This window comes from Humulus lupulus, chromosome 7, assembly GCF_963169125.1.
Source record: "Humulus lupulus chromosome 7, drHumLupu1.1, whole genome shotgun sequence".
NCBI lineage: Eukaryota > Viridiplantae > Streptophyta > Magnoliopsida > Rosales > Cannabaceae > Humulus > Humulus lupulus.
The window spans coordinates 139,988,695-140,060,783 of NC_084799.1; the positions used below are offsets into that span (position 1 = coordinate 139,988,695).

The following is a 72,089-nucleotide window of genomic DNA, read 5'->3' on the forward strand; positions in this document are numbered from 1 at the left end:
ACATCCGGGTGCCTTTCTAGCCTGTAAAACCCCACCTTGTCTGAGTGACCCCTCATAGGCTGAGACTTCAACCCATAAAAGTACAGCACCTCCTCCGGGGTAGGAGCTTCCAGTCTCCGGGACTTGCAAAAGATGAACCACCCCGCTAAGAGCTTGTAGCTGGGAGGAATTAACTGGAAGGGGGAAATCCCCGCCTTCACACAGAAATTGGCGAAGTAACTCCTTAGGGGCAAGTGCGCTCCGCACACTATGTGTGCCCAGCTCCAGGCACCAAAGCCCTCGTGGCTCTGGCTAGCTGACTCGCCCAGCACCGACAGACGGTGCCACATCAGACCTGGGATGTTCTTTAGGCCTGCCTCAGAGGAATACAGCTCCAGCATGCCATAATTCCTGAAAAGGTTCAGTTTTTGGTCCATCTCCCAGATGGAACTATTGGAGGTTGGTGGGCTAGCCGCGACCGCTTTCGCTTTTCCTTTCCCCTTTCCACCAGCGATAGGAGAGCCCTTCTCTTGGGCAGATTCAGCCTCCCCCGCAGTAAGGAGTTGTTCCTTCGAGATGTTCGTCACTGGACAAAAGAAAAGAAAGAAGAAAACACTCTAAGCAGTCAGCACCCTTGTCATACCCTAGTGGTATCAAAGGCGTCGGGGAGACCCTCCCCGAAAACTGCTTGGAGAGGCTCCCACCGAGCTTGCCGAGGGATTGGCACCATGCCACCCGAAGGACAGCAAGGAACCAGACTCAGACCCCGAGCCTAAGCCCACCAAAAGAAGTGTTTTTCCAGAGAAAGACACCCTAAAGGCGTTCATGCTTATGCCCTAAAACAGCAAAACAAGGGACGACTTTCCAAACGCAAATCGCCAAAACACGCAGAAAAGGCTACTTATCGACTCACAATCAATCACATGCCTACCAAAGCCCTATTCACACATGCACATAAGCAATAATGGCAGAAACCTCTACTCTAACAACTACCAACAACCTAAGGTTTGGGAGGAAAGAGCAAAGTAGAAATACTTACTGATATTCGGGTAGGTGGAGGTTGAAGGAGTAACTGGATCACTGCACAGCACGATCGCGAGAAGCAAAAGCTGCAAAGATGAACGGCGATTCAAACCAGGAACTTCGGGGAATAAACCCACTGCCAAATCAAAAAGAAAAGTTTCCAGATACTTACCAAAAGAAATGGCAAGTTCGGAGGAACGTAAGCTGGGAAGCCTGAGAGTTCGAAGGTTTGGAAATCTGAAAATCCTAAAGATGGAGAATCTGAAAGCGTAAAGAGGAAGAAAGGTCCTTTCCCTCGTTTTTATAGCAGGGAAGAAGCCGTTTCGAATTCCTCGAGTGGACGGTCCCGATCTTCCCATTCCATGTGCGTCAGATCCAACGGCTGGAGAGGAAGCGACGATCCTATTTATGACTCCTCGGATGGGAATAAAGTATTTATTTCCCATCATTACACCACCTCGGGCCCTGAGTACCATTAAAAACCGTCAAATAGTCAGATGACTGACGCACGCATCCTCAACCAGTCGCCTCACGCACACGTCTTGGTCGCAGAACCATTCCCAGAATGACACGTGATCCTTGCCGCACTTGAGTACTTGATCTCAAACAGAAGAAATTCCTTTTTCTCTTTCATACTTATACTCAGGCGGGAAAAAGGAACCCTTCCGGGAACACAGAAGGTGCCCCCTAACCTAGTCTAAGAAACCGATTGTACAAGCTCCCGGATCTCTCAAAGCTCCGCGACCTTGGGGGGTAAATGTTATCCAGATTTCCGGATAGCGTTTAGATTGATGACCTCGGGGAAGCAGAATTATCGATGTCTTTCACGGAGGGTGACCAGAGCTCGCGGATGGATAGAAAGGCTTCGCCTCTCCTGTCTAGTATCCGGATTACTCTTCCAAACAAGCACAACACGGAAACTCGTCAACTCTCCCGGACTCCCGAAGGATACCCCTCGGGGAGGCCCCTTCCAGGAGAGGCTCTTCGAGTGGTCTCCGCGGAAACAGTTCCGTGCCCCGCACAGAACAAAACCGAACGGTCGAGTCCGGGAGAAGGCATATTTGGAATGATATCCGTCTGACACAGGATCCCGCCTGACACGCCCGTCAGGTCAAAGCCGCACACATCCCAGCACGCCTAAGGGTACCTTTTCGCCTACTGTTCCGCTGACAACTTGGAAAAGACGGTTGACTTTGTGTGTTCCCCATACTTTCACGTAAATATACCCACATAGAGTCTGGTAGCCATGCTACTACAGTAATTGTATCCCCTATTTATGGCTGGTGTAATTAAGACTCATGTACGTAGAGAAAAACCCTAATCCGAAACCCTAGCTATAAAGGCTCCTTCCTTTTACAAGAAGGAGGAGGGAGAGATCAGATAGCAAAAAACTCTACCAAAATCTCTCTAGCTTCATCTTCTTCAAGAGAACCCGAGAGAAACATTGTGAGTGTGTGAAGTTCTTACGCACCAGCCATATTACTGTAATCTTTTCCAAGTATAATAACATCGACTCGTGGACTAGGGCTTGTTAACGCCTGAACCACGTAAAAACACTGTTTGTTTAGTTACATTTCAGTATTTCTACAGTTCTTATCTTTTTATTATTCTGTTAGTTATTCGTTTCCGAAAAACTCGGTAAACATTATGTATTATGTTTTATGTCATATGTTTTATGTTTTAGTAGTTTTTCCTTACTGGGTATTAGACTCATTCATTTTTATTTAGATTGTCCAGGAAAATGAACATGGAAGGCAGGACAGATCCGAGGGGGCTTTGGCATTGTGTATTGGGCAATGAACTAAAGAAATGAACCAATGGGATCGATCGAGGATAACGTTGATATTTTGAGTCTTTTAATTATGTCTTTATGATTTCCGCACTTAGTACTTTGAACATTTAAATGAAAGTTTTGTTTTCTTTATTATTTTTATGTATGAACAATGGGATCCCATACTTTTGGATTTTATATTCATTAATAATAAAGTTTGATTATTTTATGTATATATCCAAAAGATAGCAGTTAGGTCTTAGTAGTTTTTAAAGGTCCAAGGTCTTTAAATTAGTCGGGTCCTTATAGTTGGTATCAGAGCCATGGTTCATATGCATAAAAGTTCTCCTTGATACACATGCAAAATCTCCAAATCTAATTGCAAATGTAAGTGTTTTGTTATAAATACTATGCTTATGTTTAAACTAAGTTTTAGTTAATATGTTTTTAGTCAAAATGAATGGAGCCATGACTTATCAAGATATCCGTGCCACTAAGGCATTAAAAAGGATTAGAGAGCCAAAGGATACAATAGGTGTGCTAGAACGAATCACACAAAGATTGGTCAGATTTCACAAGGAGGTAGCTCACCTTTAAATCACTAGGCTAATTATGATGAGAGCCACATATTTGTCTGAGTAATTAGGCTTTTTGGAGATATGCCTTTTGTAGTTTCAAATTTGAAAGAGTTATGGGAAGCTCTAGATAATGAGGATAACTTACCGGTAGACATTATATATTATTTTCTTATACTTAGGTTTACCTATAGGTTTGAGATTCAATTCACCAATGAACAAAAGAATAATATCCTAATGAATATTCCCCGTAGTAGATTCGAAGCTTATGATATTGATGATTATGAGGAAATAACTGATGATATTCTAGATGAAGGGTCAGATGTAGAAGATCTTGATATTTAGAAAATTTACCCTAGTTATTATTAGTAATGTTTCTTTATTTCTTTTAAATTATTATTGTAATAAGTGAAAATTTTCCAAATGAATAAAGTTATTATTATTTTTGAATTGAATGTGTGAAATTTGACTATTTTTCATAATTCAATAAATAATGGCTGAGTTCGGTGATGGTGGATACAAATCAATGGACCGGGTTCCATATTGAGAGTTTAGGGGGCCATAGTAGTGGGAACGATTTTATTGATCCCAGCCCCCCCTCAATATGGTTAACTTTTGAACAACGACAAGTTTCACAAGCCTGAGAATTAAATCATATAGGGTGGTTAAAAACAGATGTAGAAAATAATAAAGATGGCTTAAATAGTCTAAGTATAGAAATACACCCTAATTTATAAAGATGACTTACATAATTTTTCATAATAAATTATAACTGATAGGTCTGAGTTATGTTTGCTTAGACTAAGTTTTTGCCTTAGAAACTATTAGAGTAAGTTCTAACGTGTTTATCTCGACTATTAGAACTCTGTCAAAGATGTCGCTCTGAAGGTCTACACACACTAACAAAAATTCCCCCAACACCACCAACGAGACACTCGAGGCCCCTCCAGTCCGAAGAAGGGGAAGACCTGCTGCCACTGCTGCTGCTAATAGAAATGCACCACCTCTGGTTGACAATGACGCTGAAGTTATCCAGTTATGACGACAAGTAGAAGAACTGCTGCAACAACAACGACAACCTCAGCCAGTAGCTCAAGCACCCCAGCCAGAGCAGAATGGAGGATATCCGTATAGGGGATGGCTGATGGAAAATTACGCACCTTATCCAGCTCAGTACATAGAGCCAGTCTATGAGAATTTCCAAAAGATGCACACTCAAAATTTTCAAGGGACAACCGACCCCTTTGAGGCTGAGGAGTGGCTCAGGAATGTAGAGCCGATTTTGACACATATGAACCTCAGCAACGTAGATCGCATATCCGATGTTCCTTCTCTACTGAAAAAGGATGCTAGAATTTGGTGGGATCTAGTGGAGCAGTCTCACGATATCACCACCATTACTTTTGCCAGATTTGTGGAGCTTTATCACAAGAAGTACTACAACTCGGCAATCATCGCTACAAGGGTTGAGGAACTTGTTGCCTGAAATAGGGAAATTTGTCGGTAGTCGAGTATGCTCAACAGTTTGATCGACTAGCAAATTTTGCACCAGAGTTAGTCCCGAACGACTACTTGCAGGTAACCAAGTTTTCTAGAAGACTCAGACCAAAGATCAAATTAGAGGTCAAGCTGGCAAACCTCGGAACAACTTCTTACGCCGATGTCCTAGAAATGGCTATAGAGGTGGAAAGGCTCCAGGGAAATGTTAGCAAGGAGGAAACGAGCAAGTCAGATCCCAAACAGCAGAATCAGACTCAAAATAGTCAGAACCACAACAACTAGCATAAAAATAATGGATAGAAAAGGAATTATCTCGATAATAAGCAGATTGACGCTGACAAAAGAGCATAGACCAACAACCCTAATAACAAGTCGGGTTTTGTGGAATACCCTCAGTGCTCCAAGTGCCAGAAAAGACATACTGAGGAATGTCGTGCAAACAACAAGGGTTTCTACAAGTGTGCCCAAGAAGGTTATCTGAAAAGAGAATGTCCTCAGCTCAAAGCAGATGAGAAGAAAGATAATAAAATGGTTCCAGCCAGAGTCTTTGCTTTGACTCAGGGAGAAGCCGAAACCAGTAACAAGGTGGTCACAATTCAGCTTCCTATCCTCGATAATATATGCTCAGTATTATTTGATTCAGGAGCAACACACCCGTATATCTCTTTAGGAATGATAGAGAAACTAGACAAACCTTGTGAAAGATTTAGAAATAGGTTTGCTACGGAATTGCCTTCAGATGAAATTGTTGTATCACCACGGATAGTACGAGGAGTACCAATCAAAGTCGAGGGAACAGAGCTAGAAAGAGACCTGATAGAGCTAGAGATCAAGGATTTTGACGTAATACTGGGCATGAATTGGCTAGCGAGACATGGTGCAACCATCGAATGCCGACGCAAGCAAGTGACATTTGAAACCCCTGAGGGTCAGAAACTGTGTTTTATGGGCAAGGTTTTAGGTCTACGGACACCGCTTATCTCATCTCTCAAGGCCCAGAGGATGATAGAGAAAGGATGTCACACACTCTTAGCAAGTGTCATAGATATTGCACGAGAAACACCATTAAAGGTTGGAAACATGCGCATTATAAAGGAATTTCTAGAGATATTTCTTGATGAATTACCAGGGTTACCCCCTAACCGGGAAATTGACTTCACAATCAAACTAGTACTGGGAAGCGAGCTTATCTCAAAGGCACCATACTGGATGGCACCTACCGAACTCAAGGAGTTGAAAACACAGTTACAAGAGCTCTTAGACTTAGGTTTTATAAGACCAATCCATTCGCCATGGGGGGCACTGGTTCTATTTGTGAAGAAGAAGGATGGAATCATGCAGATGTGTATTGATTATCGTGAGCTGAACAATGTGACAATTAAGAACAAGTGCCCGCTACCCCAGATCGATGACTTATTTGATCAACTCCGAGGAGCGACAATATTTTCAAAGATTGATCTACGGTTTGGTTATCACCAGCTCAAGGTAAAGGAAGAAGATATACCAAAGACAACTTTTAGGATTCGATACGGACATTACAAATTCCTAGTTATGTCTTTTGGTCTTACCGATGCTCCAGCTGCATTAATGGACTTAATGAACCGGGTCTTCAAGGATTACCTAGAAAAATTTGTCGTGGTATTCGTTGACGATATATTGGTATACTCCAAGGAAGAAGTCGAGTATGAGGAACACTTAAGACTAACCATGCTGCGACTGAAGGAGCACCATCTTTATGCTAAGTTCAAGAAATACTAATTTTGGCTATCATAAGTGGCGTTCCTCGGGCACATAGTATCCTAGGACGGAGTCACAGTAGACCCAACTAAGGTAGAGGCTGTGATGGATTGACCAAGACCTAAGAATACGTCAGAGGTTAGAAGTTTTCTTGGGCTGGTAGGCTATTAACGAAGGTTTGTGGAAGAATTTTCTAAGATAGCCACTCCACTTACCAACCTGACCCGGAAACAACAGAAGTTCAACTGGATGAATAAATGTCAGGAAAGTTTCCAGTTGCTCAAAGAAAAATTGTGTTCAGCACCAGTGCTTTGCTTACCGACACCCAACGACAAGTTTGTAGTATTATGTGATGCATCCAAGCAAGGGTTGGGCTGCATGATGATGCAAAATGATAAGGTGATACCCTACGCCTCAAGACAGCTGAAAGAATATGAGCAACGCTATCCAACACACGATATGGAATTGACCGTGGTGGTTTTCACACTGAAAATCTGGCGCCACTATCTATATGGAGAACGGTGTGAGATTTATACGAACCACAAAAGCTTAAAATATTTCTTCACACAAAAGGAGCTCAACATGAGGCAACACAGGTGGTTGGAACTGGTAAAGAACTATGACTGTGAAATTCTATACCACCGAGGAAAGGCAAATGTCGTTGCAGATGCATTAAGTCAGAAGAACTATGGAAGTCTGATAACATTATCCATAATTGAGAAGCCTCTACAGTAAGAGCTGATTAATGTCGGGATTGAAATAGTCACGGGTAAACTGGCTAACTTGTTCTTCCAATCAAGTTTACTAGAGGATATACAGATCGGGCAAGGGCATGATGACACACTATTACCGCATATAGCTACAGTCAAAGAAGGCAAGACTACAAAGTTCTCTATATCAAGACATGGGTTCTTGAAGTATAAGGGTCGGGTATGCGTGCCAAATGACCGTGGGATTAAGATGAAGATATTGGAGGAGGCACACACTACCCCATACTCAATTCATCAAGGGTCCACCAAGATGACTCACAATCTTAAAGCACTATATTGGTGGCTGGGAATGAAGAAAGACGTAGCAGAGGATGTGTAACGCCCTACTTCCTAGCCTTTACTATGTGAGTTAAAAATGTGCCATTAACTCGCTAATCGAGGTTTTAGGTTAAAAGTGTAACTAAATTGAAGTAAAAGTCATTTAGAGACATTAAGTATAAAATTGACATTAAGTATAAAATGTAGTCATTCATTGAAATCGTAAAGACTTATACATTTGGGATCCCAAAAAACTGTTTAGAAAATACTTTACAACACAAAATTATAATAAAGGTCGACCTAGGCGACAAAATAACCAATACAACACATCTTCCCAAAATAACCCTGGCCGTGGTAGCCAGGTAAGTCGAACATGTACCCGTCGCTCCACGCTCTCTGTACTCATGGTTGGTCGGCCTTTCCTTTGCACTTACCTGCACCATAGAGCACCCGTGAGCCGAAGCCCAGCAAGAAAACTAAACACAAAGCATATAACATATATATGACAATCCACAATATATAACAAATAGCCAACGGGCTAAACATATAGCGGCCAGTGCCGTCCTAGGCGCTTTACTAGGCCTTGGGTTCGCGGTCTTCACCGAGAGGGAAAATTTAGCACCCTAGGAGGGTCTTGCTCTAACGGCCTGCACTCAGTGTGCTCAACGCCGATCCCGACCCCTTGCCGTACTCAGATTTATGCTGTTCTCAGTCTTCTCCATTCCCGGCCTTCGCCGTTCCTGGCCTTCGCCATGCAATACAAGAAATGGGGCTATGCCATGCAATACAAGCTATAGGGCTACGCCCTACAATACAAACAATAGGGCCATGCCTTGCTCTACGGGTACAAAAATTTCCTTACCTGTGTCCCGAGCTATCTGAATGTTGCAATCCTAAGCACAGTCCTCTACCCCGAGCCTTGTTGAAAACCTAGTCACAACGCATTCATAATAACCATCCATCATGTTCTAAATTAATAAATAACTTCAGAATATTAATCTAGCCTCTAGGACCTTAGATTTTACCAAACCGGGTAGTAGGATCCTTCCCGAGCCTTAACATGTGAGTTCCCGAGCTAAGAACCTTCAAACAATCATTATTTGCATTTGGGCTGCGGCCCAGCCCCTTAAGGGCTGCGATGCACTCAAGTCAGAGGAAAAATACCTCTCTGCTGAGGGACACAGGCCGCGACATGCTACACCTTGCGTCGCGGTGCGCCTAGGAAAATAGGGGATATCCAGCCTCTTCGACACACACACACACAGGCCGCGGTGCCTGAAGAATAGGGCCACGGCCCGAGCCCCCAAACCCAGTAAATCAAACTATCTTCTACGTTTTTCCTCGAGCCTAAACCTCGATTTAATACCCCAAACACCAATTCAACCCAGGATCAAGCCTAGACTTCCGTTCCACATAACCTAAACATCACAACAAAACAAGAAACAACTCCACACATTCATCAACACCCAAAATCAAACTCAGAATTGTACTCACATGCAAACCTCTAATCCTAGCATAATTCAACAAGAAGATCAAGTCTAAGAGCTTACCTCTGAACTATATTCAACCCTGAGCTGATTCCCCAAGTCCTCAAGTTCCAATCCACCAATTATTTAGCCTAAATCCTCAAGGTTTTCTCCAAAATTCTCAGGCACCAATGAGAGAGAGTGAGAACCAATTGTAAGAGAGAGAAAGAGAGCTAAAAGCTGAGAATTCCTTCTGTTTTTCTCCTAACTCCCTTTAGAGTCCTAACAGTCAAAGGATTCTAAGTATATCCCTTGCCAAAAGTCTAAAATGCCCCTTAAGTCTATCCAAATCCTTAAGTGCCATCAAGGGCAATTTTGTCAATGGACACATCTCGTTAAGTCCTCGAGTATTCCTATAAATCCCGGTTCAACCCCGGCATGTCCAAATAATTGTTAAATTACCACTTGTTACTCGATAAATCACAAACACACATTACATTCCCAAAATACCCCTAGGCTCCTCCCAAACCGGGTACTCGACCCCGTTGTGAATTTTTAACTAAACTGCTCCCTAGGACCGTTCTGGATTTCATGTCACTAATATATCATCGCTCACTCGTGGTATCAATCATAATATACACAAATATTTCATTTATGCCCTCAACGGGCTGACATTACAAATATACCACTAATAACCAGATGGAGCCCACATGCATATTTAATTCACCTAACACATGCATTTCTAATCATATAATCACCAAATTCACATATTACCATAATTAAATCAATTATTTCCCTCCCGACACGTTAATATGTGTCCAAATGCCTAACATGACAGCAAGTAAAGGCAGAACATCAGTGACTCACATGCTTGTTACAAATGCTTAGTATTCCGGAATGGAAGTGGGAAGACATAGCCATGGAATTCATGACAGGACTACCACAGACAAGCATGCAGTATGACTTGACTTGGGTTGTGGTGGATAGACTCACAAAGTCAGTTCACTTCTTGCTTGTCAAGGCTACATACATCGCGGGCCAGTATGTAGACATCTATGTTCGAGAAATTATACGACTGGATGGAATCCCTAAGACCATAGTATCCGACAGAGGTTCGGTGTTCACATTGAGATTTTGGGGAAGCTTGTAGCAAGCCATGTGTACCAAGCTAAGTCTCAGTATGACATTTCATCCTCAGACCAACGGACAGTCCGAGCGTACCATACATATTTTAGAAGATATGTTGCGCGTTTGTGTACTAGACTTTGGAGGATCATGGAGTAATTATTTGCCACTTATAGAATTCTCCTACAATAATAGCTACCAGTAAATGATCGATATGGTGCCCTATGAGCTACTTTACGGAAGGAAATACCAGTCGCCATTACATTGGGACGAGGTAGGAGAAAGGCAACTACTTGGAACCGAGGCTGTTAGAGAGGCTCAAGACATAGTGGAACTAATTAGAAAGTGTAAGCTTGTTGGTCAGAGTCGACAAAAGAGTTATGTGGATGCCAAGTGATGAGATGTGGAATTCAAGGTCGGAGATCAAGTATTCTTAAGGATATCTCCAATGAAAGAAGTGAAGCGGTTCTGGAAGAAAGGCAAACTTAGTCCCCAGTACATAGGTCCTTTTGAGATATTGGACAAGGTGGGACCAGTAGCGTATAGATTAGCCCTACCACTAGCTCTAGCAGACAACCACAATGTGTTTCACATCTCGATGCTGCGTAGATATGCGTTAGCACTCCAGAAAGACTTACGTTATGAGGAATGACCGGTTCGTATCCTAAATAGGGGGTGAAGGAATTACGGTCAAAGAGTATCCCTATAGTCAAGATCTTATGGAGTAATAGCATAGAACAGGAGGTAATGCGGGAATTGGAGGAAGACATCCTAGCACGGTATCTAGAATTGTATGGTAAGTAAATTTCGAGGATGAAATTCTTTTAAGTATGGGATAATTGTAGTGCCTCAGAAGTTTACTTAGTTAGATAGAATTATCTTATGCTGTAGTATTTTTAGTTTTCATGGATATTGGTTCAAGCTAGGAATTATTTGGAAACTCGTAGAGATATTTATTTACTTTTTAAGTTTACCCTATAGTTTAGAAATATTAATTTTATCATAAGGTTTAATTATTATTGAAGTTGGTCCTAGAAGAATTATTTATAGCCTAGGGTTTAAATAGAATAATTAAGAATATGACATTTGTCACATGTCTGTTTATTAAGGATTTTAGATGAATAAAATAATCAAAGATAAGCCTAGGAAGTCTAGAACCTTCCCTCAGATGCTAGGATCTCGTATTACTCAGTCAAAGTAGTTTAAAAAGTGTGCTTAAAATGTGTAAAAATGTTGTTTAGTACATCAGCGTAAGATGATATATCGCAGCTCTAGGAGCCGATATAGTGCCTATGCTAATACGAAAAACACATCGACTTTGTATGAACGAAACCACGAAGCCTCGAGAAAATAGGGGAGGCGATATATCGCCTATAGGGGGCGATATATCGGCTCTAGTAGCCATTTTTGAAACTCCATGGAGTTTGAAGCTAGAAACAACCGTCAACAGCTTGGACTTGTTCTTGAATGATTTTGACCAAGTTCTGGGCATTTGTTGAGTGGAAAATGCCATTTCTATTAATTTATTTACTCATTTTAATGAGAGTTAGTTTCATTCCTTGAACTCTATAAATAGGACCCTTCACATAGTCATTTTCACCATTTTTCAAACACTTCTCAGAGCCTCCAAGCTGCCAATTTCGTTCTAGAGAGAAACACTAGGGTTTTGGGGTTAAAATATTTCAAATATAAGCTTTTCTAAACACTTGGGAAGTAAGCTATAGTGTGATTTTAGTGTTTGAGTATAGATAAAAGCTCTAGCTATCTAAGGTACTCTTAATCCTCAAATACAATCTACTTTTATTCCTCTTATTCTTTTCTTCAGTTCAAATCCTAGTTCGTTATAATGGATTTTGGTTAGGTACTCGGTATCTTTGAAACTTAAGATTTTGGTAAGTGTTTATTTTGATGGTTTATATCTTCTCTTCATCTTCTTTCTTTAGGAAACTTATGATTTTTAATGTTTGTTTGTAGGAGTTTTCGATCTCGCACTTGTCTCCAATATCCCGGTTTTGGTAAGGAAAATAAGTTAGATTTTGTGTGCTACGTGTTTGTATGATATTTTTATGTCTCTAGTTGCTTGGGAAATATGGTTGCTTAGATAACAAATCTCGAGATTTTTATTGTTATCGTAGACTATAGTTGTGTCTAAACCTACCTCCAAAATAGTAGATAAGAGGACTATAGTGGTTTTTATCACATACTACGATAATGAGTTAATGGCCTTTAATATTGTAGTCCATTTTATGTTTTTATGTTTTATGTTTTAGTAGTTTTTCCTTACTGGGCATTAGGCTCATTTATTTTTATTTAGATTGTGCAAGAAAATGAACATGGAAGGCGGGACAGATCCGAGGTGGCTTTGGCATGTGTATTAGGCGAGGAATTAAAGGAATGAACCGATGGGATCGATCGAGGATGATGTTGATATTTGAGTCTTTGAATTATGTCTTTATGATTTTCGTACTTAGTACTTTGAACATTTATATAAAGGTTTTGTTTTCTTTATTATTTTTATGTATGAACAATGAGATCGTGTACTTTTGGATTTTCTATGTATTAATAATTAAGTTTGATTATTTTATGTATGTATCCAAAAGATAGTAGTTATGTCTTAGTAGTTTTTAAAGGTCCGAGGTCTTTAAATTAGTCGGGTCCTTGTAGCTTTGGGGATACCGTAATTCATACTTGATACTAGGAAAATTCATAGAATCGAAAGAAAATTCGGTTTTTAGAATCTGGAAAAATGGTGGGAAAGTTCCCCTCAAAAGGTAAATGAAAAAGTTTGTGAAAAAACTTTTTAACTACCTTTTGGATCCAACTTTAATATTGGTCGAATAAACCATTGTGTTTATTCGAGCAGCATATTACCTTAAGCCAATCGTATGCTGGTCGAATAAGTCACTTCTCCTTTAACTTTTTATCAGATGTATGCACACAATAATTGAGGAAGTGATTATTCCATAGACCCTGATTTAATCTAAACGCTGGTCGATGACTTTGATCAGAATTGACCAGCGACAAATTCCAACCAATATAATCCTGAAACGTCCTTTCGACCAGGGGTTCAAAATCATCACTATCATTTTCATTTTAACCCCGACCTGGAGTATCACCGTAAGGTTGATGAATTGAACCAAGGAATAAGGAAATTCATTCCAAGGGATTTGACATACATTGTTCATCCCAATGCTATTGAAACTCTCTCGATCAGAATCTCGACTAGTGGGGGAGAAACGAGAAAGTATTCCATGGTGGAACAAGCTACAATAGTTGCTATGTGTTCTCTAAATACGATAGAGTAAAGCAAACCATCCGCCAGAGGACATCCCAAGGCCCGCAAGTCGCAAGGCAGGTGACCAGCGAAAATAACAATCAACAGTTCGAGCAGCCTATGAGGGTTGAGCCAGCTGTGGAGGTCACCAACACACTATGACTCTGAGAAAAGCTAAAGCCTCAGAAGAATAAAAATGTTACTTGGCACATAGTTCTAGCAAGTGCGTTCAAGCAGTGTCTTGGACGGTTACCCTGGAAGGTATGGTATTCGGGGGATTAACATGGTCACCCTGCGAGCTGACCAACGTGCCAATCTGACTGGTGGAGCCTTCAACGCTTGGTCACATTTCCATATATTAGCCGGTGCCACTTTACCACTTCATGAGTATCACATTTCCATATATTAGCCGGTGCCACTTTACCACTTCATGAGCATTTTAGAAAAATAGCAGAGTATTTTGACATTTTTCCATTCCAATTCACTCCCAACGGGTACTTAATGCTCTCTGCATTGTACATCTTATACCACCATCATAAATGGGAGCCTCCAACCCCCCACGAGTTCCATTACCTGTTCAAGCTCAAATCCAATCCAGGCAAGAAGGGCAATGGATTCTCCTATTTTTGTTATAGGGACATGACCAAGGCGTTCCTGAGCAATCCCACATTAAGAAGCAATGTGGGTGCTTACTACAAGGAATACTTCCTGATGACTGACTTGGTCACATAAAACTTATCTTTCTAGCGAGGAGGTAACAAGCCCTCCCTCATTTATTTTCCTTCTTTAATTTCCTCTTTTTAAGATTGGTACTTTGCTATTCTTTTTTCGTTGCTTAGGTCCATGTGAACAACTTCCTCTTACTCAGGGCATGCTCGATCAAGAAGACATATTGGCCACCCTTACCCACGATGAGAAGAGTTGCCGACTATTGGTGAATATTGCCAATCTTAGGTTGGTCGGCTTGTTTCAGCCTCACCAGACCACCAAGGAAACTACCACAGAGAGTGCCACTGGTGAGAAAGCCATCGAATAGGAAACCAATGAAGAAATAGGGAAAAATGAGCATCCCCAGTCAACCCCTACTCCTATGAGGAGAAGAACAGGGGGAATAAGTATTAGGGAGCAAGGCGATGCTCCTCGTGCAAAGGCCCTTGCAGCCCTTAAAGTTAGAGGGAAGTGCAAACAAGTACTAATCGAGGATCCCATTGACCTTTCCCTCTCTTCCACTGATGACGACGATGAAAACCCTCTAAGAAGTAACTTAAAATATAGTATTACTTCACTAGTAGCTAAGTGTAGGCATAGACTTTTTGACTCACTCTCTTACTTTTCTGACCTGCTCGGAAAGGAAACAAAGGTAGATATTTTTAATGCTTTCCAAGAAGATCTTTCCAAGTCGAATAACTCTTCTTTTTTAATTTGCTTCTTAAGCAATAGTATAGATATGGGCACCAAACTTACTTTCTAACTATTTTGCTCGCTTTTTTAGTACCTCTTTGTATTTTTCTAACATGTTTGCTTATTGTTTGCAGCTATGCCAGACTCTGAGGCATTTGATCTTTACGCCATTTTCGCATATGGGGTTTTCATGCACACATGCTAAAAGAAAAGACTGAGAAGTTGGAATCACGCACTGAAGTGTGCATGTTTGTAGGATATTCCAAAGAAACAAAATGTGGTATATTTTATAGTCCTAAAGATAACAAAACATTTGTATCTACAAATGCTACTTTTCTGGAGCATGAATATATAAATAACCACAAACCTCAAAGTAAAGTAGTACTTGAGGCATTGGTCTCAAATAAAGAAGACCAATCACCAGCAATGGCAAGAGAAAAAGGACCAGAGGATATCGCTAGTTCTAGTTAGAATAATTGAGAGCTTCGTCGTAGTGGGAGGGTTGGTAAAAAACCAGTACGCTATGAACATGAAGTTTAGATGCTTGCGTCTAACACAAACAAAGATGATCCATTGACTTATAGAGATGCAATGGAAGATTCTGACAAAGAAAAATGGCTAAATGCCATGGACATTGAAATGGAATCGATGTATTCCAATTTAGTCTGGACTCTTAAAGATCTACCCGAGAATGTTAAACCTATTGGTTGCAAATGGATATTCAAGAAGAAGAGAGGAGCAGATGGGAAAGTAGAGACTTTCAAAGCAAGACTAGTAGCAAAGGGATACACATAGAAAGAAGGAGTTGATTATGAAGAAACTTTTTCACCTGTGGCCATGCTCAAATCTATCCGCATACTCTTATCCATAGCTGCATGCATGGATTATGAGATTTGGCAAATGGACATCAAAAAAGCTTTTTTAAATGGCTATCTTGACGAAACTATTTACATGTCTCAACCAGAATGGTTCAATGTTAAAGGTCAAGAGAAAAAGGTTTGCAAGCTTCTTAAGTCTGTTTATGGACTTAAACAAGCTTCGAGATCTTGGAATCTTAGATTTGATGAAACAATCAAAACGTTTGGTTTTGAACAAAATGTTGATGAACCTTGTGTTTACAAACAAATCAAAGATAAGATTTTGGTATTCCTTGTTCTTTACGTTGATGATATTATACTCATTGGGAATGACATAGAAACATTATCAAAAGTAAAGAAATGGATAGCTGAACAATTCCAAATGAAAGATTTGGGAGAAGCCAAATATGTTTTGGGAATTCAGATTTGTAGAGATCGAAAGAACAAAATTTTAGCACTGTCTCAAGAAACTTATATTGATAAAATGCTAGAAGGCTTTGGCATGCAAAACTCCAAGAAGGGTAGTATGCCTACTCGGTCAGGAGTTAAATTGTCTAAAGAAAAATTTCCACAAACACCTCTGGAAGAGGAGGACATGAGACAATATCCCTATACCTCTACAGTAGGCAATCTAATGTATGCAATGTTATGCACTAGACTTGATGTCTGTTATGCAGTAGGGATAATCAGCCGTTATCAATCCAATCCTGGATTGAGTCGTTGGACAACAGTAAAGAATATTCTCAAGTATCTTAGACATACTAGAGATTACATGCTTATGTAAGAAGCATGGGGTTAAGGTAAATGCCTCATTTGCTTTAGGGCAAGTGGGAGATTGTTGGGAATTGTGCCCTTAAAGAAATTGTAGTAGACAATAGTTTTAATGAAATAAATAAATGAATTGAATTATTGTATATATGTAGCTTATGTACTATATTATTGTTAATAATATTAGGTAAATATTAGGAAATTCCCAAGTTCATCTATGTGGTCTTAATCTCATATTGGAATGAGAGGATCGAGGTTGAGATAATGAACTTAAATAGTTCCCAGTAAAATAAAGTTAAGGAATCTTTAGATTAATTTTGCTAGTGCGGTCCACTAGTATTATGAACACAGGCGACCTAGATCCGGGTTACTAATAACTTCATTTCAGGGTCATTTTAGAAAGCTTTTTTGTGGTAATCTTCAGTGTTTATGAGTGTTTTGTGAAAGATTACGCTTTTGTTTGTCTTTGTTGTAGGTTGGTGTGATGAATCACGAGAAAAATGCAAAAAGAAGTTAAATGATGGAAAAACGAGGCTTTTGGCGGTTGTTATCCCCATTTCCTGTCGTGGGCCCAGGACGATGGTCCAGGCCCATGGTCTGGGTGTTCGGATATGGGCCCGGCCCAAGCCCGCTTGGTACAGGAGTAACCAAGGGCTACGGCCCAAGCGTGATTTTGGACCCGGATGGCGTCCGAGATGGTGATCTAGGACAGACGTCCAGGAGACGTATGGACAATTGGGATTACAGTTGGAGTATACGCAGAACGATCCCGGAGCCTGGTAACGGTCCGGGCCTATGGTAAACAAAGAGGGACAGAGGTAAACGAACTCGGATCAAGTCCTCTCGGTTTGGCAAGGAAAGGCATCCGTGACCCTGAAACCGCCCCACGATGCGTGGGGTTTGTCCCCACTTTTCCCCTGCGGAAAAGGCCACCTCGGGATTGCACGCTGTTGTTTCAGACTGGTGCTGCCAAGTACTCTGACTGGCTTTGTCCCCTGAATCTGCCTCATAACTCGAAGTGCCCAGACCAAAAGCACCATTTTGTCGGGCGAAATATAGTTCTTGGGCCGCCCTATTAGACCTTAATTATTCTTGGACCTGTGTATTTTTATCTTTTGTATTGGGCTTCCGCCAGAGAAGCCAAGAGTATCCACATCTTTGATGGGCTCGGGTCAAACCTGGCCTAGGTCCAGTGTTCCTATGAGCCTATAAATACAGGCGATAGAGCACTGGAAAAAGGATCTCTCTTCGACTTGTATACAGTTACTCTGTCAAAACATAGAGAGAAACTCCATTGTAAAAGACTTTCCAAGCTCTAATACAACTGACTCGTGGACTAAGGCTTATTAACGCCCCAACCACGTAAAGATCCTGTGTTAATCTTCTAAATTCCATATCAATAGTCTTAGCTAATATTCATTAGTGTAGTTTCCAAAAATCTCGGTAAACATTTTGGTGCTTTCATTGAGAGCTTGAGAAAGCTAGTGCTAACACCCAGCCTCTACTACAATGGTGAACACACGACACACAACGTTCACCCTAGTAATCCAGAGCAGGGCAATGGAGGTCCGTTGCCTTCCCAGCATCTTCCTCAGAATCCGCCTGAGAACGCTCCTCCTAAAACATCTCACCTCGATGAGTCACAAGACTATGAGGGTGGGAAAGAGTACGAAGAGGAGACGAGGAGGAATATTATGAAGAGGAAAATGAGGGGGAGTACCACGACGAAGCTGCGGATCCCGAGATCCCAGAAGGAGAGCCCAACCAGCAGGACTTGGAGGTGACTAGACTGAGGCAACAATTCCTGGACCAGGAAGCCAGGATTGCTGAGCAGGCAGAGGCGCATCGGCGGATGCAAGAGTCTCTCCAAGCCCTGCAAGCGTTCATAGCCGCGCAGGGTCTGGCGATCCATCCCCCAGCTGGCCCACTTCCGGGAGCGCAACAACCCGCTCCGCAAGCCCGAGCCGGGGTCCCCGAAGAAGCAAGGGCGACCCCTCCACCGGAGCAGTTTTCTGAGCCAGCCCCTGGAAACCCGGACAGAGAGAAAAAGAAGGCTGATGGAAAGACTCGAGAAAAGAGAACCCCCGCCATGAAAGCCGGGACCCATTCCCGGCCGCTCCCTAGGAAAGAGAAGGTGCGCCCCCATCCTAGGACGAGGCCACCCGATTGATGCGTAGGGGACGCGGCCGCGGAACGCACGGCCCTGGCACGCCCCAGGGCGAGATGAATGGGAAAGGTCTTTGCACCCAAGTGCCTCGGTAAACAAAAACCATCGGGAGCGGTCGCCCAGCAAGGAGCATCATGCCCTTAGTTCAGGGGACGACTCGTCCCGGATAAACCTACGTGACAGATTGAACGCTTGGAAAGAGCGAGCCCGTAAGGAAAAGATTCTCCCCCAAGGTGGCGACCTTAGGAACAACATCAATGATAGGAGGAACGAAAGAATCCCCCTGGAAGACAGCACGACCAGGAAGCTCATGGAGCAGCTGGCCGCTTTGAAAAAGGTCACGGACCATTTGGTCCGCAAGCAAGAAGGAGTGGATATCGACTCCGATGAAGAGGAGAAAGAGCCCTGCGCGAGGCACATCCTGGACGCTGTACTCCCCAAGGGGTTAAAGATGCCAAGCCTCACCACCTATACTAGAAACATTGACCCCAGGGGCAATCTGTCCCGATACAATCGGCTCATGATAGTGGCCCACGTCAGTGACGACGGCAAGTGCCTCTATTTCTCGATCACTCTAGGTGGTCCTGTTGAGGAGTGGTGGAAAAGACTTAAGCCGGGATCCATCCAATCCTGGTCTGGACTACAGTCAGCGTTTCGCAAGCAGTTCGTGGCCGCCATGAGGATGGACATGCAGATCAGCGCCCTCGCAAATATCAAACAGCTCCCCACGGAGACACTGAGGGCCTACATCCAGCACTTCACTGAAGAAGCCTCCAAGACAAAGGTGGACGACGGACAACGCCTGGTAGCGTTGCAGTCTGGAATCCGAGCTGGGTCCCCTCTCTGGGATGACATGCAGCGTAACAAGGCGGCAACCCTGGAAGAGTTCATCAGGAGGGCCCAAGGATTTATCAATTGGGAAGAGGCCCAGATCCAGGCTTTTGGGTGGCTTCCGGCACCACAGCCCAGCGCCCAAGTGTTCCCGGGGTACGGGGCCTCGTTCCCAGTGCAGTCCTACGTCGCGCCCCCGGTAGCCCCGGGACCGGCCGTTACTCCTGGAATCACCTACACCCCTATGGTGTACGGTCCTGCCTCTTCGGGATATGTCCCGACCTAATCCGCCCACTTCTCCGGATATGGGACCACGTCGGCGGGTCACAGCGTCGCCCCCGTCGGGGCCCAGCAGTCACAGGCGGGAGTGACAGAAGTGAGCGTGAACCCCTCCCGGGGGAAGCGATCTGGCAAAGGCCAGAACCGGCCCGAGCCGGTCAAGAAGAGAAAAAGGGGCTACGAGCCCCAATATTCAGAATACACCAATCTAGTGGACACCAGGGAGAAAATCTTCCTGGCCACAGAAAGGGCGGTTCACTATCGGAAGCCTAGCCCCATGTTCAAGGGGGGAAGGAATCCGAGGGATACCAGTAAGAGGTGCGCCTATCATAAGGATGTAGGCCACACTACCGAAGAATGCCGGCAGCTCAAAGACGAGATCGAAAATCTCATGAAGCTGGGGCATCTCCACCAATGGGTCAGGATGCCTGTGGGAGTCCCAGGCCTGTCAGCAGGCCCCGGACAACCCACGGTCCCGGGAGCACCCAGGGCATACCCGCCTCAGGGAGGGTATGCACAGGGACTGACGGCACAGGCCCCACAGGGGGCCCCTGTCGCACCAGCTCCCGGCCCTGGAATGCCTTACCCATCCGGGGCCGCACTCCCTCGAGTGGACGGGCATGTGGCCACCATCTCGGGCGGACCTCACCTGGGAGGACCGTCCAGGAACGACCAAAAGCGCTACCTGAGAAAACTGGACCATGATCAGGAGGTATGCGCCCTTGTCCAGGCCCCTGCTCAGTGCCCGAAATTGATGAACCTCCCCATCACCTTCATGGAGGAAGACACCCGAAACTTCCATTTCCCGCACCATGACCTTCTGGTCATAGATGCGGAAATCGCCAACAAGTTGGTGTCCCGCGTGTTGGTGGATGACGGGAGCTCTGTCAACCTCTTGTTCAAGCTCGCCTTCACCGCCATTGGCTTGATCGAAGCGGATCTGGCATCGTGCCCGACCCAGATTTACGGCTTCAACGGATACACACTACTCCCCATGGGGAAGATCCAGTTGCCCGTTACGTTGGGAAGTGAGTTACAGCACTCGTTCAAGTTCTGCACCTTTGTAGTGGTGGACTGACCCACCACTTACAACGTCATTTTTGGCCGGCCCGCATTAGTAGAATTCGGGGCCATCACCTCTATCTGTCATCTTTGCATGAAGTTCCCTTGCGACAACGGAGGGGTGGGGACTGTCCGGGGAGATCAGAAGAGCACCCGAAAGTGCTACCATGTGTCCGCCCGGCCAATATATATGGTCCGGGATGAGCCAGTTGAGGACTTCATCGACCCGATTCCTCCCCCACCTACTGAGAGGGTGATCCTAGAAGAAGATGACCTAGACCCGAGGATAGGGGACGACCGCATCCTAGAGCCAATGGACGAGACAGAGGAGGTGTGCATCAGCGACACCGATCTGACCCGGGTCATCCAAGTCGGGAAAAATCTGCCGGCGGACGTTCGGGCCGCCATCATCACCCAAGTTAAGGAGAACCAGGATATCCCGGCCTGGTCTCACTCGGACATGACGGGGATCGACAGCAACATCATCTGCCACGCGTTGAGTATTGACCCAAACGCGACCTCGGTTCGCCAGAAACGCAGGCCTTTGGGGACGGAGAGGGCCGAGGCCCTTAAGCTGGAAGTTTAGAAGCTGTCTTCAATCGACTTCATACGCGAGGCTGTATACCCCGTGTGGCTGGCCAATCCCGTTCTGGTGCCGAAACCAAATGGGACATGGAGAACATGCATCGACTTCACGGATCGCAACAAAGCTTGTCCGAAGGATTGTTTCCTGCTGCCCAGGATCGACCAAATGGTGGATGCTACGTCCGGGTACGAGATCTTAAGCTTCATGGATGCTTACTCCGGCTACAACTAGATCTCTATGCATGTGGCAGATTAGGAGCACACCAGTTTCAAAACCGACAAAGGGGTATTGCTACATAGTCAGGCCCTTCGGACTGAAAAACGCCGGGGCAACCTATCAAAGGCTTGTCAATCGAATGTTCTGGGCCCAGCTAGGATGAAACATGGAAGTCTATATCGATGACATGCTGGTCAAGTCCAAGACGTCCGGGAAGCATTCAGGCAACCTGGCTGAAGCTTTCGTAGTTATTCGAAAGTACGGGGTGAAGTTGAATCCCAAGAAGTGCACTTTTGGCGTGGCCTCTGGGAAGTTCCTGAGCTTCATAGTGAGCTTCCGGGGATTAGAGGCCAATTCGGATAAGATCAAGGCACTGATTGATATGCCCTCTCCCCGAAAGCTTAAGGACGTGCAAAGCCTGACCGGGCGGATAACCGCCTTAAGCCGTTTTGTTTCCAGAGCCACGGACAAGTGCATCCCGTTCTTTAACGTCCTTTGGAGAAGCCAGTGGTTCGAATGGTCAGTCGAGTGCGAAGAAGCCTTTCGTAAACTGAAAGAACACCTGGCCCTAGCTCCGATCCTGGCAAAGCCGGTGCACGGGGAGCCTCTGTACCTCTATCTGGCAGTGACCGAGCACGCGATCAGCGCCGCGCTGGTACGGGAGGAGGAAAGGACACAACTCCCGGTGTACTACGTAAGTAAGCGATTGTTGGACGCTGAGTCTCGGTATCCACTAATTGAGAAGCTGACCTTTTGCCTGTTGATGGCATCCCGGAAACTCCGGCCTTACTTCCAGGCCCACACCATAAAGGTCCTGACCAACCACCCCCTGCGGCAAGTGTTACAGAAGCCCGAGTCCTCGAGAAGACTCCTAAAGTGGGCCGTGGAACTAAGTCAGTTTGATATATCCTACGTCCCTAGAGTGTCCATCAAGGGGCAAGCCCTGGCCGATTTCATCGTTGAGTGTTCCGGGGTATCTCAGGAAGATGATGATCCCGAGGTCCCCGCGACGCCCGTATGGAAGGTCTTCGTGGACGGGGCCTTGAATGAGAATGGGGCCGGGGCTGGGATCATCTTGGTATCACCACAGGGACACCAGTTACAAAATTCCCTTCGTTTCCAGTTCAAGGCATCGAACAACGAAGTAGAGCATGAAGCTGTCTTAGCCGAGCTGTGTTTGGCCCGAGAAGTAGGGGCAGCAAACCTGGAAATCTACAGCGATTCCCAGCTGGTTGTCAGGAAAATCTCGGGGGAATATCAAACTAAAGGAGAGAGAATGGTGGCTTATGTGACCCAGACGAGAGAGATGATGCAGGCGTTCACAAAGCACTCCATCTGCCAGATCCCCAGAGAGCAAAATGTCTTTGCAGACACACTAGCAAAGCTGGCCACCGACGCCGAAGAAGAACTGGCCGGGCTAGTCCCCGTCAACCATCTCCCCGTCCCAAGCATCAGGGCCCCCGCGGTCCACACCGTCGACCACTCCACGTCTTGGATGGGACCACTTATCCGCTATCTGACAGCCGAGGAAGTGCCAGCAGACAGGGCCACAGCCAGGAAGCTTCAATACCAGGTCCACCGATATGTCATGATGGATGGAAAACTCTATCGCCGGGGGTTGTCCATGCTGTACCTCAGGTGTGTGTCCAGGACCGAGCTAAGCGCCATCATGCATGAAGTGCACGAAGGCTTTTGCGGAGATCATACAGACAGGCCCAGTCTATCCAAAAAGATCCTGCACCAAGGATACTTCTGGCCGACCATGAAAAAAGATTGTATCGATTACGTCCGTAAGTGCAGACAGTGCCAGAGATACGTAAAGGTCCCACGGGCCCCCCTGACAGAAATAACCTTGATGACTAGCCCCTGGCCCTTCGTGGTGTGGGGGATCAATCTGGTAGGATCACTCCCAACCGGGAAAGGAGGAGTGAAGTATGCCATCGTGGCCGTGGACTACTACACCAAGTGGGTTGAGGCAGAGCCCATGAACACAATCACTTCGAAGAAGGCCTTGGATTTCATCATCAACAACATAGTGTGTCGGTACGGCCTCCCCTACAAAATTGTATCTGATAACGGGAAGAAGTTCGACAGTGCCCACTTCACGAATTTTTGCGAGAGACATGGTATCGTCAAGAGCTTCTCTGCGGTCGCCAGGCCCCAAGCAAACGGACAGGCAGAAGCCGTGAACAAAATCCTAAAAGGGACGCTGAAGAAAAAGCTCCAGGCCTACAAGGGCAAATGGCCCGAAGAGTTGACCTGCATGCTGTGGGCTTACCGGACGACCGAGAGGACATCAACTGGCCGCACTCCTTACTCCATCGTCTATGGATGCGAAGCCATCATCCCCATCGAAACGGCCATCCTGTCTCACCAAAGAGACACGTATGACCCCACCTAGAACCACACCTTACTCCAGGAATCGCTGGATCTCATCAAGGAGATCCGGGAGGTGTCGCAAGTGCAGCTGAAGATGTACCAAGGCAAGATCGCATGACATTTCAACTCCAAAGTTAAAAGCTAAAAGTTTGGAACCGGCAACTTGGTCTTGCGAAGAGTCTTCCCTGCTACTCAAGATCCGGGAGTGGGGGTTCTGGGCCCGAATTGGGAAGGGCCGTACAAAATCCAACATGAAGTGTGCCCCAGGACATACCGCTTAAAGCGGCTCGATGGCTCGGAATTCCCGCGAGCCTGGAACGCGGAACATCTCTGTCAATACTATCAGTAGTAAGGAGAGCGTGTTCCAATTTTATATTTTCATTGTAAATAATGTACGCCTCAGGGCGACCCCCTTCGAATAATAAAAATGGCGTGTACAAAACTTCATAAAGAAATATTGTGGAACAATGAGAATCTTCCTCAAGTGACCCCAGACCAGTCTCCGCTCACTTGTGGGGGGTATCCCGGGTATGAGTAAATACCCGGCGGGGCGCAAGCTCAGGCTAGTCCCGGCTCGGACCAACGATGACCGGGTGATACAAATCCCGTGGGACAAAGCCCAAGGATGGTCCCACCCCGGATGAGCGATGTCCGGGGGTATAAATTAAAGAGGACCGAGCCTAAGGCCGGTCACACCCTGGACGAACGATGTCCGGGGGTATAAATCAATGCGGACCGAGCCCAAGGTTGGTCCCACCCCAGACGAGCGATGTCCGGGGGTATAAATTAAAGAGGACCGTGCCTAAGGCCGGTCCCACCCTGGATGAACGATGTCTAGGGGCATAAATCAATGCGGATTGAGCCTAAGGCTGGTCTCACCCCAGACGAGCGATGTTTGGGGGTATAAATTAAAGAGGACCGAGCCTAAGGATGGTCCCACCCCGGACGAACGATGTCCGGGGGTATAAATTAGTGCGGACCGAGCCTAAGGCTGGTCCCACCCTGGACGAGCGATGTCCGGGGGTATAAATCAATGCGGACCGAGCCTAAGCCCGGTCCCACCCGGGACGAATGATGTCCGAGGGTATAAATTAAAGAGGACCGAGCCTAAGGCCTGTGCCAACCCGAACGAACGATGTCCGGGGGTATAAATCAATGCGGACCGAGCCTAAGGCTGGTCCCACCCCAGACGAGCGATGTCCGGGGGTATAAATTAAAGAGGATCGAGCCTAAGGCTGGTCCCACCCTGGACGAACGATGTCCGGGGGTATAAATCAATGTGGACCTAGCCTAAGGCCAGTCCCACCCCGAACGAACGATGTCCGGGGGTATAAATTAAAGAGGACCGAGCTTAAGGCCGGTCCCACCCCGGACGAATGATGTCCGAGGGTATAAATCAATGCGGACCGAGCCTAAGGCTGGTCCCACCCCAGACGAGCGATGTCCGGGGGTATAAATTAAAGAGGACCGAGCCTAAGGCCGGTCCCACCCCGGACGAACGATGTCCGGGGGTATAAATCAATGCGGACCGAGCCTAAGGCTGGTCCCACCTCGGACGAGCGATGTACGAGGGGTATGAATTAAAGAGGACCGAGCCTAAGGCCAGTCCCACCCCGGATGAACGATGTCTGGGGGTATAAATCAATGCGGACCGAGCCTGAGGCTGGTCCCACCCCGGACGAGCGATGTCCGGGGGGTATAAATTAAAGAGGACCAAGCCCAAGGTTGGTAATACCCCGGACGAGCGATGTTCGGGGGTATAAAGTAAAGAGGACCGAGCCCAAGGCTGGTCCCACCCCGGACGAACGATGTCCGGGGGCATAAGTTAAAAGGATCGAGCCCAAGGCTGGTCCCACTCCGGACGAGCGATGTTCGGGAGAGAGAAGCATCCGGTATGCCCCAGGGCAAAGTCGTGGCCTACAACTGGTAAAGGGAGAACAAGGTTCCAAAATAAACTTAGCCACGTTGGCCTGGGCCATTGGAGCCGGGATTGGAAACTTGGCGGCTAGGTCTGAAAACTCGACATGCTAGTTAGTTGGTCTAGTCCAGGCTATTGGAACCGGGACCAAACCCTCTGAATCAGTCAGACACGGTAATAAAATGAAATTTCTACTCAAGGAATAACAAAAAAATATATATATAGATACCGGAGAAAGCAATACAAAGTGTTTTGGACGCATACGCGTCCGGAAAAGTTATTACTAAATTACAAAAAAAAGATAGAGAAGAGACAAGGTGAAGATCTGGGCCTAGGCTTCATCCCCCAGAAGCTCCACGTCTTCCTTTTCCTTGGCCTCAAACTCGGCCCTCTTCGATTCCGGATCGGGGAAGACCAGGAGGTTCATGCTCTTGTCCTTGCGCCAAGCCATGTAAATGGCCTCCTCGAAGGTGACCTCCAGCATGCCGTCCGCCTCCTCCTTCTCGCGGCGGGCCTCTTTGTGCACCGTCTTCTCCTCGCGGAGAGAATCATCCAGTTCACGGACCCGTGCCGTTAAGGTCTGGATCTCCTCCTTGTCCCGGGAAGATTGAGCCACGACCGCCTCCAGAAGGGTTGCCCTCTCATTGGCCTCGTTTCCCTTTCGGGACAAAGCCACTTCCAGCCCAGCCTTGACGCGGTCGAACTCCTCATGGTCCGCTCGAGCCTGGGCCGTCTCCCTGGAAAGGGCTTCCTTGGCAGCCTCCCTCCGGTTCACAGCCGCCTCCACCTCCAGCTTAACTGTCTCCATCTTCATGGCCAGCTCGGCCACCAGATCGGCACTCCAATGAGACAGTAAATCAACCTGGAGCAAAGAAAAGTTAGGAGAAATCCTTATTAACAAATAAAAAGAGGGAAGAAAAAGACAAGTAAAACTTACCACGGTGGCTTGGTGACGGAGAGCCTGGGAGATAAACAGCACGTCCAGATTGGCTATTGTGGCGTACCGTTTGAGTTGGAGGTTGGAAATTGTGTTCCCCACTTGGTCCAACAGGTCCGTTGCCAGGGGGGCCGTGTCCTGCCCAAGCTTAGGGTGGAAGCCCGTCTCGGCGGCCGGCCGATCCACGATTGGCTGAGGGACGCTGAACGCCGCTGGACGCTCCGCGAACTCGACCTGACGGCGGATCGTCAGGGCCTTGTATGTTTCGTCTTTCTAGCCCCGACCATTCTCCCAGGTATGGTTAATCAGCCGGGACTGCTCACCCCGCACAATGGCTTCCCCCTCCTCGAGTAGTGTCGGACGTATGGGGAGAACTGGCGGTGCGAGAATCTATTTCGCGATAAGCCGACTCTCGCCGTGCGACTCGTTGGCTGAGCCAGCCCGCCTCGTCCGGGGCCTCTTCTTCTCGGTGTTGGCCTCCTCAGCGCCAGCGTCCAAGCCACTTTTCCCAGAACTTTGGCTGGCTGCAGCACCCGTCTCCAAGTCAATCCCCGGGTGTTGGGCAGAGCCAGAGATTGCAGCTAGCTCCACGGCCTGAATGGGGACCACGGCAAGGGCCCCCTCACCGGGTCGAAGTTCCGCCCCGGACACTTCCTTGTTGAGGTTTGGGTCTGGGCCCACCGCCTCATTTGCCTTTCTGGCAGCTTTCCTGGCTGCCCTGTCCTTGAGGAGCTGCCTCATTTCGCTTGCGGGGGTAGACATGCCGGAGTCTCCTGCAAAAGCACAGAAAAGAGAATTATTATGGAAAACCAAAAGAATCAACATCAAAACTAATAATGACCCAGGACGAACTCTCATCTATGCCTCGGGCGCGACTCAACTCCTCTAAAGCGAAGTAATGGACTCGATCCCCCATGTCTCCTGGGTTCAGGAAATTCCCGTATTGAAGGAACCTGGATAAGAACATAAGAACCTCCGAGCCTACGGGGACGAAAGACGAAGGTCTCATCTCCCCGTCGGCCCCGAACGAGGGGCCTCAGAGTACTAGCCTATCCCTAGCTAAGTCCCCAACTTGGGGAGCATAAGTCAAGATTAAAGGGGAGTTACCTAGCCCCGATACGCTAGCCCCAGGAGTCCCCGTGTTCGGTAGGGCGTCCTCGAAGAGCTCCTCCAGCTCCTCCGAAGTGGCCGCCTCCGTCTGGGCCTGGTCCCTTTTTCTCTTGGCTGCGTCAGCTCGCGCCGCCTTCTCCACTTCTACAATGTGGTCCAAGGCCAGCTGTTCTCAGATGGCGACGTTCTTCTCACACTGGATTCCTCGAAGGTTCAGGATGACAATAGTTTGGGTGGCCGCGAGCATCCCGACCAGTCGGAGATTGTCCATGGTGACGTAGCCTCCTACGTCCAGGTCCTTCGCGCTCAGCCAGGGGTAGAACTTCCTCCGTTCCATGATGAACGGGGTGAGGGGAGTTTGAGCGAAAGGTCCTGCCACCTGGAGGAAGATGATGAGAAACGAAGAAAAAGAAAGAAAAAAAAAAGGGGACAAGGTTCGAGGAGACACTTACCCACTCGCTGGAAGTCCAGCAGCAGCATGGGATTCTTCTCCACGAGGAACCCGGACGTCATAAACCAGTAGTGACGGACGTCCGGGGGATGCTTCCAGGAGCTGGTGGGAGCAGGATAGCTACCTCGCGGCTTCACTCTGTAGAAGCCGTCCAAGGTCCTGTCCTTGGCGTTGCCCTGCGGCTCCATCTTGTAGAAATTCAAGATTTCCGTAAGGGTCGGCTCCGCGATCTCCTTCGCGATGCAGAACACTCGCCATCCCACGAGTAACCGGTACACTTGTGGGAGGAGCTGGAACGGCGCAATCCCCACATACGTCAGGAACCGAATGAAGTAATCGTGAAGCGGGAGTGTGGCTCCCGCACTGATGTGGTCGGTGCTCCAGGCCCCAAACCCTTCTACGGATGTGTGCCCTGCTCCTTGATCCTGGCCATGTGGTTTTGGAAGAGTCCGAGAGTGGACTCTATGCCCAGGCACTTCTCCAGGATGTACATCATCCGGTAGTTTCGGAACAGGTTGGCCACCACGTCCATCTTCCATCTGTTGCTCTTGGGGGTTCGGGACCTGGAGAGGACGACGGGGGCCCTGTTGACTTAATCCTCGGAGTGAAGGGTGACGCCCGTTGTCATAGTTGATGATCTGGAAACAAAGAAAAGAAGCCAAGCAGTCAGTACCTAAACCCAAGAAAGTCGGTTAAGTTACGGGGGGTCTCCTAAGGACTGCTTGGAGTCCCCTCCGGATCGAGTTCGGGATCACCAAGGAACCACGAGACCCAGATCGGGAATGGAAAAAAGGCTACTTAGTAGGTTCCACCATCTGTCCAGGAAGCGTCCGGACCCGGAGCAACCCGGACCGGGTGGCCTTCCTAACAGTGCTCCTAAGTGTAATCAGATTCTAGTAGCCTAAGCATATGAATTAAAAGAACAACCTAAGTTCATATATTCATCAAGAAGGTCAGAAGGACTTACTGTGAATTGTTGGCCGTTGAAGATGGTAGTTATCCGACGGTAAGAACGGCAGAACTTCGTTCTTGAACTGGTGAAGCTGGTTCAGCAACTCGTCGATAGGGCAGACCCAGGATGTACTCTCAGGCGGATGGGCAGACACTGGGACTGTCGGAAATAGACGACGACGTAGAGTAAGAAGGCGATGAAGGATGTTGTCGGTGATGTCGGACATGCAAAGCTTATCAGTTCTTGAAATGGCCCAAGAGTGTAAAAATGTCAAATGAATTTCTGAGGAGTATTTATAAAGGCTCGAATCCTGGCCTCTGATCCAACTGATAGAAATCTCCCCATCGAATGGTCCAAGATCGTGTAGGGGCATTTATGAGCACTCTAAAGCTGGATCCTCGCCATCTCAGATCTAACGGCCCGGGGGAGGCGAATGTCAAAGGTCACCCCATCCGATGGTCCATGTCAGCACATGAGCATTAATGAAGGACCCCCGTGCGGATGGGATACTTCGGGATCTGTGTTGACGCACTAGCCTAGGCTTAGCGACCCTTGAGGTGGCTAGGTGACCTTTCGAGGCCGAGATCCATCCATGCAGCAGTCGCCTGGCGACACGTGTACCCCTGCCACGAAGCGGGACTTAGGTAAACATACCCGGACACTGGTAAATGGTCTGGGCCCAGTATACGACCATCATCACTCCCCTTTGTCATGGACCCACGATTCCAAGCAGGAACTGGGAAGGCAACCGTGGATTGTCTGGGAACAAAGCAAGCCTCCACATGCCGGCCCCAGGCGAAGGCTTGGGGGTAAATGTTATCCCCATTTCCTGTCGTGGGCCCAGGACGATGGTCCAGGCCCATGGTCTGGGCGTTCGGATATGGGCCCGGCCCAAGCCTGCTTGGTACAGGAGTAACCAAGGGCTATGACCCAAGCGTGATTCTGGACCTGGATGGCGTCCGAGATGGTGATCCAGGAAAGGCGTCTAGGAGACGTATGGACAGTTGGGATTACAGTTGGAGTATACATAGAACGATCCCGGAGCCTGGTAACGGTCCGGGCCTATGGTAAACAAAGAGGGACAGAGGTAAACGAACCCAGATCAGGTCCTCCCAGTTTGGCAAGGAAAGGCATCCGTGACCCTGAAGCCGCCCCATGACGCGTAGGGGTTGTCCCCACTTTTCCCCTACGGAAAAGGCCACCTCAGGATTGCATGTCGCTGTTTCAGACCGGTGCTGCCAAGTACTCTGACTGGCTTTGTCCCCTGAATCTGCCTCGTAACTCGAAGTGCCCAGACCAAAAGCACCATTTTTTCGGGTGAAATGTAGTTCTTGGGCCGCCCTATTGGGCCTTAATTATTCTCGGACCTGTGTATTTTTATCTTTTGTATTGGGCTTTCGCCAGAGAAGCCAAGAGTATCCACATCTTTGATGGGCCCGGGTCAAACCCGGCCCAGGTCCAGTGTTCCTATGAGCCTATAAATACAGGCGATAGAGCACTGGAAAAAGGATCTCTCTTCGACTTTTATACAGTTACTCTGTCAAAACATAGAGAGAAACTCCATTGTAAAAGACTTTCCAAGCTCTAATACAACTGACTCGTGGACTAAGGCTTATTAACACCCCAACCACGTAAAGATCCTGTGTTAATCTTCTAAATTCCATATCATTAGTGTAGTTTCTGAAAACCTCGGTAAACAGCGGTTAATGGGCTAAAAATGATACTAAGGATGCTTAAAGGAAGAGTTTTGATGAAGAGATGAGCTGAACGATCAAATCTGAGATTTTTTTTTAATTAAAGTCGCGACTTGAGGTGAAGTGAGAGGCACATATGTTTGCTGTAAAGAGTTAGTGTTGCGACTTGGGCTTACAAGTCGTGACTCAAGAGGGAAACAAAGGCTTAATTTAAGGGGAAAGTTAGACATGACTCACGACTTGAAAATCAAAAGTCGCGGCGCCTGAAGGTATTATATGAGAAAAAAGGGCCAAAACAGACACGGGCCACGACTCAGAAAAGGCCAAGTCGCGGCCCGTATAAGGAAAAACTCAGAAGCTTTTATTTTTTTTTACTGTAAATTCGTGTTTAGGGTTTAATTAAGTCATTAGGTCAGTTTTTAATTACGTTTTTTAGAGACTAATTGTGGTTCTTAGGTTAAAAATTCTGTAGTTTCATATTTTTATTTCTTCTTCAAGTTTATGAATAATTATTTTGTTGATTAGTCATGTCTAATATGAACTAAACAATTTTTATCTGAGGTTTAATGTAGTCACTTGGATTTCTATCAAATGGAATTATGACATTCTTTTGATTTTTCTTCTCTATTCTAATCTATATAATGTGTGTATAATGCTAGTAAATACTTGATCACTATTTTCTTGATTTAATGATTTTGATTCAAAATTTGAAAGATGAGAATTGAATATGCTATCATTATATAGACATAGGTTGAATCAAATGATCAAATGACATATATAGGAGTTCATAGTAATTAGGTTTCCATGCTTAATGCCTTCTATATGTTTAAGTTTATCACAGAGATGTAGAAAACCTGCATATAGGTTGAGATCTTATATCTTAAAAAAGAATAGGAATCGATTTATGTTAACCTGCTATTAGAAGAGAAAGAAAGAAATCTAGAATTGATTAATACAATTAGTAGAATGAAAAGTTGATGAAATTAACACCCTAGGTATTTTTCATAGTGATTTAAATATTTTATTTAGTTGTTTTTTTGTTTAAAGTATTTTCATATTTAAAATTAAATTCAGAAATCAAATTCTTAGTGTCAAATATGAATTTAAAGAACAAGTAGTGGTACTTGGAAGACAGCCTTCGAGGGAACGATACTTTACTTATCATATATTACTTGATTCGATTGCGTGCACTTGCGTATATATATATTTTCACGAACAATTACTAGCGTAGTAGGAAACTTTAGTGGAGATACTTTGCATGCTGAGAGTATGTAGAACTGGACCAAGTGTGATTTAATAATACTTGTTTAAATACCGTTTTGTAGTATTATAAAACACATCAACTGATGATCATATACAAACTGATCTTAATCCTGAAGTTACTATGAACTCATATATAGGTTACTTGATCCTTTGATTCACGCGTTACGGTTTGTCAGAATGATCTGGCTAAGAACTATTGTTTCGAGGACTCAATGATGTTTATGGCTAGGGACATAGCTTAACAAATATGGAATCTACACCTTCTTATAGATTGAATGATGATTTCATATTAGGTTGGCTTTTGGAACTGAAAAGGTTATCGACGTCAAATTCATAATTAGATTATGAATTAACATTCACTAGTAAAGTCAATGGTACACTAGGAATCAAGATATAATTAAAAGGGTAAAACGGTAATTTTATTCCGTTCTCTTATAATATTTACAGTGGGGCACGTTTTCGTTTCTCTCTCTTCCATGGCGAAGAAGAAGAAGTCGATTCAGAAGCCGATGACTCGATCGGTTGCTAGGAGTTCTCTGTCAATTCACGATGCGAATGAACAGGAAGGCTCTGATGCTGGTGATGCGATCCTTGAAGCTGATGTTCCGATTGAGGGTCTGAACCTAATTGCTGAAGTGATTCATTCGAAGGAAAATGCCGAAAGTGAAGTGCAGGTTGATGTGAATCGAGTTATTGGTATGGAAACTCCTTCTTTGAATCCTTATAGCTAGGCGGATAAGGTGGAGGAAGGAGGTTATCAGGCCTCGTCTCATAATCAATGGCAACAGTTCACGGCAAGTAAGCTCTCGTTCTGTGAACAAAAACTAGAGTTTTTTGAACCATTGATCAAAGATGGTAAGAAAATTGCTCAGGTGGATGTTGAAGAGGTCAAATGCCAATCGGCTAATTAGAGCTCTGTAGTTATCTGTATGGTTATTGGTGCTAATCCCCCAATGGCTGTATTCGAAGGGTTCATCAAAAGAGTTTGGGGTCATCTAGGGATTGATCAAATAGCTAGAATGACTATGGGATTGACTATGGTTAAGTTTAATGATGATTCCACTCGAGATCATGTGCTTGAAAATGGAATGCTTCTGTTTGACTGGAAATCAGTTATCATCCTTCCTTGGACTACAGATCTCAATGCGGTTAGACTAATCTGATCAGTACCTCTGTGGATTCGAGTATATGATTTAGGCCTTCAGTATTGGGGAAGAAAATGCATTAGTGCTCTTGTGAGCATGATAAGAAAACCGATTATGGTGGACAAATTTACTCGAGAGCGATCTAGAGTTCAATTTGCTAGGGTTCTTGTGGAGATGAATATAACAGATAATTCTCCTCGGATTATACAATACCTTAATGATATTGGTCAGCTTATTGAACAGAGGGTGGATTATGAATGACTTCCTATTAAGTGCAAGACTTGCTCTGGATATGGTCATCCCATGGCAGACTGTAGGAAGGGGATGAAGACTCAGTGGGTCAAGAAGGAAGTTCAGCACAAAATTACTACTGAGGAGGGGAGTGACAAGGGAAACCAACTCACGGTTGATGCTCCTGATTTGATTAAGGGATCTATTAGCGCCACTAATGCTTTTGATGGAAAAAAAATCAGTGGAGATACTTGGCAAACCCCAAAGAAAGTGGTTCTTCATTCCAAACTGGGACAAACTGATATTGATAACATTTCGGCTGCCAAGGTTCAGAATGGACAAGGACAGAACAACAAAAATACATTTGAAGTTCTTCAAGGGCAAGTGGAGGGTGAGACAGGAGGTAATATTTCTACCAACTCTTCTTATGGATAATTGCAACATTTTAAGTTGGAATGTGAGGGGGTTGAATGGTACTAATAAACAGGCTACTGTTTTAGATATTTGTAGAAGTAATAAAGTGGGTGTTGGTGCTCTGTTGGAAACAAAAATGAGGGGGAATAAAGTCACTGAGCTGATGACTCATAAACTTACTAACTGGGATTTTTATTCCAGTCCTGTTACTGAAGGAAGAATATTGATCATTTGGAGAAAGATCTTTGTGAGGGTTATTGTTATAGAGGAGACCAATCAGTACGTTCACTGTTTTTTAAAATGGCTGGTCAGAGACATGCTTTCTGTGCTACATTTGTGTATGGGCTTAATACAGTGGAGGAGCGAAAGAGTTTATGGCAGGGCTTAACCACATGTAGTAAAATCAATATAATTGGAGCTGTAGGATTCCAATTTAGACCATATTTATACTGTTAGAAAGCTAATTCAATTTTCTACAACTTTCTAGAAATACTATATTTCGAAATTAATAACATAACTGGGTCAAAAATAGGTCGGACGTTACAGTACCCTAAAGTTATGGAAAATCTATTTAATTATCTAAATAACAACCTAATCCACAAATAAACAAGATTGTGACAAATGTCATGCTCCTAATGGTCTTGGAAGATTCTAGAACTTTCTTAAACTTTCTTTTATTTAAACTATAATTAAATCCTTAAATAAACATGCACACGACAAGTGTCATGATCTTATTAATTCTATTTAAACCTTATAGAATAATAGATAACATCTTTATCATCAGCTATATTAATCAAACCTTATGTTATAATTAATATTCTTAAACTATAGGTTAAACTTATGAAATCTATAAGTGTTGCTACGAGTGTTCAACTACTACTACTACTACTGCCTACTACTACTACTACTACTACTGCTTACTACTACTACTACTGCCTACTACTACTACTACTGCCTACTACTACTACTACTACTACTACTACTACTACTACTACTACTACTACTACTGCCTACTACTACTACTACTGCCTACTACTACTACTACTGCCTACTACTACTACTACTACTGCCTACTACTACTACTACTACTGCTACTGCTGCTGGTACTGCTGCTGCTGCTACTGCTGCTGCTGCTACTACTACTACTACTACTACTACTACTGCTGCTGCTACTGCTGCTGCTACTACTACTCCTACTGCTGCTGCTGCTGCTGCTCCTGCTGCTGCTGCTGCTGCTGCTGCTGCTGCTCCTGCTGCTGCTGCTGCTGCTGCTGCTGCTGCTCCTGCTGCTGCTGCTGCTGCTGCTGCTGCTCCTGCTGCTGCTGCTGCTGCTGCTGCTGCTCCTGCTGCTGCTGCTGCTGCTGCTGCTGCTCCTGCTGCTGCTGCTGCTCCTGCTGCTCCTGCCACTACTACCACTACTACTACTACTACCACTACTACTACTACTACTACTACTACTACTACTACTACTACTACTACTACTAAGTTCTGGGACTCTACACCATTGTTCTTGTATTATTTCTTCCACATCTTTTGAGAATATGGGTATTAAACTGTTTCGATTCTACAATTTTTGGACAGATCATAAAGAATTAAAAAAGGTGGTGCTAGACAGCTGGAGGAAGCCGATTAATGGTACTGGTTTGAAGGCTATTTACTTGAAGACCATGAGACTTAAACACAGCTTGAAGAAGTTTAACAGGGATAATATTGGGGATATAGGTGTGAACTATCAGAAAGCTAAGGATCGTTACCAGGAAGCTCAACTCCAAGCTCAGAAACATCCCAGGGACTCTGTTTTCCAAGAGATTGAAGCGGCTGCTGTTGTAGCTTTCAATGTTCAGGAGCAAATGTATCACAATTTTTTGGCTCAAAGAAGTAAAATTACTTGGTTAAGGAAGGGAGATTCGAACACCTCATATTTTCATGCTTGCTTGAAAAAGCGTAAAGAAGAGAATAGAATAGCCACTTATCTAAATGAGCAAGGTAAATAAATAAATTATTTTTTCCTAATGTTGTGGCTCATTTCTTGTATCACTTTAGAAGTTTTATGGGTATCCCCAGCTCCACCACTACACAGATCAACTTACAGTGTATTGAGACGGGTAACAAACTCTCGGTTGATCAACAGCTTTCTCTCTTGAAACCGTTCTCTTATGAGGAAATCAAAACTGCATTTTTTAGTATTCCCATCAACAAGTCTCTGGGACCTGATGGGTTTGGTTATGCTTTCTTCAAGGTTTTATGGTTGGACATTGGAGGAGATATATGTAGAGCAGTTGGTCATTTCAATGAAACGGGGCAATTTCCATCCGAGCTTCATAATACAACCATTTCATTGGTCCCTAAAACAGATAACCCTGCTCGGGCAGTAGACTACAGGCCTATTGCTTGTTGTTCCATAATATACAAGTGTATTTCTAAGCTTTTGTGTTCCCGTTTGGACAAGGACCTTCCTAGTTTAGTTCAACAAAACCAAGGTGCCTTTATTCAGGGTAGATCGATTGCTCATAATATCTTGATATTCCAAGATTTAATCAAGAATTATGGAAAGAAAACTACCTCTCCTAGATGTGCCATCAAGATTGACCTAAGCAAAGCTTATGACACTGTTGATTGGTGGTTCCTTGAAGAACTATTGAAGTCCTTATGTTTCCCTATGAGGTTTATAGGTTGGATTATGACCTGTCTAAAAAACACAACTTACTCCTTGCTTATGAATGGACGAGTTCAAGGTAGCTTTAAAGGTGAGAAAGGGAAGCGACAAGGAGATCCTATCTCTCCTCTTATATTTGTACTAATAATGGGGTATCTTACTCGGAGACTTCAACTGGTAGCTCAAAGGTCTACATTTAGATATCACCCTATGTGGCAAAGCCTTAAACTTCTAAGTCTGTGCTTTGCGGATGACTTGATTTTATTTTTCAAAGGGACTCAATCTACTGTTAGGGTGCTTAAAGTAGCTCTAGAGGAGTTTAGCTCAACTACAGGGCTCCATGTTAATACTAGCAACTCTCACATTTATTTTGGGGGAGTGACTACAGTGGATAGAAAGACCATAGCTCATGAGATTCAACTTAGTGAAGGGTCATTTCCTCTCAAATACTTGGGAGTTCCTATGCAGCCTACTAAGTGGAAACCTGAGGATTGTGGCATTATTATCCAAAAGATCAAACTGAGGTTACATACCTGGGCGAGTAGGCATCTCTCTTTTGTGGGCATAATTCAACTTATTCATTCAGTGTTGTTTGGTCTTTGAAATTACTGGATGATCATATTTGTTCTTCCCCAAAGTGTTGTTAAGGAAGTTGAGAAGCTTTGTCGTGGCTTTCTTTGGGGTCTCAATGGTAATAGAAGTAAGATTCACATAGCCTCTTGGAAGAAAGTTTGTCTCCCTAAGGCTTATGGTGGTCTCGGTTTCAAGGATGGTTCCAATTGGAATCGTGTTATTTTAGCGAAATATATTTGGGCCATTTCAGAGAAGCATGATCTGCTATGGGTCAAGTGGATTAACTCTGTTTATTTAAAAGACTCCAACTTTTGGGATTACAAGCTGAAATCAGATTCGAGTTGGTATTGGAGAAAAATTGGTCACTTGAGGGGAAAATTTAGCCAATTTGAAGTGAGTGCAGCTGGTTTAACAAGGACGTTTAGAGCTTCTAAACTCTATAGCAATTCTCTTTGCCAACAACAGGTTGATTATCAACAAGTAGTTTGGTGCAAGATGTCTCTCCTTAAGCACAGATTTTTACTTTGGCAAGTTGTGAACGCTCACCTACTTACTAGAGATCTCATGATCAGGTTTTGTATCTCACTGGATTCAATATTATGTCCTGTTTGTGGTCTCTATCGCTAAGACTAATTAGTCACACTCATCTCTTCTTTGAGTGTTATCTTTCCCAGAAGGTGACAAATTTAATATTCAATTGGATGGGGTTTTGAGCTTGGCCTTTTGAGTTTACTGGGTGGACTAATTGGCTTGCTAGTAGAAGAACAGGGATCATACCTTCTATCACCTATATGATTCTTGCTGCTGTTGTTTATAATCTCCAGAGGAACTGAAATAGATGCATTTTTGATGGTTATTCTTGGACTGCTGATTGTATAGTTAATGATGTAAAGAGTACAGTTCATTAAGGTTATTCATTGTAAAGAATAGGAAGATGACCTTACAGGAACAAAGATTTATAGACAAACTTAATATGTAATTAGGTTGGGTGGAGAGCTAGTGTTCCTTTTGGTTGTATAGTTTCAGTCGGGTTGTATTGGTTGGTTGTTTAATGAAGTTCATTTCCTTCTTGATCAAAAAAAAATTATGAACCATCCATAGAGGACTAATTTATATGAAATGATTATATCAATGGAAACTTTATGGTTACATTAAAGTACTCAGTAAATATATATCTTTAATTCTCAAGAGTTCAATCTCATATTTATAGTGGAATAATCATGAGATTAATAAATATGATTATTGAATCAAAGAGTTTTGGTTAATAATCTTTTGTTTATTGGAGCTTGGAATTATTGGTCCATAGGTCCTCGTGGCAGCTCTATCAACACTAATCAAGGTAAGAGTTGATACAAGGGTTAAACTGTGAATGGGCTATTTGAGAGAATATTTATTCTTCAGGATAAGTGTGAAATTATGGGATAGTTGAAGTTGCACAATTTATTATTGCATTTGTGCAATTTTTGAAATTGTGTAGAAATAGAATAAATTAATTTTAATCACTTATTTTATTTAAGTGTGAATAAATAACTATGGAGAGTCAAAATTAGTTTTGATCATTATATTTATTTATTTAATAATAAGATGATAATGAAAATTCAAAATTTGAAATTTAAGTTGTTATCTTTTCCTCAAAAAGATGATACCTTATTTGGATATCTGATTATTAATTAATTAAAATAAAAACACATGAAAAAAATCCAAATCCCATTTTTCAGGGATAGGCCACACGCATAGGGCTTGGACTGCTCTATGCGTGTGGCACATATGATTTTATTAGATATTGATTTTTTTATTTTTATTTTTGAATTAATTAATAAAATACTTTTAAAATGGGTTTTAAAATGGAATGTTAAATTTTTGTCTATTATCGTTATTATTATTATTATGAAAGATGATTGATTTTATTATTATTATTATTATGGTAATAATGACTATATATTCTATATGATAGAAAATAGAAACAACAAGTCTTAACAAGTTTTTACAGAGAAGAAAAATTACCATCTCTTTTACAAAACAAAAATCTTTTCTCTCTAGCCTATAATCAAAAGTCTTATGAGTTGAGAATACTTTTGATTCACAAAATTGATCCTTGTTCTGTATGTGCCCACCCACATCTTGAGGTGTAGAGAACGTCTTGGAAGATCTAGGTGCGAGTACTCTAGAGAGGATAGGAAGATCGAAATATATACGAAAATATTCAAGGATTCTTGATAGGCTTCAAGAGGTAAATCATTTTGAATTATTTTTCATATACATATTATATATATTGATTAACATATTTCATATTAAAAGTTCCTCCTATAAAATTTTTTATATGAAATTTTTTGTTGTATACCATTACCACAATTTTCGCTGCACACTAGGAACAGTTCCTAACAGACCTCCCACATAATACAAACACCTTAATTCTTTTGTAGTTGAACATAGACATAAGCTATGTGATTATATTTTTTGAGTAATAATATAGATATAAAAACTATCTATTTGATAAGTGTACTACTCGTTCCTCTTTACATTCTCTGAAGAATTTCAACATGTTTGCTCCTGACTACAACGATGTCAGAAGTAGATATTCTTTTTCTATACACCTCAACACCTGCTTCGATCAAGAAGGCAGCTAAAAGGAAAGATTCTACTGGTGCCGGCTTGAGGGGAGACTCTTCTGTCTCAAATTCTCTAGCTGCACCAAGCCAGACTCCTCCTGAGCAGACTTCTCCATCTGATCGAACGTCACCTGCCAATAAGACTCCACCAGCCAACTAGCCTCCTCTAGTTAGCAATTCTCTTGCAACCTCGGTGGTTGACCACACCACACCTCCAAAAATAGTGGAAAGTCTTAAGTCCCCCACTACAATTAATGCAAACTTGACTCCTTCTTTTCCTGTAGGTAGTTGTCTAATCAGATCTATTCCCCATACAACAAAGGGCCATGGAATTTGCATTTGTTTGAGCTCATTAGGAGGTGCTCGAGGTATCTTAGAGAAACTTTGACATATTTTCGCACATACTCCATTGCATCTTCATTAATTGTTGGCCAAAAATACAATTGTCTCAATATCTTCTTTGCTAGACTTTTCCACCATGCGTGATTGCAACATAATCCTTTATGTACGTTAATCATTAGCAGCTTTGCTTCTGTTCTAGTGACACACCAAAGTAGATGCATTGAGTACCCCCATCTATACATCACCCCATCAATGATTACATATCTAGCAACGTTCCTTGTTATCTTTCGAGCTTCGTTTCTGTCTTAGGGAAAAGTCTTGTGCTCCAGATAAATAACATTTGGAGTCATCCAGGATGGGGAGTTGTCAAGCAGCAGCGCTGTCCCTGCTTCATTAATACTTGGTTGGGCAAGGTGCTCAACTGGTATAATGTTTAAAGTATCTGCATCTTTGGACCTTGCTAGTTTGGCTAAGGCGTTTGCATTTGAATTCTGATTGTGTGGTACTTTCTATATGGTATATTTCTTGAATTGTGCCAGAAGGTCTATAGCTTTGCTTAGATAGGAGCCATCTTTATGCCTTGAGCTTGGTATTCCCCTAGTATTTGGTTTATGACTAGCTGTGAATCACTATAAATGTCTACTGATAGGGCTTTAACGTCTTTAGCACGTCGCAATCCGCGCGAGCAAGGCCTCATATTTCACTTCATTGTTTGAGGCATTGAATACAAACAGTAATGCACAATGAATGCAATGCCCCTCAGGTGTAGCTACAATTATCCCAACTCCAGAGTTGTATTCATTTGAGGACCCATCTACATACAACTTCATTGTTGGCTAAGTTTCTTCATTTTCTTCTGGTGCTACCCTTTGCTCGTTTTCTTCTGATACTCCTGTGCATTCAGCAATGAAGTCTGCTAGTGCTTGTCCTTTGATAACAGTTTGTGGTTGGTAGGAGATTTCATACTGCCCAAGCTCTATTGCCCATTTAAGCAGTCGATTTGATGTCTCAGGATTTTGTAACACATGCCTGAGAGGTTGATCAGTTAGGACTGTGAACGGATGAGCTTGGAAATATGACCTTAATTTTCTTGCTGCAAGTAGTAGACATCATACCAATTTTTTGATCAAGGGGTATCTTGTTTCTGCCTTTATCAACCACTTGCTAATGTAATACATTGGATGCTGAGATTTTTATGCCTCCCTGATAAATGTTGGACTAATAGCATGTTCAGTGACTGCTAGATACAAATAAAAATTTTCCCCATCAATTAGCTTCGACAAGACTGGTGGCTGCACCATGTGCTCTTTTAGTGCTTGGAAAACCTTCTCTCTGTCCATTCTGACTTACTATTTACTCTTAGCAGGTTGAAGAATGGAACACATTTATTTGTTGACTCGAGATGAATCTGCTAAGAGCTGCAATTCTTCAGGTGAGGATTTTCACTTCCTTTATCTTGGTTGGGGACTTCATGTCAATTAAAGCTTAGATATTTTTTGGATTAGCTTATATTCCTCTTGCCCGAGCCTACCCCAAACGAGCACTTTAAGGGGTTAAATTTCATATTGTAATGCTTCAAAATAGTGAAGCATCATGCTTGATCTCGAAAGTGCCCCTAAGCTTTGTTTGACTTGACCAACATGTCATCAACATACTCCTCCATGTTATTGCCTATCTGGTGCTAGAACATCATGTTAACTAGCTGCTAGTACGTCGCGCCAACGTTTTTGAGTCCAAAATTCATTACTTTGTAATAGTATAAGCCCATGTCTATTCTGAAGCTAGTATGCTCCTCATTGGGAGGGTGCATGCTGATTTGATTGTACCATGAGTAGGCATGCATAAATGTAAGGACCTCATGCCCTACGGTAGCATCGACTAACTAGTTGATTCTTGATAAAGGAAAGCAGTCCTTGGGGCATGCTTTGTTTAAATATGTGAAGTCAATGCAAGTCCTCCATTTTCCATTGGGCTTTGGCACTAGAACATGGTTTGCAACCCACTCAAGGTAGAAAGCTTCTCTTATAAACCCATTCTCTTTTAGCCTTTCGACTTCTTCTTTTAAGGTCGAAGACCTTTCTTTGTCAAGCAGCCTTTTTTTTCGGCTATATAGGATTGAAGTTATCTTTGTTAATGTTTAAGGCATGGGTGATCACAGTAGGGCTGATGCCCACCATTTCCTTATGTGATCAGGCAAGCACGTCTTAGTTATTTCTTAAAAAACTTATAAGTTCAAATTTGACTTCTTCCGCTAAGTTTTTCCCAATTTTTACCATTTTTCTTAGTTCATCCTAGTTGAGTGGAACCTCGTCAAGGTCCTCAATCGGTCCTACTCCAGTATCATAATCCCCAAAGCGAGGATCAAAGTCCCCTTCCTTGCTTTGGGCAGCGCTCAATTCATAATTTTCCTTCTTGTTTGGGAAAGCTTGATTATGTTCATCCGATGTGTTCATCTCCATTACTGCTGTTGGCTTGATTTCTGTTGGTCTAGAAAAAATCATGCTGGTCATTGCCAAACCTTTTTAGCAGTTGTAATGGAGGAATTATAACACTCCCGAGCTTCCCGCTGATTCCCTTTAACACATCTAATTCCAACATTGGTTGGGAATTTCATTGTTATGTGGAATATGGATGTGATTGCCCTCAAATCAATGAGTATTAGCCTTCAAAGTAAGGCGTTGAAAGTTGAGGGAAGATTGACCATAATGTGGCCATAATTGTACTATTCGTTGGTGCAGATCCCACAGTCATTGCTAGTCTGATTGTCCCTGCTGAAGTCATTCCCTCTCCAGTAAAACCATACAAAGTCTGTGTGCATGGCTCTAGATCTCGAATAGATAACTTCATCATTTCAAGAGTGTTCTTGAAAAGGATATTAACTGAACAACCATGATCCACCATGGTTCGTGCAACGGTCATATTATCAATTTGAGATTCTATCACCAAGGGATCATTGTTCAATAACTTAACATGTATGGTGTCATCCTCGATGAATATAATGGGCTTGCATTCATACCGAGGTGTTTTGGGAGTACGTTCCTCGACAGCCAACAACTCTTCTCCTGGTTCATGGCATAGTGTTCTAGGGATTTTCTACTTTCGTCAGCCAGGTGTGGTCCTCTACAAATCATTTCTAGTCGACCATTTACCGAAGCTAGTTGTAATGGTTGGGCTGGTGCATCAGGAGTTCTTGCAACATCTTAATTATGTTCGGTAGGACGAAGAATGTATCTTCTCATGGCCCGATGATTTTGGCGGATGAGAAACTCAATTTTGTCCTTGAGTTGATTACACTCATTAGTGTCATGTCCATAGTCATTATGGAAATGACATAATTTATTAGTGTCTCTCTTACTTATATCTTTCCTAATAGGATTTGTCTTCCTATAGGGCACTTCAGCCTGTATAGCTTGAAATAATTCCGCTCGTGACTGTAAGAGCGTAGAGTAGGTGGTAAAACGAGGAATGTATTCTGGTGACATATCATTGGTCTTTGACCTTTTATTGTCATTGTTATTGCCACTAATAGAATTGTTATTTCGTTTTCCACCGTTCTAATTTTTCTTACCATTACCATTGGTTGTCTGGTTCTGGTTAGAATTTGAATAAATGTTTTTGGTTGGTGCAATACTGGTTCCAGCTTGGTCAGCTTTCCATATAGCTTCTTCCAGTTTTATAAACCCTTATGCTCAATCAAGGAACTCTCTAGTCGAGTAAATTTTTTTCCTACTAAGATCAATCCAAAGCAGACCTTTGACCTTGATCCCAACCATGATGGCCATCAACTTTCCATCATCACTAATTTCCTTGGATCGAGAAAATTCTGCATAAAATGTTGCACATATTCCTTGAGGGGCTCGTTGGGTCCTTGCTTAATGTCTACGAGGTCATTGAGCTCGACTAGTAGAATTCGAGTAGTAAAGAATTGTGAGTAGAAGAGTCTCATAAATGCGTCCCAAGAATTAATGGTTCCAGTCTCTAGTTTAAAGAACCATTGTTGTCCAGAGTTGGCAAGGGTAGTAGGGAAGATCCTGCACCAGACATCATCTCTTACTCCTTGAAGATCTGTTTGTATTTCAAAGTTATTCACATGTGAGATTGGATCTTTCTTGCCGATATGCATCTTCCAAGTTGGCATCTTGAACTTGGAAGGAATGGTAAGTGCATTGATTCGAAAAGAGAAAGGAGAACATTTCCTTTTTTCTAAGTCGATGTCAGTAAGTTTCGGGGCTATCAATTATCGAACCATTTGTGTAAGGGCATCAAGTTGTGCTTGAATAGCTGGAGCAACTAGTGGCACAGCTGTTGGGGCAATGTCTGGGAGTGTTGCAGCTTTTTCTTGTGGTACTGGAGGGATTACTAGTGCGACGTGTCCCACAACATTAGACCAATTGCCTTGTCAAAGGTGTTCAAGTACATCTCGCAAGTTGCATCCTCTATTCCCAAGTTTGTTAGAGACACTGCCTCCTCTAGGTTTCCCCCCAGCATTCTGACAGTCTGCTCGAGAAGCTCCAGGAGGTAGTCTTGTTGGACAATTTGCTGGCTGTTGCTGCCTTGGTGGTGTTGGAAAAACTATCAGAGTGCATAGCGAAATGGAATGGTGGGTCCAGTTGATAAACAACAATTTTTTTTCCACCTCTCATATAAACAGTTTATATGTTCAATAATACATACGGGAATCATTAATATGCGATATCATTAATCATGCAACATATATATACATAGTTATATATTATATACACATGTATACAAATATTTGAGGACATATATATTTACCTCTTGAAGCCTATCAAGTGTCCTTGAGTCTTTTTGTATAAATAACGATCTTCCTATTCAACGCTTTGAGTACTTAGACCACGATCTTCCGGAGTGTTCTCTACACCTCAAGATGTGGGTGGGCATGTAGAGAACAAGGGTTGTAATTTAGAAATCACAAGTTTATCTCAAAACATGAATACTTGGATTGTGGATTGAGAAATGTTGGAATAATAAGAGAAGAAGTTGAGAATTTCTTGTCTGAATTTCATCTCTCTGTATATAGCCTTTGGCTATTAACCTTACTTTGAACAGTCTATACTTTCCTCTGTTCTCCTCTTCATCTTTAATATCCTATTGCAAACTGAAGTTTATTGAACTTTAGTTGGATGTTCAAGAATCCAGATGTAATAGAAATTCCAAATTCCATTTCTAGATTCATGGTGTTTCAACCATTGTTTTCTTTTAAAACCTTTCATTTCATACTAGTATGTGAATTAAATATAGTTAGACTGTGTTACAAACAACCAACTAAACTTTATGTTTGTAACAGAGTAGTTACTAACTAATGCTCCCACTACAATAAAGCTTTATAGAATTTGTGATATTCTTCGGTTTTATCATTGTTAATTATCAGTAGCTCACTTACTTGACTTATAGTCATTATTTCTAGTACAAGTTAAACTAGAAATATAGTGATTATAATAATCATGCTTCATTAAAGTAACATTAAGATATACAAACACTTTTGTAATCTTTTATGATTATTAAATTGTTTCACTAAATGACTTCATGGAAAACTTTCAATTTGATTCACATAACTACTTGTGAATCATAACTTTTAAGTGTTTGATGTTGTACAATCAAACATGTACAGAGTATAATAAGTGTCAAAATTATAGAAATAACAGAGACGATAATGATCACTCATTATCTATTTAACCTTATCTAATATGGTTATGTTCCATTTCCAAAATACTAATGTTGCTTAACATTCTAGTTGGATTTGAATTCCAAGTTCACATGCAAATAACTTGAATTCCAAATTTGAGTTTAGACTTTTCTTTTTGATCAGATCAATCATGTCTTTAAGTGATTTTACTTTGAATGTTGCATGAAAATTTCTAGAAATTTTCTTTGCATTCAACAAAGGTAAACATATCTTAAATAAATGTCAATCAATATTGACTTAATATTTATTATCTCTTTTCGCTTTGAACATAAGAAGATTCAACATAAATCTCTATGTATTAGCTTAATGATTATGTGATTTTTGAGCCTTTATAAGAGAAAGGTCTTTTGGTTAACTTTAATTAATAGACTATATAAATAAGGAGAGAACCAATGAATGATTATAATAAAAGTCTGTCTTTCATTTGTTTTATGTGTCTATTTAATTGCGAACCAATCTAAAAAATAATTCACATATATGTTTCACTTAATTGTTGTTGGAATAATATGTCTTCTTGATTAAATCTATGATTTGCACAATAATGAATAATTTATAATTATCATTTATAGTCTTTGATGAAATAGGTAGAACAAATATATTTCAAAAATAACAACTAAATTTATTATTTAAAAGAAATATTAAACTTGTTCACTCATCAATAAAGGAGTCTAAAATATAGTTTCTAGAAAGAATTCTAGAATTGTTGACAGGATTTTTGGTCAACTAACGCAGAGTTAAAATAATTAATTAGAGAGCTTTCACTCAGACAATCAATGAATCATAAACAAGCCAAGAACCGAATAACTATGAACAATGAATGAAAAAAAAACACCAGAAATTATAAAGGTTCGGCCCCAGAGACTGGTAATAACCTACGCCCTCTCAGATTTGTATTGATCTCAAAGGTTTACACAAGATAACCCACGAGAACAGGCATGATTCTAAGTGTAAAAACAATACAGAATGGCAGAAAAGTGTGCTCAGTGTTCCTAACAAGCTGGTCAGTATATTCCTGGTGCTGATTGGTAGGCTAAAAGTCTAAACCCCTCCCACGGTGGTGGAAGACTTGCATTTATACTGTCCCCGACGCCCAACAGTTGCGCCTGCACTGCAACTGCTGCAAAATATCCCTTTCTTTTCACGGGTACTTGTAATCCTATTCTTCATGATTTGGACCGAGTTTTCAGGGGAACTGTTAGGCGTGAGGAGGAAGTAACTGATTTCATCCGACTGGGTATACCGGGTTTCCTGGAGAGCGTATCGAGCAGCCTCTTTTCTGGCAAACGTACCGCGCAACAATTGTTATTTATTGGGCAAGTGTGCTCTCTCCAGCTTGTTTGACTGTTGGATGCCTATGTCACGTGTCAAAACTATGATGACACGTGCCCACAATATGATGCCACATGTTCATCCTTCATGCCCCGTTTGCTGTGTATATTTTTGGGATAACATTTGCCCCTCAAGTTTGCAATGGTGCTGAGCAGTATGTAAACTTTCCTTCTGGATACCATCCCGTCTGGCCTGGTCGGGGGTATGTTCTCTTTGCTGGCATCTTTATTTAATAGAATTGAAGACCTTTGCACTTCTTCAAGTTTCCAAGAAATGACTTTTCACTCTTTCTCGCCTCTTCTTGATACTATAAAGTGTCATAATGACTTCTCTTAAAAACTATACCGTTGGTTTGTGCAGTTACCGAAGAGTGGATGACGTGTTGGGCGGTTGAGGTGAAGTGATTGGAAGGACGTGCTAAGTGGTGTGCTGACGTGTCTGGGGAGACGTGCTTACAACAGTTGAAGGGTTGTTTCGTCAATGCTCACGGGAGGAGGTAGAGCGTTATACCTGGACTTTAAATAGCCTCCTTTTCTTATGACTTTATTTTTTTTATAGTTTCTTCTGCATTCAAACTTCCCAGACGCTTAGAGTTTCCCTCCTTGTGAACTTTGGGTTTTTACACCGACTAGTTCCCAGTCTGTGACCACCGAAGCTTTTCAGCTCGTGCTACCCTCGTAGACCTACTGCCAGTAAGTTCTTCTTTTTCCTCTTTGGTACATCTGTCATTTATGCAAAAATACCTCTGTTTTTCTCTGTGGCCATGGGTTTTTTTTCCGCCAAACCCTCAGATTTCTAGCATGAATGTTGTTTGAATCAGTAAATAAAAACTGCTTTGAGTTGCTCCTGTAACAGGTAACCTGTTTTATTTTATGATTTTACAAAAAACCACTTTTTTACGACCCATTTTGGTAGATTGATGTTTGGTGTTCTTGAAAAACACCATGAACAGCTCTCTGTAAAATTTTTCAAAAAAACCCTTCGCTTTCTTGGTTTCCTTTACTTTTGATCTTGTCTTCGTGCTGTGCGGTATACTATACCGTTGTTGACTCCTGAACTGGTCGGTATGCCCTACGACAACTATACCGACCAGTGCTGTTCAATGCTCTCACCCCACTTTCCCCTTTTTCTTGTGTGCGTAGACTACTCGGGGGAGGTGATCACCGAACTTCTACACCGTGTCTTCCATTTCAATGGCCCACACCAAAAAGATAACCCGAGGCTCAAACGAAGAAGATCCTCGCGTGGCACGATGCGCTACTAGTGGGGATCCCAGAGAGGCATCACTCCATGAGGGGGAGCCCAGTGGGTCGGGACAGGAAGAAGATTATGAGGCTGAGTATGCTACGAAAATTTATACTGAGGCGATCCTAAACACGTTGGCTGAGAAGGTGGAGGGTCCTCTCTATGTGGCTCCTGTTAGTATTATCTCCATTAAACAAATACAGAACGTGAAGGAGCATTTTAAGCTGCAGGGTGTATCCATCTTCAAGCCTACTGACTGTCAGACTGCCAATCACACCAGGGCTTAATTCTGTGCTTGGAGCCGATTCCATATGATCGCTGGAGCCACTCTCCCTCTTCAGCCACACTTTTGGACTGTGGCTGATTATTTTGGGATTTGCCCAGCCCAAATCAGTCCTAAAGGAATAAGATTTCTTTCCGCCCTCTATGTTTTGTACAATTATTTAGATTGGCCACTGCCTTCTGCCCATATAATTAATTACCTTTTTGACCTCAAATCTAGTCCCTAGCAGGGCTGTTTGGGGTATTTCTATTTTAGCCATATGGATTCCAATATTTACCTGGCCAACACAGATAGCATCTCCAATGTTGAGGAGTATGCCATCCATTATTTTCTCACTGAAAATATTGCTGCCACCCACCTATCCTTGCAACACAATGGTCCTTTTAGCTGTCCGGCTCCTACCTGGGAGATGGCTGAGTTGGAATGCCCTACTTCCTTAGAGCCGTTACGAGGTGGGTTTTAAAACGAAAAATGTGCAATGAACTCGCTAACCGAGGTTTTTAAAACAAAAGTGTGACTAAGCAAAGTTAAGGCTGTAATCTTTAAAAATGCGTTGTTTCATTGAAAACTTCTAGTATTTAACATCTGGGATCCCAAAATAAGGTTTGAAAACTATTTACAACTTAAAATAAGTTTACAGTCGATTAATTATTAAAATCACAGATTATTACAGCCATTTCTCAAATAAACCCCCAACCAAAGCAGTTGGGCAGGCCAAACATGTACGCGTCGCTTCACGCTCTCCGTACTCATGGCTGGTTGACTCAATCTTTGCCTTTACCTGCAACACAGAGCACCTGTGAGCCGAAGCCCAGCAAGAAAACTCATACAGTACATAACATATGCGATTTATATAGTTAACATATCAGATAATCCACAGATAAACAAGTATTCCATTAGACTAAACAAACACGGACATGCCATCCCAGAGGCCTTACCAAAGCCTGGGGTCTCGGTCCTCACCGTAAGGAGATCCCCTTAATCCATTGGGGTCCCACCCTGTCTACAAGCACTTCGCGTGCTAAGTGTTACTTCCGGCCCAGCTGCCGTTCTCGGCCCTTCACCGTTCTCGGCTCCCTTGCCGTTCTTGGCTCCTTGCCGTTTCGGCTCTTTTGCCGTCCCCGGCTTCGTTGCCGTTCTCGGTTCTGTTGCCATACATTCTTACTATAATCAAAAATAGTATAGCTCAAATAACATTCAAACATATATCAATTCAATCAAGTCTGCACCCTAACATGTAATGTAATATAGGGCCGTGCCCTGATATCAATCCAATCAAGTTTGCACCCTAACATATAATGCAATATAGGGCCGTGCCTTGATATCAATTCAATTAAATCTTCACCCTAACATGTAATGCAATATAGGGCCGTGCCCTGCAGTCACACTATGGGCCCATGCCCTATCCTATGGGTGCTATAGTTTTCTTACCTATCAATTTGATAGCTTTCAACACTTGACTCCTTGAGCACAATCCCACTCGAGCCCTAGCGCACACCGTTGATGCAATTTCAACTTTGATTAAACTCCTAGACCTCTTTAGCTTGCTCTTCTCAAAGCTTGCCCAGAAATTCCCCTCAAACATTGATGTGATCTTGCTAATCCCTTGCCAAATCTTCAAGCCTAGCTTAGGATCCTTGATGCTCAGCCTATCCTAGCTCTCCTCTGAGCTTTGCCCCAAGAAATTTGAAGAGAAATGGTGCTAGAATCCTCAAACCGCCCCTTTTAGGAAAACCCTCTGTTTTTCTCACTTTTCTCTTTTTTCTTCCTTTTTCTTTCTTTTCCTTCCGATTTCTCACACTCTCTAACAATCCCACTCACTATATAAAGCCTCATTTAATCTATCTCTAAGAAGCCAATTGACCAAAATGCCCTCCCTATTAATTCTAAACCCTTTTGTCCATGTAGGACCATTTTAGTCATTTTACCAAATTCCCGCTAATTCCTCAAGTGTCTCTAATATTTTTCCGTTGCTTCCCAATACCTGATAAATCACCAAATATGTATTCCTCATTATCAAAATTAATCTCAATATATTCTCTAAATTCCTGTTTATACCCCCAGGTCTGCTCCGAGCCGGGTATAAATTCCCGCCTGGACTTTCCATTAATCTGCTCTCTCTGGGATCGTCTCGAGTCACAAATCACAGATACATCCACATCACAATGTGGTCTCAACAATCAGCACATATCAATACAGTTATGCCCAAAATGGCTAAAATTACAATTATGCCCTTCCAACAGAATCAGGGCCTACATGCATACTAATACACATAGTCATGCATCTCAAATAGTCAAATAGTCATATAACATGCTTTAAATCATAACCATGCATTTTACTCAATAAATTCACACATAAATCCCAATATGCCCTCCAGGCACACTAATCAAGGCCCTTAAGCCTTATTAGCGAATTTGGGGTCGTTACAGCAAAATGGGCCCGTAAGCTGGCCACAATGGACCCCGACCTTAAAGACATGGTGGCTCTGACCACTACAGAGAAATTAATCAACACTGGACTTTACCCTAATCCAGAGGTGCAAGTCAAGGGTGCCACCCCTACTAGACAGTCGCCTAGGGAGCATCCGCTCCATACTAAGTTGCCCAGTTCTTCGCCATCTAAAAAGTGAACCAGGCCATCAATACCTCTGCCCAGACCTTGCGTGACCCACTGAACAAGAAGCTCAGCGGGGGTAGTCATCCGAGAGCCCATTGATCACGGTGTTCCAAAACTGCCACCACCCCCCAGGTTGGGAAGGGGAAACAGATTGAATTGGAGCATCTAAACTCTAGCTCCTCAGATAGTGATGAAGATGCAATGCCCGGAGGAGTTGGATGTTCGGGGGGAGATGAAGAGGGTGATTTCACTCTCTTTATATTACTCTCTTTGTATTCTTTCGTCATTATAATTTTTTGCTTATTCCAATGCTGCTTGGCGTCTTACTAACTCTTTATTCTGGTTTGCAGATATGTCGTCCGTGCTTTTTAAGAAATTTGCTCAGAAGCATGTCCCTGGTCCAAGCAGTGAGGCCCCTCCAACCAAACGCCAGAAGACAGACTTTCCTGCTGAACCTGCCAAGCAGGTTGCTAAAACCCTTGAACAAACTCCTTCTCAGAAAAAGTCACAGTTGCAGACTCCAATTTGCAAATCTGTTAAAGGAAAGGTACCTCAGGATGAGGAGGTGATTCACCATCCCCGCACAAAGATTTGGCTCCCCGAGTAGAGTCCTAGAGGGTGCTGCTGAGGACCATGCCGAGGATTTTCATGAACCTTTAAAGAAGGCGTTAACCATTCATCAAGGCCACGCAAAAAGGGTGTCTTTACCCAATCAGACTTCATGACCAATCTAAGCTCCAAATATTTGGAGTACATTACTAGTGCTGGCCTCTAGGATGTTGTTAGGGTAAGCATTGGGTATTCTTGGGGCCAATTGATTTTTCTTTGTCTGTCTATTGTTCTCAGTTTCCTTATTTCTGCTGAAGGGTATGCTGGTCCTTAGCTATACTCATTAATGTACCAAAGGTGTGAGCAAGTAGGTGATTGAGTTAGTGAAGGAGTCTGAAGACAAAACATCCCAAATTACTGAGTTGTCCGACCAAGTTCAAAATCTTCAAAGGACCTCCGAGCAAGCTACTAAGGACAACGAGAGTCTTAAAAATGCTGTCGAGCAGAGGCATCTTGATGTTAATCGGTTGGAGCGGAGGATCGGAGAATTGAAGTAAAAGATTGCTGCTGTTGAGAAAGCCGCCCAAGAAAAGGAGGACAGACTGGCGAAGGCCCTTGAGCAAGAAAATTCTGATCGGGCCACCGATGCTAAGGCTTTGGAGGATTTTTTCCTGAGCACTTTCTTTAATTTTTGGGTTCGTAACAAAACAGTGGACTTCAGTTATTTGGGAGAGGCTTACAACGAACTCATGCAGTACTGCAATGAACGGGAGAAGAATGAGGCTCTGACCGTACCCACCGAGCAACTGGCAGTTTTCGAGCCAGAGATTGTCGAGCCGCCCACCGAGCCAGTCGTCATAGCTTCTGAAGAGGATGTCCCGCCATTCAACCCAAGTTCTTTAATCAAGATTCCAACTCCTGTGGACCATTCCAGCACTCTTCCAGCTGAAACTCCTACTGCTAAGCCCGAGCAACACATTCCTGACTCTTGAAAACTCTAACTGTCTTTTTTTTTTTTTATAGTCTATGTTTGAATAAAAGTGACTGAACCAAGCAGTCTTTATTCTTGCGCATTTATTTCTCTTTTGTTGAAACATCAGCTGAGCCGATCAACTTTTAATCTCGAGCACCATTTGACACATGTCTATATGATATTCTTATTTGGGTATGTATCTTCTTGTTCTTTGTTTTTCATTATTGCTCGGTTTGGAGCTATGCAGCTCTATAAATCAGAGTTGTTCAATTTTTTCAAATGAGTTATAAACAAAAACTGTTCAACCCTATCTACAGAAATTGTTTTATGGCTCTTTTTGTTGCTTGGTATCCCGAGCAATGCGCAAGCACTTTAAAAACCCCTTGTAACTATTCTTTTTGACTATAAACGATGGAATCATCCATTTCGATATATAAAAAACGCTAGATTGGAAAATTCTGTAAGAAAGGAAATGTCACAATATTTTTTTCATATAACGTTTCTAAGTCCTTTTAATTACGCTCTTTTTTTTTTCTCTTTTTGTCCATGTATGACTATGGTGCCCCCTAAGTGACTGAGCAGGATTCATAACTCTTGGGTTATCCACTTGGTCACTTGCTAATTGACTAGAGCTGTTCGTAATAACTTGTTCGGGCATACTTGGGTTTGCCAACACCTACAAAGGTGTCATACACTGTTGACAATCCGTGATGTAATTCACTAGTTAGCAAGATAATCATTGTAAAAATAAAGGCTTGTAAAAATGGACAAAGCGTGTCTTATTGATTAAAGATTAACCATACAAGCTGTGTTGCTACAAAGTAGCTTACATTCATAAACATTAATTACAATAAATGAGAAAATCGTGCCTGTGCATAATTAATAAAACTAACTTTGGCTGGTTTGTGGTAAGGGAAATCGTGCCTGTATCGGCCAATCAACGATTACTTAAAAGTAATCTTATTGGTAGTACTTCCTTAGGTGTTCCCCATTCCAATAACGGGGGACATGTTCCCCATTCTTGGTTATGCTACGCTAGCTTGTATGTGCCGGGTGGTACTATCTCTATAACCTGGTAAGGGCCTTCCCAGCTGGGGCCTAGTACTCCTGCTGAAGCATCTTGAGTTTCTGGGAATATTCTTTGTAAGACCAGGTCTCCTACATCAAATTTTCGTTACTTAACTTTATAATTGAAGTACTGGGAATTTTTTTGCTAATGGGTGGCCATGCGTATGTTGGACTTTTCGCGTCTTTCTTCAATTAGGTCCAAGGATTCGACTAACAATTGATCATTACTATTCTTGTTGTATGTGGTGCGCCTGTGAGACGGTGGAGTCACCTCCACGGGCAGCATCGCCTCATACCCGTATGTAAGTGCAAAGGGGGTATCTCCAGTAGCTATTCGCTCGGTAGTCCTATAGGACCACAGTACTTCAGGTAGTCTTTCAGGCCAGTTTTGTTTAGCCTCTTCTAAATGCTTCTTTAGTGTGTCTTTGAGAGTCTTGTTAACTGCTTCTACCTGTCCATTTTACTGGGGGTGCGAGACTGCTGAGAAGCTTTTTGTGATGCCATGTCTAGCACAAAAATCAGTAAATAATTGGTTGTCAAACTGCGTGCCATTGTCAGACACTATTTTTTGGGGTATACCAAACCTAGAAATTATATATTTTTTTTACCACAAAGTCCAATACTTTCTTGGAAGTGATTGTTGCTAGTGGATCGGCCTCCATCCATTTGCTAAAGTAATCCACTGCTACTATCGCGTACTGTACTCCCCCTTTCCTTTTGGCAACCGACCAACAAGGTCGATCCCGCAAATGGCAAAGGGCCATGGACTTTGCATTTGTGTTAGTTCGTTTGGGGCTGCTTAGGGGATTTTTCAAATCTCTAACACTTAACACATTTTTGAACATGCGATATGGAGTCCTCATTCATAGTTGGCCAGAAGTAGCCTGGCCTTAGAATTTTCTTAGATAGACTCTGCCCCCAAACATGATTCCCACAAAAACCCTCATGTACATCCTCAAGAAGCTATTCTGATTCTGTTTGATTGATGCACCTGAGAAATGGCATGGAAAATCCTCTTTTGTACATGACCCCGTCCAGGATGAGGTAAAAGCAGCTTTCCTTAACAATTTTCTAGACTCGTTACGACTGTTGGGCAGGATTCCATGCTCTAGATAAGCTGTAATCGGGGTCATCTAGGACAGAGTATTGTCTATTAGAAGGACAGGTTCGGGAAGGTTGATACTGGGTTGGTCCAATGGGGACTAAATTGGTTTTGTCTACCACGGCACTACTAGCTAGTCTAGCTAGTGCGTCTGCTGTGGCATTTTGTTCTCTAGGTATCTGCTGAATGGTGTATCTCTTAGCTTGAGCAAGTAAATCTTTGATTTTACTGAGATAGGCCATCATTTTCTCTCCCTGAGCAACATATTCTCTGAGGACGTGGTTGCCAACTAGCTACGAGGCACTATATATCTCCAAGGATTCAACTTTGACTTCTTTAGCTAATCTTAGGACCGCAATTAGTGCTTCGTATTCTGCTTTGTTATTAGATGCTTCAAATCCAAAACGAAGTGCACAATGGATGCGTTTCCCTTCAGAGTGATTAGAGTGAGACCGGCGCCAGATAACTTGTTGGTAGACGATCCATATATATGCATAGTTCCTCACCCTCCAGAGGTTTTGAAAGGATCGGGGGTTGTACCAAATGTCACTTTAGAGCTTGGAAGGCTTGTTCTCACTCTTTAGTCCATTCAAATTTCTTTGTGCCCATGAGGATATTAAAAAACGGAATACACTTATCAGTTGACTTAGACACAAATCTGCTGAGTGCTGCTATGTATCATGTTAGGCTCTACATGTCCTTGATCCTGGCTGGTGAGGGCATGTCTAGCAGTGCTTTTATCTTTTTGGGGTTTGCCTCTATTCCCTTAGAGTTCATTATGAACCCCAAAATTTTTCCTGACCCTACCCCAAAAAAGCATTTTAGGGGGTTTAATTACATTCTATATTGCCTTAGGACACTAAAATACTCCTCCAAGTCCTCATTATGCCCTTTATCTTGTTTGGATTTTACCAACATATTGTTCACATAAACTTCCATGTTTCTCCCTATTTGGTCCTTGAACATACGGTTTACCAGCCGTTAATATGTCGCTCCGGCATTTTTCAGGCCGAATGACATTACTCTGTAGCAGTACAACCCCACATCTGTGCGAAAACTTGTATGCTCTTGGTTGGGTGGATGCATGCTTATTTGGTTGTATCTTGAGTAGGCATCCATAAAGGTTAAAATTTCGTGGCCGGCTGTAGCGTCCACCAGTTGGTCAATTCTTGGAAGTGGGAAGCAGTCCTTGGGGAATGCTATTCAAATCTATAAAATCTATACATACCTTCCACTTGTTTTTAGGATTTGATACCAATACGGGATTGGAAACCCATATAGGATAGAAGGCTTCACTGATAAAGTTGTTATTTCGGAGCTTCTCCACTTCCTCCTTTAATGCTTTTGCTCTCGTCTGATCTAGTAACCTCCTTTTTTCTTGCACAGGTTTGAAGTGTTCTATGTCAATGTTGAGGGCATGGCTTGGGAAGATCCCCACCATGTCATCATGTGACCAGGCGAATACATCCTGGTTGTCCCATAGGAACTGGATCAAAGCAGATCTTATGTTCCTGGGCAGCTCTTTTCCTACCTTGACAACCTTGGTCGGGTATTCTGGGTCAAGTGAGACCACTTCCAATTCTTCTACTAGATCCACCCTGTATACGTATCCCCAAAACGAGGGTCTATGCCATCTCCCCCGTTTTGGGCTGCATCTTATTTTTGGTGACTGGGACCTGCAGGCTGGGCAATACAGACTGCCTTGCCTGCCTTATTGACTGATGAATTATAACATTCTCTGGCTACCAGTTAGTTCCCCACAAGACATCCTACACCTGCTCGGGTCGGGAATTTGAGTAATAAGTGAAAAATGGAGGAGACAACTCGGAGATCATCCACGACCGACCGACTTATCATGGCGTTGTACGGAGAGGGAATGTCAATTACCATGAACAAAGCCATTACTGTGTTGCCCTTAGGTGCCATCCCTACTATTAAAGGTAACCTTATGCTTCCTGAGGGGGCCATACCATTTCTAGTAAACCCATACAGCAGCTGCTCGCATAGTTCCAAGTCTTTAACGCGTAAGTTCATCCTTTCTAGGGTACTTTTGAATATAATATTGGCAGACGAACCGTGATCTATCATCGTCCGAGCCACGATCATGTTGACGATTTTCACCTCTACCACCAAAGGGTCATTATGTGGATGATGTACGTGACTTGCGTCTTCCTCACTGAATGTGATGGTTTCACATTCGTATCAAGGTTGCTTGGGAGTACGCTCCTGGAAAACTAATACATCTTCCTCTTGCTCATGTCTAAGGGAATAAGCGTATCTTTCTCGGGCCTTGCCGCTGTTACTGGCCAAATGTGGTCCTCCACAGATCATATCTAGCCAGCCAACAACTGGTGGTGGTAGGAGTGGTTGATTGCTCTGATACTGTTGGGGAGGTTGTTGAAGTTGCGGGTCGGTGGTCGGTCGTACATACCTCTTCAGATGAGCATTGTTTTGTTTAATGAGGAATTTAATTTCCTCATTCAAGTGGTTACACTCGTTGGTTTAATGATCGTAGTCATTGTGAAACTGACAAAATTTATTCATATCCCGTCTACTAGCATCTTTCATTAGTGGTGGCCTCCTGTAGGGTACTACTGCTTGGGTGGCATTGAAAACATCTGCTCGGGACTCCATTAGGATAGTGTTAGTAGTAAATTTGGGCACGTATTCTCGTAGTTTTGGCTGCTCGGCAGTTTTAGGGTTCTTGTTGTCATTCTAGTTACTGTTACCCCCAGCTTCGTTACCACACTTGCTGTTCTTGCCCCCATTTTTCCTTCTACAGGGTTGGTGGTGTTCCCAAAAATTGTTTTCTCCTACTCGGCAGTTGCCTGGGTAGGATTATTCACCTTCCATTCAGCTTCTTCTAACTTGATAAATTCTTATGCCCTATCAAGAAATTCTTGAGTGGTACATGCTGACTTCCTATTCAAGCTACTCCAGAATAAACTTTTTACCTTGACTCCTGAATTGATGGCTATCAACTTACCATCATCACTAAGGGACTTTACCTTGGTGGCCTCTTGCATGAAATGATGAATGTCATATTTTAAAGGCTCATTTTCCCCTTGTTTGATGTCCACCAAATCATTTGGCTCGGCTGGAAGGGGCATTGCTGAGGAGAACTGAGAATAGAATATGTGGACGAAACCGTCCCATGACGTGATTGATCCTGGTTGTAGCTTAAAAAACTATCGCTGGGCAGTTTCTGATAGGGTGGCTGGGAAGATCCTGCACCTAGCATCATCCTGAACCCCCTGGAGGTTAATTTGTAGTTCAAAGTGATGAACGTGGGATACCGAGTCCTCCAACCCAGTAGACATTTTCCATGTTGGCATTTTGAATTTGACAGGTATGGGCAGCTGATTTATACGGTCTGAAAATGGGGAACCCCTCTGGTCGGGTTACAGATCCAACTGGGCTTAGATGTTAGTGTCTGCAACTGCCTGGGGTTGTGCTGCATTGCAGACCTCATCTATTCTCGGGTCTCGAACAGGCTCAGGCGGAGCTATGTTGTTCAAATCCTGATTTTCCCTACTGCGATTAAGAGCATCTCGAAGGTCTTCACCTCCCATGGGATCCATTTGATTGAAAATAGAATTTGGCCGAGGCCTGCCCCCAACATTTTGGTTGTATGCTCTTCCTGGTACTGGAGGTACTCCCTGGAACCCTCCACCTCGGGGTGGTTGGTTGTTAGGGATTTCCTGCCCTTGTGGGACAAACAGTCCTTCGAGCTGGTTACCCCCTGACCTTGGTTATTAGGCTGGCGAACTTGGCTTGCTGCCTCATCATGGTCATACCCATCAGCATAATGGGGCCTGTATGCGCTACTCACCTCCGGCTCATCTCTTCGAGACCTTGGTCGGTATTCTTGTTGTTGTTTGTACCGACTAGGTTGCTGCTGATAGTTTTGAGGTTGACCACCCCTGTTCGGTGCTGGAGCTCGGGGGTTGCCATCTCGTCTTGTAGCGCTAGGATTCCTATCATGGTTACTACCCTGAGGTCTTGGACGAAAATCTCTGTCTTGGTCTTGTCCCATGCCACGCCTTGGCAAGACCTGCTCATCCGTCGGTAAAGGTCACCTAGTGTTGTTGGCTTGAGTGACCCGACTAGACCCGTGACTCCTCGTTAGAACTTGGTTTACATTCTGAGGCTGAGCCCCTGACCCATGCATGACACCTTCACCAAAACCAAAAACGGGAGGGCATTGTTGATTTTGGGAAGTAGTTCCAGCTGTGGTTCCCATACCTTGGGTGTGCTGCTGTTGCATGTAATAGCAAATAGACTCAGCAACCTCCCTTGCCCGACGTTCCATATCCTCTTGCGGGCCTGTATCTCTCGTGCAGACCGATCCATCAACTCTTGAAAATCTCTCCTTTGTTTTTTGAAGGCTTCATTAAGGGCCTCCTGCGCAGTGGCCCGCCCCTGATTTATAGAGGCCAGTTGATCTTGCATCTGCCCAACGAATTCCCTTATTCGATCAATCTTAGAGAGCGTACCGAGCAGCCTCTTTTCTGGAAAACGTACTGCGCAGTTGCTTTCCTGGTGAGCATACCACGCAACAATTGTTATTCATTGGGCAAGTGTGCTCTCTCCATCTTGTTTGATTATTGGATGCCTATGTAACGTGTCAAAAATATGATGACACGTGCCCACAATATGATGCCACGTGTTCATCCTTCATGCCCCGTCTGATGTGTATATTTTTGGGATAACAAGAACAAATTCCAGTCATTCCTTGGTCTACCAATCTGCAATCCTTTTCTTGTTTCTTTTCCGCATTTCTTTACTTTCTTGAATAATGCGTTCCTAAAAATAAGATAAAAAATATGGTTTGTGGCATACAAATTTGAATAAAATATTCAAATATATTAAAAGGAGATGAGTAAATCATACTTACCCTTTGTTCTTGCAAACTTCTAAAGTGATCAATAGAGTCTCTTTTGATATTTTTCCATATCTTGTATGTGGAATCGAGGTTTACATATCTCGATTTAATATCGTCAGGCATAGTCTTCAGTATGCAACGATGAGCCAGATAATCAGATCTCATCCAATCCACATATTTTTGATGATCATCATAATCAGATAAAGTTGATGGCTCATCTGGAGGCACATCAATGATTGCATCATACACTTTTAGTTTACTCAGAACTATATGTATGCCTCTATACCAATCATCAAGATTGTTGAAGTCTAAATGAAAAGTACTTAGGTAGCCATCATAAGGATTCACTAGTTCTTTCACATTTTTAGGTCATTGATTAGGACTAAGAGAATTAACCATTGTTCTTGGAAATAAATAAACAAAATATAATGAATTAAAAAATATAATAAATACCGGATATTATTTGGAAAAGTAAATGTAACGACCCAAAATTACTAATAAGGCTTAAGATCCTTGATTAGTGTGCTAGGAGGGAATAACTGGATCATGTGTGATTTAAATGATTAAATGCATGATTATGTGATAAGCATGCTTATATGACTATTTGGATACATGAGATGCATGATTATGAGTATTAGTATGCATGTAGGCCCTGATAGGGTTATAAAGGATATATTCATAATTTTGGCCCGTTGAGGGCATAAATGTAAATATTTGTGATAAATTGTTGAGACCACATTATTATGTGGATATATTTGTAACTTGTGGCTCGAGGCGATCCTAGTGAGCGTTTTAGCAGAAAAGTCACGACGGGGATTTATACCCGGCTCGGGGGAGCTCGGGGGTATTTCTGGGAATCTGAGAAATATATTGGAGACTATTTGATATTTAGGAATATAATTGGTGATTAGTTAGGTGTCGGAATGCAAGCGGTAATTTTAGGGACACTCGAGGAATTAGCGGGAATTGGGAGCAATGACCAAAATGCCCTTAGAATGACTTAAAGGTTTAGTTATAATTGGGAGGGCAATATGGTCATTTGACTTTAAAGGGATAAGTGATATTTTGAATTTATGACTTAGTGGGAAGTATAGAAATTGATAAAAGTTGAAAGAAAAAGGGAAAGAGACAGAAGAAAAGAAGGAAGGAAAAACAATTCTCCTAAGTCAACCTCCTTTTTCTCTCACTCGGTTCTTTCTCCTTGCACCATTTCTTGAGGGCTTTTGGAGCTGTGGTTCAGAGGAGGATTAGGCTAAATCTTACCATTTGGGTCCTTGGTAGATCAAGGAGGTTCTATTTGAATTAAGCTTAATTGAGTTAAGGGAGTTAAGTTTTGGGAATTGAGGAGTTAAAGGCTGGAGAGGCTTTGAGGATAATCCAGGGTCGAAATTCCCCATTGAAGGTGTACGCCAAGGCTCAGACGGGATCGTGCTTGAGGGTCAGTTTCACTAATCAAGCTATCAGAATCTAAAGGTAAGAAACTGCACCTGGTTATGTGTTAATGTTGGGACTAAGAGCTCCATATAATTATATGTGATGTCATGAGATGGTATTATGCCATGGGACATGTGATAAACGACCTAAGAGTGCCAGAATCAATATTTGCGCACAGGGTGCGGCTCGACCACTGGTAGCTGAGGACAGCTTAATATTCATTGAGCTCGGTTTAAGCGGGCCGGAGTTAGTGGGATAAATAGGGGATGCGACCTAAGGGCGTCGACCCTGGTTAATATATGAATTGGTTATTAATGTTAATTTGATGAACTTGGTATGCTGAATGCCTGATTATGTGAATATTATGGATTGTTGAATATATGACTATGCTTTATGAGTTGTTTGATAGATGATTATGCTTTGCTATCTGGTTTCTTGCTGGGCCTTGGCTCACAGGTTCTACGTGGTGCAGGTAAAGGCAAGAGCAAGGCGGACCAGTCCTGAGTAGGAGAGCTTCGGGGGTTGAATGTACATAGTCAACTGATCGGCCGCCATGGCCGAGAAGTGATACAAGACGGGAGAAGCCTAAATGTTTGTTTTGCCCTTAGAGTGGCCAGTACATGTTTATAACCAGGAATTTTTGTAAACTGTCTTTTAAACTCTATTTCTTTGGGATCCCATGTACAAAATGTTAAATTATGTGAAATGTAACTTTTATAACCAAAATCTTTCAACCCTAGTTCAATTATAGTTTCAGTAACACGTTTCTAAGTAAATGACTTGATTAGCAAGTCTTGCACCTTTATAAACACACAGTGTAACAGTCTTAGCTATCCAGGGCGTTACAGTAAACATGATCCATGAATGCAACATATAAAAACATATAAAAATAATATACCAATCCACGATAATTAATTTGAAAATTAATGGACCAACCTTGGGGTAGGTCTGACTAATTCCAAATTAATTATGAGACAAATCTCAATTTCATAAGTGAAAACTTAAAAATGCCTTGTTCGCTTTTGACTTATGAACTACCACTAGTTTGGTCAAGATGCACTAGTCGTGTTCGAAAGCCCAGATACACCTTTGGAGTGTAACCCATTATTTTCAATTAATGACTTAACTCAAGAGTGTGCCTTAGGATCAGTCAAACTTGAAATACATCATTAATTATATTATCATAAGAGAAGTCAACCTTGAGATAAAATAAACATATTCAGAAGTCTCTCCTTAGGGAGGCCACAAACAGAGGCGACACGAGACCCTTCCATTGCCTCTCGGTGTTCAACCAATAATGGAGACAGTGTGACTTATTGTCATAACTCCCTCTACCACTCACTATTTTGGAAAAGTATGTTTTTTCACAAAATCAATATTTTTTTAATTTAGTTGTAAAAATAAATTTAATTATTTTTACCAAATGATATTCTAATAATTACTAATCCAATTAAGCAAAACATAAAATGAATAAATTGTGCCCTTAGTTCTAATCTTAATTTTTCTTTGATTAAAAGAATATCATTTTTATTTTAGTAAAACATTTTTCATTGAAATAATAAATTAAACAACTTTAATTTTGATATACCATCTTAACTAATTAAGACTAAATTTATTATTATATGAATTATCATATATAAACATATAATAAAATATAGGACGTTCCTAATAGCATATTTCTACACGAATGTAATGCATGCTAATTGCATACTGTGTGGGTATATGAATGACATGTTATAATGCATGAAAAAATATTAAACACTTTAATCATATTCAAACATTTATAATAAATAAATAAAAAAAAGTGGGTTGGTAACTTTTGGGTATTTCTATAAAAATTACAACACTTGCAAAATACACATGAAAATGTAACCTAGACTAGCTAAGGCATGATAAAGAACGCCTTGATCTCGAGCCTTAAGATGTAGTATTGTTGAACCAATGTCACCCTTTTCCATATCCATTTTGAATTATACAACTTTTAATTATTTTAAACAACATTTAAAAATAATTAAACTTTGGGTTTTAACACCCAAATAGTTTCTAAGACCCAATTTGAATTTGAGTTATTTAATTCAAAAATAAAATTAAAAAATTTAATTTTAATAAATTAAAATTAAAAATAATTTTAATTTTGGATATTTTAATTAAAATAATTTTTAATTATGGAAGAGAATAATTAAAACATTTTTATTAAGGAAAATAATAAAAACTATTTCAATTATAGAAATTTCCAAATTAGAACAATTTTAATTTTTTTATTAATTAAATAATTATATCATTTTTGGTAACAACACATTAGGGTTTGATGCAAACCCTAAGTGTGTCATCAAGAGGGTAGGCAGTAAGGGGTCCCGTCGGCATGGAGGAGCTCGGTCGGCTACGGTGGTTGCGAGCGGCGGTGGTGGCGGGGACAGAGCTATATGGCCACGTCGTACGGATCCGTATGGTCCATACAGGTGTACAAACGGGGGGAGGGGAGGCACCTTGGGGTGCGTGCCACGGCGGTCAGCAGTGGTGGTCTTGTCGTCTCGATTTTTGTCCAAAACTCCGTTGAATCCAATTACAACAATTTTATAATTTACATTTCAAAAAATAAAATTACAAAGTTCCTATGCCCCAAAAATTGGCTTACTTTTTTCTTCTAGAGATTTTAAGAACAATTCCTAAACCTAAAAACACCATTATAAACAACCCTTAATAATCTATCATCATCAATATAAACATCCATCCATTCAAATATATATTACATATAATATAAAAATACACATAATCCCACACAACAATTAATAATATATAGAGATTAATGTTAATGACTTGCTCTTGATACCAATGGTTGGAAAAACAATCAGAGTGTGCAACGAAATGACATGATGAGCCCAGTTAATAAAGAACAAATTTTTTTCCACCTCTCATATAAACACTTTATATGTTCAAGAATACATACATGAACAATTAATATGCAATATCATTAATCATGAAACATATATATATATACTTATATTTTATATACACATGTATACAAATATTTGAGGACACATATATTTACCTCTTGAAGCCTATCAAGTGTCCTTGAGTCTTTTCGTATAAATCACGATCTTCCTATCCAACGCTTTTAGTACTCAGACAACGATCTTCCAGAGTGTTCTCTACACCTCAAGATGTGGGTTGGCACATAGAGCAAGAGTTTGTAATTTAGAAATCACAAGTTTATCTCAACACATGAGTGCTTGGATTATGGCTTGAGAAAAGTTGCAATAATAAGAGAAGAAGTTGAGAATTTCTTGCCTGACAATTTTCTGAATCACCATTGTATTTCTCTTATAATAACATAATATATATAGATTATATATTATATTATTATCCCTAATCATAATAATAATATAATAATACAATCATAATTATGATAGGAATGAATTTATTTAATTTCTAACTTACCAATTTTAAAAAAATCTATTTTCATATTATTAATTAAATAAATAAATAAAATAAAAACAATATTGATACTTTATTGGTATCATATACATGCATGGCACATTCCTTGGACTGTGTCATGCGTGTGGCACTATTTCCTTTAAGAGAATATTGCATTTTTCCTATTTGCTTTTATTTATTTATTTAAATAAATAAACTATTCCCATAAAATATGGTATTTATCTTTTTGAGGAAAAGATCACAACCATAATTCAAATTTAAATTTAAAATTTAAAATTCAAAATTCAAATCAATGATCATTATTATCATCTTTTAAAAATCAATAAATCAAAACTATTTTGACTTACTATTTTTATTTCCTCCCACTCATATAAAATAATTAATTAATTTATTATTATATATTTAAAAAATTCAATATTTAAAAAATTCTATATTTAAATAAATTAATATATTTTTGAAATTAATAATTAATGCCAAATTAATTATTCAACCTCAGTTATCATATAATTGTATATTTGACCTGAAGAATAAAAATTTTCTCAAATTTCCAAATTACAGTTTTACCCTTCTATCAACTTTTACCTTGATATGGTGTTGAAAGAGCCACACTAGGGACCTATGGACCTATAATATCAAGCTCCAACAAATATTAAATTATTAATCAAAGCTCTTTGATTAAATAATCATATTTAATAATCTCATGATTACTCCACTATAAATATGAGATTGAACTTTTGATAATTATAGACATATAATTACTGTTTTACCCTTTTAACTATATCTATTTCCTAGTATACCATTGACTTTACTAGTGAAGGTTGTGTCACAACAAGTTTGCGACATGAGTGCTCATAACCTTTTTAGTTTAAAAAGTCAACCCAATAGGGAACCATTATGCACTCTATAAGAAGGTATAGATTCCATATCTGCTAAACTATGTCCCAACCCATATATATCATTGAGTCCCCAAAATAGTTATGCTCAGCCTGATCATTCTGACAAGCCTTAACACATGAATCAAATGATCAAATGACATATACAGGAGTTCATAGTAACCTCATGATTAAGATCATCGTGTAGATGATCATCTTTTGATGTGTTTGATAAATACTACGAAATGATGTTTAAACAAATATTAACAAATAACATATGATCCAGTTCTATACATCACTATATATAAAGTACATTCACTAAAGTGCCCTACTACATTAGTGATCCGGATCTAGGTCACTTGTATTCATAATACTAGTGAACCATACTAGCAGTAATTAATCTAAAGATTCCACAACTTTATTTTAATGTGAACTGTTTTAAGTTCATTATCTCAATCTCGATCCTCTCATACCAATATGAGATTAAGAGCACATAGATGAACTTTGGAATTTTCTAATATTTACTTAATATTATCAACATAATATCGGACATAGTATATATATATATATAATAATTCAATCCAATTATTTATTTCATTTACAAAATTTGTCAACTACAATTTCCATAAGGGTACTATTCGCAACAGGTGTGACAAACGGTCCTTCAGGTTGTACATTTTCCCTAGTAGGGATGTTTTGAGGCCCAAGTGGCCTTAGTGGAACAAATTGTCTTCTTGGATGCCCATCATTATGACGATCGTCATAATATTGATTGTCGCATGTTAAGGGTTTATTGGTCGAGGTCTTTTATCTTGAGTCTATTGGAAGACAACTTCTAGCAGTCTTCCAGCTTCATTATTGCAATGGTCAGCTTCTTCTTGATGAGCTTCAAGGGCTCACTGCCATCGATCCATCCAAGACCGAAGGTCTTGTCTCTCCTAGTTCAGGGCTTCAGATACAACTTCTTGGGCTGCTGCCTAATTTTCATGCAGGGCAACAAACTACTCCTGCATTTGACTTCTGTAACGTTCTACTAATCCACGATCATTACACCGTGTGTTTAAAATAGTGCTTAACTCAATAAAGGAGTAAGTTGGACTCAAAAGTGTAATTAAAATTAAACAATGGCTTAGGTACTAAAAATTTTGGTCAATAAAATTCAACTTTTCATTAAAAGGTTTGAATATATACACGGGAACCCAAAAATTTATAAACAAAAGATAGATATATTAAACATTACAAAAATAGCTGGCCTAAGCGGCAAAACCGAACAATTGTTCTAAGTTCCTCAAAATAACTTGAACGTGATGGTCAAGCAAGTCGAGTATCTATGCATTGCTCCAAAGCTCTCCAACTCATGGCTGGTTACCTTTAGCTTGCCGTTACATGCACCACAGAGCACCCGTGAGCTAAGGCCCAGTGTGAAAACCCCCACAAGGCATAATAATAATCCAAGTATTCATAAGCAATAAACACATGCTTTACAGGAAATAAATGCATTCATTCCAATCATATACATCATAAACACGTTTCACAATTACAAGTATATTTATTTCAATCATATGAATACTTTTCACGGCCCAGGAAAAACAACCTTGCTGATTGAGAGGGGACTGCACCCTCAAAATGAACTCACTTTCACGACCTGCGTTACACACGCTTGCCGACCGGCCCCATGTTCAAACACAATGGTCGAATATAGATCGTAGTGATCATCTACAAATAAATAAATGATAATATGTATAGCAACCAATCCGCTCTATGTGCATATGCTAATTTTCTTCCCTCAAGTCCTGTGTAGACGATAAAGTGACCACAAGTGTGATCTTCTTTCCTGAGCCTCGCGAAACTCCTACTCACGGCATAAATGGTATGCTTATTAGAGACCAAGTCTCAATAACGGGTTTCAAAGCTAAACCCTAGCTCTCGGGACCTCACATTCCATTCAACTGGGTAATAGAATCATCATCTAAGCCCCAAAGTGGGTTTCCAAATGCACCGTAAAACTGCATTAGCGCTGCAACGCCCCCTGCAGTGCCGCGACTCTAAACGAATTGAGAAGCCCCATTCTAACTTTTGTACATTTTGAGCTGCGATGCCCTCTCAAAAGGGTCGTGAGGCTCCAGCAAACTGGGAGCTTTCACCTATTATTTTTCCCCATTTAGGGACGTGATGCCCACTCTAAAGGGCCGCGACGCCGCTGGTCTGAGGGCAAACCCACACTCAAAGAAACTCAAGCGGGCCATGGCACTACCACGAGAAAACTCAGAATTGGGATTTCAAACCCAATTCTAGACCCAAAATTTGATTCCCAATAATTTACACACCAATTTAAAGCTTTAAAACACTAGCATAACTACCAAAAAACATCAAAACACTATTATTAAACATACAATTAATAACTTAAAATCCCATTTTTCCAATTAGAGTTCGAAACTCAAATCTTGCCCTAAACTGAGAATCACACCTCAAATTCATGGCAACTAAGGGTGATTAAAACTATACAACAAGTCCTAAGCGTGCACCCAACCAAAACCTATTCATTAAAACAACATATTAACCTCAAATCCGAAAATTAGCTAAACCCAAATTTGCATCAAGAACTAATGAAGATCACTAAAAGAGCTTGAGAAACTATTACCTCAATTGTGAAATCCAAAATCCAAGGAAGAATATGGGGTTTGGTAGCTCCCAATCCCTAATTGAAGCTTGAATTTCTCTCCAAAATCCTCAATCGATTGCAAGAACTGGGTTCTACGTCTAGCTTTGTAGTGTCTCATAATATTTACTTAGCTAGCTAGATAGTAATAGTAGTTAGTAGTAGTTTGTAGTATGATAGATTCCGTAGATTTTGGTTCAAGCCGGGAATTAGTTGGAAACTCATAGAAACAGTTATGGAATTTATAAGTTTAACCTATAGTTTAAGAATATAAATTATAACATAAGGTTTGATTAATATTGTTGGTCCTAGATATATTGTTTATTATAACCTAAGGTTTAGATAGAACCATTAAGACATGACACTTGTCATAATCATGTTTATTAAGGAATTAAGAATTTTGATGAATAGTTTTAATAAAAGAAAGATCTAGAAGCTCTAGAACCTTACATAAACTGTTAGGATCTAGGGTAGACTCAGTCAACGCTATTTATCCAATTAAAAATATGCTGAAAAAGTGCAAATACGTGTTTGATATATCAACGTATGCCGATATATCACAGCTATAGGGGCCGATATATCACCTACAGGAGATGTGAAAAACATGTCGACTTTGCACGAACGTACGAACGAGGCTTGGGATTAGGGTGGAGCCAATATATCACCCTGGGTAGACGATATATTGCCCCTGGTGATGTATTTTTGAATTTTGAGGATTTTTGAAATTTAGAAATACCCTTAACAACTTGGACTTGCCTTTGAACGATTTTCACAAAGTATTGGGCGTTTGTTGAAATAAAATTAAAATATTTTTCATTTTATAATCATTTATTTATTCAAATTAAAAGGGGTTAGTTTCACTCCTTGAACTCTATAAATAGGTCCTAGTACTCAGCCATTTTCTTCATTCTTCAAGCAGTCTTCAGAGCCTCCAAGTTGCTAGTGTTACTATAGAGAGATACACTTGGGTTTTGGGTTAAAAGCTTTATCATTCTAAGCTTTTCTAAACACTTGGGAAGTGAGATATAGTGAGATTTCAATATCGAGGTTTAGATCAAATAATAAGATCATTCAAGGTATTCTTATCCCTAAGTTCAGTTCTTTATGGTTCTTTAGTTTTCTTTTATTCAGATCCTAACTCTTGTTTATGATTCTTGATTAGGTATTTAAGTTTCTCGAAACTTAAGGTTCTTCTTGGTAACTTTCTTCTTGATGGTTTAGTTCTCATTTCATCTTTATTCTTTAGAGATACTCACCATTCTTACTGTTGGCTTTTAGGAGTGTTCAAATCCCGTTCTTGTTTCCAAATATCCCCACTGTTGGTAAGGAAAATAGGATAGATTTTATGTGCTTATATGTTTACGTTATGATATGTTTTATGCTATAATATGTATATGTATGAATATGTTTTATAGTCCTTGGGCGTATGACTTGTTTAGATAACAAGCCCCAAGAATATGTATTTAGTCGCTTGGGCATATGACTTGCTTAGACAGCAAGCCCCAATATTATTTATCATTTTCATGGTTAGAGTTATGATTTACCCTACCTCGACTAGTAGAGGACCGAGATGGGTTATCATATACTACCATGTGATCTAACCTACCTCGATTAGTAGACAGAGGACCTAGATGGTTTATCACATGCAATGATAATGAGTTAATGGCCATTAATATTGTTGTACTATATGATATATGTTTTTATAGTCATATGTTTTGTGTTTATGATATAGTCTTATGTTCATGATTTATGATATATGATTGTTAGTAGATTTTCCTTGCTAGGCATTAGGTTCATTCCTTTATTTTTTGCTTGATGCAGGAAGATGAATATGGAAGGCGAAAGGAATTTTGGCAGCTTGACTTATGTGTTAAGGATGAATGGAATGAATGGACTGCGTGTCGATCGAGGATGACGTTAGTTAGTCTTTTGAATTATGTTTCTCTTGTAATTCCGCACTTAGTTTTTGAACAATTGAAGTAAAGTTTATGTTTTATGTTTTATAAATAATGGGATCCCATACCATATCTATGACATTATATATTTTTATATTATGAGACATAAACTTCATAGAAATAGTTGGGTAATTACAGTTGGTATCAGAGCAACAGTTCATATGCATGAAGTTCTCCTTGATACACATGCTCAAGCTCCAAATCTAACCACCAATGTAAGTGTTTACGTTATAGTTATTATGTTTATGTTATTAGCTAACGTTTTGGCCTTTTTGTTTTCAGTTAAGAATGGATGGAGCCTTGACCTTTGAGGATATCTGAGCCATTAAGGCATTAAAAAGGATTAGAGAGCCAAGGAATACAGTAGGAGTGTTAGAAAGAATCACTCGGAGATAAATCTTATTCCACAAGGAGATATTTCACCTCCAAACTACCAAGCAAATTATGATGAGAGCTACGGAGCAATATGTATTAGTAATTAGGCTTTTTAAAGATTATAATTCTATAATTTCAGCATCAGAAGAAATATGAGAGACTATAGATGATGAAGATGATTTACCGGCATCTATGAGATATTATTTTCTCATACTTAGGTTCACCTCTAGGATGGAATTTCAATTCACTAATGAGTAAAAACATAGAATCTTCATGAATCTTCCCCGAGGAAATTTTGAAGCTCAAGATAATGATGATTATGAGGAGATAGATGATGACATGATTAGATGAAGGGTCAAATATAGAAGATCCTGATTTTTAGATTAGTTTATTTCTTTATTAATTTATTTATTATCTTTGCATTTATGATTGTACTTAGTGAAATCCTTTTTCCAAATGAATATTATTGTTATTTTTGAATGACATGTATGAGTTTGATTTTTTTACAATCATAATAAATTTAAATAAATAAATAATGACTAAGTTTGGTGAGGGTGGATACAAATCAATGGACCGAGTTCTATATTGAGAGTTAGGGGGCCATAGTAGTGGGAACGATTTTACTAATCCCAGCCCTCCCTCAATATGGTTAACTTTGGAACAACGACGAGTTTCGAGCCTGAGAATTAAGTCATATAGGATGATTAGAAACAAACTTAGAAAATAATAAAGATGGCTTATTTTTCTAAGTATAGAAACACACCCTAATTATAAAGAAGGCTTATATAATTTTTTTTTCATAAGAAATCATAACCAATAGGTCCGAGTTATGTTTGCTTAGCCTAAGTTTTTACCATAGAGCCTATTAGGGTGAGTTCTAACATGCTTTTCTTGACTATTAGAACTCTGCTGAAGATATCGCTCAGAAGGTCTGCACGCACGAACGCCAATGCCTCCAACACCGCTCATGAGACTAATGAAGCCCCTCCAGTTCGCAAAAGGGGAGCGCGTGTTACCAATACTGCTGCTAACAAAAGTGCACCACTGCCTCCGGTTGACAACACTGCAAAAATTGTCAGGCTACGACAACAAGTGGAAGAATTGTTACAGCAACAACGACAGCAGGCCCAACAGCAGCCACAGATTCAGCCTCATCCTCAGTCGCCACCACAGCCTCAACCAACGGCTCAAGCATCCCAACAAGCAGGTCCTTATGGGGGTTGGCCAATGGCAAACTATGCGCCCTACCCAGCTCAGTACATGGAGCCAATCTATGAGCAGTT

The 72,089-nt window shown here is 41.8% G+C and overlaps 1 protein-coding gene across 1 annotated transcript; it reads left to right on the plus strand.

Moving 5' to 3' along the window:
- The first annotated feature begins 33,608 nt into the window (after positions 1–33,608).
- On the plus strand, positions 33,609–38,247 carry LOC133792235 (uncharacterized). The gene is made up of 7 exons (XM_062230144.1): positions 33,609–33,720; positions 33,805–34,128; positions 34,226–34,429; positions 35,721–35,991; positions 36,183–37,319; positions 37,434–37,940; positions 38,193–38,247. Exons 1-7 carry the CDS (start codon positions 33,609–33,611, stop codon positions 38,245–38,247), a joined length of 2,610 nt encoding a protein of 869 aa, XP_062086128.1.
- Positions 38,248–72,089: the final 33,842 nt, after the last annotated feature.

Coding starts and splice junctions, on each gene's coding strand:
- LOC133792235 (XM_062230144.1), top strand. CDS start 33,609: ATGGTGGACAAATTTACTCGAGAGCGATCTAGAGTTCAATTTGCTAGG. Junction 34,430..35,720: donor GACCAATCAGTACGTTCACT/GTTTTTTAAAAT, acceptor ATTTTTGGACAG/ATCATAAAGAATTAAAAAAG. Junction 35,992..36,182: donor TTCAATGTTCAGGAGCAAAT/GTATCACAATTT, acceptor GTATCACTTTAG/AAGTTTTATGGGTATCCCCA.